General features: G+C 35.5%; 1 protein-coding gene across 4 annotated transcripts; it reads right to left on the reverse strand.

The window, feature by feature from the left end:
* Nucleotides 1–33,197: 33,197 nt before the first annotated feature.
* On the reverse strand, nt 33,198–44,464 carry LOC8289337 (ABSCISIC ACID-INSENSITIVE 5-like protein 2). Of its 4 annotated transcripts, XM_025160142.2 has the most exons (6): nt 44,225–44,452; nt 43,484–43,533; nt 43,310–43,379; nt 42,220–43,163; nt 42,031–42,102; nt 33,198–33,729 (listed from the first exon to the last, which is right to left on the reverse strand). In XM_025160142.2, exons 4-6 carry the CDS (start codon nt 43,030–43,032, stop codon nt 33,649–33,651), a joined length of 966 nt encoding a protein of 321 aa, XP_025015910.1. In that variant the 5' UTR covers nt 43,033–43,163; nt 43,310–43,379; nt 43,484–43,533; nt 44,225–44,452; the 3' UTR covers nt 33,198–33,648. The 4 variants fall into 4 exon arrangements, with proteins under 4 accessions (XP_025015910.1, XP_015584624.1, XP_015584621.1 ...); XM_015729138.3 differs by lacking the exon at nt 43,484–43,533 and having other exon boundaries at nt 42,224–43,163; nt 44,225–44,464; XM_015729135.3 differs by lacking the exon at nt 43,484–43,533.
* Nucleotides 44,465–72,089: the final 27,625 nt, after the last annotated feature.

Consider the following 72,089-nt stretch of genomic DNA (forward strand, 5'->3'; position numbering starts at 1 on the left):
ACATGGTAGAGTACAAAGTGTGTTTATATGGATTAGAAGTGCCATGGTGGCAATAGCAAAGCAGCTGATGGTCTATGGGGACTCTATGCTAGTGATTCAGCAAGCCATTAAAAAATGGAAAATGAAGAAAGAGAGATTGAAACCATATATCAACTACCTCAAGACCTTTGTTTCCAATTTCTCTAAATGTTCATTCATACACTTGCCCAAGGATGAGAATCAGATGACAGATGCGTTGGCCACTCTTTCATCAATGTACGACAATCCTGTGCAGCTCTTGATGAAGTCGTTAGTGATTCTAAAATTTAGAGTGCTTGTTACTATGAGGAGTGGATTATGGATATTCAAATGGGCCTAGAAGAGAAACCATGGTTGTACGATTTGTGTAGAAAGTAGAAGAAGCATTAATAAGGGACAGGTATTTGCTGCGAATTCAAGCCAAGAACTACATCATCCACGATGGGATACTATACAAAAGAATGTCTTTAGGTGTTCAGATTAGATGTTTGACTAAGGGAGAAGTGCAAGTGCTAATGGATGAAATACACAAAGGGGTCTATAGGCCTCACATGAATGACATATTATTGACTAGGAAAATCATATGTCAAGGCTTTTATAGGTCGACGATGGAGAAAGATTGCATCGCCTTAATGAGGAAGTGTCGTGAGTGCCAATTGTATAGTGACTTGAGTCATTTACCTCCGATTGAACTTCACAATCTAACGTCTCTATGGCCTTTCGCAGCCTAGGGAATTAATATCATCGGGGAGGTAAAGCCTCCTAAAAATGGACATAGGTTCATAGTCATGGTGATTAACTATTTCTTTAAATGGGTTGAGGGTTAATCATTCACTACTGTAGGGGCAAAGCAGATGGCCCAATTTATAAGAGGAACTTGATTTGTACGTATGGGGTCCTACATCATATTATGACAAATAATGGCGTGCAGTTCATAGGTGAGACTGCATATCTGCTAGAAGAGTAAAAGATCGAGCATCACAGATCTTCTCTCTATAGGCCTCAAGCAAATGGTGTGATTTAAGCGGCCAAAAAGAACTTAAAGATAATACTCTTAAAGATGGTGTGGAATCATAAGGATTGGTCGTTCTGGCTACCTTTCGCGCTTTGGGGATATTGAATGACTGAGCGGGCATCAACAGGGCAAACGCCATACTCCATAGTTTATAAGGATGAGGCGTTTTACCAGTTGAGTTAGAATTGAAGTCTCTCACGATTGGTGTTAGAAGCTAACATACTATAGTATCAATAGGCCGAGTAGAGGTATCAACAGTTGGCTTTGATCGATAAAAAGAGGATGAAGGCTTTGTATCATATGTAGTTGCACTAGAAGAGGGTAGCCTGGGCGTTGATATCCTTGATATTACACATATTTGCATGCTTTATTTTGAGTTATTTTTAGTGCAAATTATATGTTTTGTATTAGAATCACCTTGTTTTATTTTTCTTTGTGTCTCAGGTATTTTTTTAGGTACATCATCAAAGTTAGAGAGAAATCGGACCAAAATCGGAGAAAAACAGACGAATCAGACATGTTAGACTGTTCAACACGCCCGTGCTGAGGAGCACAGTTAGGGTCAGAGGGCATGCTGAAATTCCTTACCCATGGTGAGAAGAAATGATTTACAACACGATTTTCGAGAGTGACACAGCCTAGGAGTATGCCCGTGCTAGTCAGCACAGCCCAAATCCAAGTTGTGCTAAAGAAGTCAGATATACAATTTTAACTCAACAAGGCATGGATCCAGGTCGTGTTGGCACTACCCAAATCCAAACTGCGTTGGATCCTGAAACCTGATTTAAAAGAAAAGAAAAAGAAAGAGAAAGGAGGATTCTGGAGAGGGAGAATTTCGGGGTATTCAAGATAAACTATGAGAGCAACCTTCTAAACGATTAAGAAGAGAAAAACGGAGACAAATTCCACTTTAACATTATCCAGATAGCTGTTCTTGAGGACTGGATTGAAGGTTCAAAGGAAATAATGAGAAGATCTTGAGCTGCAGAGATTGGATTCAGAGTTATTCAAGAGGGGATCGCATTTCCACCATTTGAGAAAAGGGTGTTCATGTTCTTTTTCGGTTCTTGTTTACTTGGTATTTGATTCTTGTATTAGTTTAATCATGAACATGTGTAACTAATCTTATTAAACCCATTTGGGGGTGATCTTTAGCTATGCTAGGCTTGTTTTGTACTTAATTGATTGAATTGTTGATTTAAGATTATAGTTTTCATTCAAGTATAATAAAATATATTGTTTCTTCTTCATTGTTGAATCAATTTGATAACTCCTTTATAATTGAAAATTTCAATTTAGTCTGGACAACTGCTTGTGTGATTAAGTGATTTGCATCTTAGAGATAAGTGTAATAATTTACTAGAATAAGAACTAGACATTCTTATTAGTGGTAAGTTAGAAATTAATGCTATTCTAAAATCAATTGTTAGGAAGAGATTCCAACTTTAGATCTTTAGGATTAGGAATTGGTTTTTTAGGATCACAATTCTTATTCTTAATCAATCAATAAATTATTCATAATTTATTGTTTTTAAGCCGGCTAGCTAAAAGGATCCTAAATTGGGTTAACTCATCTCATTGTCTTTTTCAAACTTTCATTCTCTTTGTTAAAATTTAGTTTTCATTTGCATTCTCAATTGTTTTTAGTTAATGATCTTCACCACCTTTTGATCGGTTAGATAATAGAAATAGCGTAGTAGTAGTAGCTTCTCAGTTCCCGCAGGATATGACATTGATACTTGCCATAGCTAGATTACATTCAATAGGTGCACTTGTCTGTGGATTGCTAGTCATGTTTAGCCAGTATCAGCCGTTCAACAAGAAAGTGAAGCCAAGAAAGATCAGAGCTGGTGATTTGGTATTAAAGCGCATGAGGCCTATGTTGTTCGATCCTAAAGGGGAATTCAGGCCCAACTAAGAGGGGTCATATCTTATGAAGAAGATCCTGCCCAACCCAAGGGTGCTGCTAAGATCTTAGACTTAGAAGAGGATGAATTCGTTGAGCCTATCAACCTGGATCATCTCAAGAAATACTATGTATAGAAAAAGAGAAAAGAAAATAACAAAAAATAGCCTGCTGATCAGAAAATCTGAAAAGGCTGGTCAGGCAAAAATTAGGCAATAAAGAGAGAAAAATATTCAACTTGAAAATCTGAAGGACTAGCAGATGATAAGAGTTGTACAATGAAAAATAAGAATGTACATGTGGGCTGCGGTTTCAAACATGTACTCAAGTGTCCTTAGCGACTATGACACTGCATAGCTTTTCAACCCAATAGGAATACGCTAACTAATCATAGAGACTAGCGCGGAGATGGGAGTTGCCACACAGGTAATTCCTCGGGACACTTTTACTAATTGAGTGGCGTTTCTCAATTCCATAATAAAGCTTCACCATATCCATATATGGATCTAGAAGCCAACATCCTTATTTGTGTATCCTTATTTTTTATTTTATTATTTAACAAGCCATTCCCTATAAATACAACAGTTATATTTTTATAAGCAACCATTATAGCATGGGAGGTCCACCTAGGTCTAGCCCATTTTACTTAAGCCCAATCCCTATTTAAATTTTTAGCCTAATTTAATTATTTAATTATGACAGAAGCCCATCTAGTCTCGCCTAATTACAAAGTATGGTTTTTTATTATCAAACCTTTTAACCTAAATAGACTACCTTTTTTACGTGCCAAGGCCCAATTGGATGATCTTATTCTAAGTGAATCAATTAATTAATTCAATACATGGTAAAAGCCCACTAAATCTATATGGATTTTAATTTAAGCCTAATGTACCATCTTATTAACCTAATGGAGTACAATTTTCATGCCAAGATCCAATTTTAAAGCCTAATATCTATATGTCCGGTTTCATTAAGCAGCCAGATATCCAAGTATTTGGCATAGATTTAAAATGAAATAAAAAAAAGGTAGAAAATTAAGTCTAGCTATTATAATCCTCCTACAACTAATACATTCAAAGAAAAACTACATATTTTAGCTACAAAGAATAAAAATGGCAAAAGAAGAGGCACAAAATTCGAAATTAAGCCAAGGTTTGGAGAACATCCGATTGGTGAGGTCATTGAGCCAATCAGCTATGGGCTTTTGTCTTGGTCGACTATGCTTGGTTCATGATCCTCCCTCACGTAGAAGCCAAATAACATGCATAAGACACATAAAAAAAACAATTAATATATAATGAAACGAAATAAAGACAGAAAACTAAATTTAATAGATTCAAAGCAAATAAAATCAGAAAATGAACAACTGAAAAAAAGGACAAGAACTTCACGTCGCAGATCCTAAATTCAATCATGTAACCTTAAAAACATATTCAATCATGATATCACAAAAATAAATTAAATCTAACTTGGTATCCTAATTATTCAATCCATCATATTCAAAATCCAATTCAGTTCATGTTATCATATTCAAAATCCAACATGCATAAACATTATAGAAAAATATAAAACTATTAAAAATACTAGATACGATCACATAAATAATATAAAATATTTAAATTCAATCCTAACATGTTTCTAAAATTATAAAAATAAAGAAAAGGGAAGAAGATGTTGATGATGCAGGATTTTGGAACCCTCAAGTTGTCACCGTATTGTGCTAACTCTCGAGTCTCTAGAGATGATGATGAGTGTGGGCGGCGGTTTCTGGCGCCACCCAAGTTTCTTTAGCGACACCGGCAGTGGAAGGCTTTTCAACTTAATTAGGAACACACTAACTAGTCACAAAGACTAGCACGGAGATGGGAGCCACCACCTAGGTAACTGGGACACTTTTACTAACGAGTGACATTTCTCGATTTTATAAGGAAGCTTATGCCCAAAATCTAGAGATGGATCTAAAAGCCAACTTGTTTATTTGTGTATATATGTCTTTAATTTTAGTAGTAACGGGCTATTCCCTTTAAATGCAGCATAATATTTCTATACATCAATCACTACAACATGTGAGGTCCACCTAAGTCTAGCCCTTTTTTATTAAAGCCCAGCCCAATACTTAAAGTTATTAACATAATTTACTAGTCAATTATGTACAAGGCCCACCTAGTCTAGCCTAATTAGAAGTTATGCTTTAATAACCACACTTGTTAAGCCTAATTAACTACTTATTATGGAGAGGCCCAATTCAATGACCTTAAATCTAATGTAGTCCAATTTTAACCTAACTAAGCAGGGTAAAGCCCACTAAGTCTACATGGATTTTAAGGCTTATGAAAGGAGAGAAAATTCCCCCTTTTGGCAAAATTGAACACTCAACAGGCATTTCCGGCCGTCGAAGAGGTATTTTTCTAGCTTTAAACTTTGTTTTCTATTACTTATACACTATATATACATGTTATTTGTCCAAAATAGATATAATTTTGTGAAAAAGGTGCGAAAGAAGTTCTACCCTAAACTACAAAGCCGATTCAGCTATGTGCACAGCCGATCAGCTTTGTGTAATATCAATTCGACTCTATGATGAGCCGATAAGCTCTACACAGTCTGAATCGACCGTGAACGGGTTGAAAAGCAATTCTTAGGGCGTTTTAGCTTAGAATAATAATAAATTGATGTAACACTTACTTGTTTGTGGCCTTTACATAGTGTACAACATGTTTACATACTTGTGCCTATGCTTTTCAGAGTGACGTTATGTTGATCTGGTTCGTCAAAAACTTCTACGGCACTCATGAGTGGTTCAACAAGCTCCTGAGCCTTGTTCAAGCTAAGGCCGACGATATTGGCTTCTGCTGCTTTGTCACTACATTTCCATCAGTTATTGGAAGGATGGACCACACCTTTGTCTATGCTTTACTCAAGAGGTGGATGGACACCAACCACACCTTCCATACCTTAATTGGTGAGTTGACTCTCTCTCTCCTCTCTTATTTACTGCCAATCATGGGCATTGATTTTACTAGTATGCCTGTGCCATTTGATAACGTGATCCATGATCAGCGCTCCAATGTCCGGGAGCGCTTCATTACTGATTTACTCGAGTTCTTACCAACGTGCAAGAACACCCGATGCATCACTTACCAGACCATTCCTCTTTACTACCGGACTTTGTGCCTCAGAATGCTAGGAGGTGGATCAGATTGCCCGAGCCTTTCTAGTGTATCTCTTCGATACGACTTTGTTCAATGACTCGGGGAATTCATTGAACTCTCACTATTTAGCCCCGCAACAGGATTTAGACTAGGTCTCTTCTTACAACTAGGGGTATGTGGCTCTCGCATACTTGTATCATCAGATGGACATTATTGTCCGAGGCAGTAAGCAAATCTATGGCTTCTGGCATGCAATCCACATAAGTTATGCTTTGATTTCACTTTTTCGATTTCTTTTATTTGTATTGTGAATGTTGATTCTTGTTTTGCAGGTTTGGGCTTTGGAGATCAGTGTTCTGGTGGGCTCACAACCCATCTGAACCTTGCGGGCTTTCCTTCGCTTGTCTCGATAGGGCTCGACAAAGTGTCCTATTAAAGTGGGCCCAGATTCATGTGCACCGCATGTGAATCAACTCCTTGACTTGGGATAATGTAAATAAAATTTATTAGTCATACTTGTGATCTATATATATATATATATATCATACTTGTGATCTATATATATATATATATATATATATATAGATCACAAGTATGACTAATAAATTTTATTTACATTATATATATATGCTTACCTTTTCGGTTTACAAATTCAGAGTGATTGGCTGGGGGAGCGCCATCACTGGGACCCCTACATGCTTTCTACAACTGACCTTGAGCAGAGGAGGATTCTGTTGGCCAGACCTACCTGTTGGGCGTGGTACTTAGGTGAGAAGATCTACGGGTGGAAGCAAGGCCCTAGCAAACATCAAGTTCCCTTGCCTCCACCTCTCTCTATGTTCTGGATAGCAGATCTCGTCTAGTAGGAGCTAGCAATATGTTTGGCAGGGTATGACAAGCCTAAGGATCTCACTATCCAGTCTTAGAGGACGAATTACACTTCTTTTATTCCTCAATTGTTAGGGATTGTGTTTTTCGACAATGATATAATGGCTCAAGTAACTTTTCTGGTCTACTTTGAATTCTTCTTCTTTTATATTCTGCTTTCCTAACCATTTTGTTTGTAGCTCATCCATCGTGCCCCGCTGCTCCCGAGCCAATCGAGGGGCGATCTGCTCGACATTCCAGGCCCTCCCACATTTCGGGCTCCTCTATTGGTGTTGCCTCCAAAGCACCTCCTGCAGCCATGTCTGAAGTGATTCTAGGGAGCATCATATTCATCCTAGATCTGATGGTCTCATTATGGAGCTCCCACGGTATGATGGAGCACCGGCTCGCCATGGAGCATCCGAAGTTTACTCCGAGCACTTGCAATCACGTAAGTAATTTTCTCCTTTATTTTATCATCTCTCCTTCCCTAAAAGGTTAGTGAAATATAATACAAATAACCATACAGGTTCAGAGAGACCAGTTCGAGTACGTACATTGATTGGTTGGCGCTGCGAGGAGGCAGTTCTTCGTCCTTAGCTAGGACTGGCAGGTAAGAAAATGGTTTATACAATGCAAAATGTATGTATGTATGTATGTATAAAATGCACTACCTAATCTTCTTTTGGGTTTTCATCAGAAGGACCATCAACACTTACCCCTCAAGAGTGCCATTTTGGCATGGTGTCTGAGGCCACTGCGGCCTCCATCACGGACCTTGGTGGCTCAGCACCAGCGACGGCACTGCCAAGAAGAAAACCTAAGTTGTGGGATTCGGAGGTCCAGCACAGCCTGATACGAACTCGAACCGGATACGTTCAAATACCAAGATAAGTAATGGTGAGAAAATCAAACTGATAAACGCTCTCCCTATTTAAGAGGAAGCACCCTTACCAATAAGTTCGAATTTGTCGCCCCAAGATCTAACTTGAAAGTTTGCAATTGATTATGGAACTAACAAACTTAGCAATAGAACTACTAAGCCCTTTAGTTATAAATAGATGAAGAATGTTCAAACAACTCAAGAAACTAATAAAAAGTTAATTGATTGATCAAACATGTAGATGTGAAACTAAATCAAACAAGTTAATTTAATCTCAAGAAAATCAATAAGGAACACCTTAAGGAATAAGAGTTAACAACTCAAATTAAACTTCATTCGAAATGTATATTGATCTTATGTCCTTTAGCCCGAAATACATAGCTCTATTTATAGAGTTTTGAAATGATTCTAACCCTAAAAAGGACTAAGAGATAAGCAATAAAGAATCAAACCCTAAAAGACTTCTAATGTGCGGCCGCCTCCTTCTCTAAGCATAAGTGGTGGCCGCCCTAGGGTTAAAGTGAGACCTCCAATGCTTCTAGAAACCCTAATGTGCGGCCCAATGCTTGTGGTGCGGCCCAATGCTTCTAGAAACCCTAATGCGCGGCCCAATGCTTCTAGAAACCCTAGGAAAGCCTCGTTGACTTTGATCCACGATCTTTGACCTTGACCTTGTTCCATGACCGGAAGTTTAAGCTTCATTAATAGCAATTAATGTCACTATCTTCAAGGCGTTGTTATCTTCATTAAAAGCACCATCATTAGCCATCTTCAAAACATGCTCCAAGTAAGAATTTAAGGCTTGCTTGAACCTTTTACTCCTTGCTCGTGTCATCGGTCCTCCATAGGCTAGTGGATCCATGCTAGTTGACTTAGATGCATCTTTGGTTGCATCATTCCCCCCTCTTTGAAAGGATTCGACCTCGAATCAACGCCTTCATCAAAATCAAAAGGAGACAAATCAGCAACATTAAAAGTAGCACTAACATTATACTCACCGTAAGTCAACTTTATATGCATTATCGTTGATGCGCTCTATTACTTCAAATGGACCATCACCACGTGGCATCAACTTTGATTTTCTTTGATTGGGAAACCTTTCCTTCCTGAAGTGCACCCAAACCCAATCACCAACTTCAAATACCATCCTTTTCGCGGCCCTTATTGCGTTGTTTGGTGATTTGTTCATTGCGTCTTTCCAAATTTGCACGCACTTGCTCATGCAACTTCAATACAAATTCAGCCTTCTTTGCACCATCTAAATTCACTTGTTCACTCAAAGGTAAAGCAATCAAATCTAAAGGACTCAAAGGAATAAAGCCATAAACAATCTCAAATGGGCAAAATTGAGTAGAAGAATGCATACTACGATTATATGCAAATTCAACATGCGGCAAACAATCTTCCCATGTTCTCAAGTTTCCGTTTAACCATGGTCCTAAGTAATTGTGACAAAGTTCTATTTACTACCTCAGTTTGACCATCGGTTTGGGGATGACATGTAGTAGAAAAAAGTAATTTAGTTCCCAGTTTACCCCATAAGGTCTTCCAAAATAGCTCAAAACTTGGTGTCCCTATCACTGACAATAGTTCTAGGCATACCATGTAAACGTACAATTTCTCTAAAGAACAATTCAGCAACATGTTGTGCATCATCGGTTTTCCTACATGCAATAAAGTGTGACATCTTTGAAAACCTATCCACCACAACAAAAATACTATCATGCCCATGCTTAGACCTAGGTAATCCAAGCACAAAATCCATAGATATGTCAATCCAAGGAGAATTAGGTATGGGCAAAGGCATGTATAACCCATTAGGTTGTGATTTAGACTTAGCTTGCTTGCATACAATACAATTAGCACATAATCTATTCACATCAGATTTCATTTTAGGCCAATAGAAATGATCATGCAAAACATCTAAAGTCTTTTGAACATCAAAGTGTCCCATCAAACCACCTTCATGTGATTCTCTCACAAGCAATTCATGCATAGAACACATAGGAATGCATAGACGTTTTTCTTTGAACAAAAATCCATCATGTCTGTAAAATTTATCAATAGCACCATGTTCACAAGCATGAAAAATAGAACCAAAATCGTGGTCATCAACATACAAGTCTTTGATATACTCAAAACCAAGCAATTTTGTTTCTAGAGAAGCAAGTAAAGCATACCTTCTAGATAGTGCATCGGCTACTACATTTTCTTTACCTTGCTTGTACTTAATGACATAGGGAAATGCTTCAATGAATTCACTCCATTTAGCATGGCGCTTATTCAACTTGTTTTGTCCCTTCAAGTGCTTTAATGCTTCATGATCCGTGTGAATCACAAACTCCTTAGGTAGCAAATAATGCTGCCAAACATTGAGTGCACGCACAAGAGCATACAATTCCTTGTCATAAGTTGGATATTTCAAGCTAGCTCCATTCAACTTTTCACTAAAATATTGATATGGAATCAGTCCAACAAGAGGTCCATCACACAGCTCAAGTGCAAGATAATGATGCTACGGTCCATGCCTTGCTAGTGCATGAAAATGCTAAGCAAAGATCAGAACATTTCATGGGATTCTCATCAAAACAAACCTTTATCACTTGCCTTAATTGGATGGTTGAATAAAAGCTTGAAAAGGGGAATATTTGCTGCTCATTATGTTCAGTTTTTGTTGTTCATAAAGGTGGACGTTTTGGAGTTATTCCTTACTCTATTCACGCTCATTATATTCAGTTTTGCTGTTCATAAAGGTGGACGTTTTGGAGTTATTCTTTGTTTAATTTGCTGTTAGAATTTCAGTTTTAAATGTGTAATAAAACCTTTGTAATCAGCCTTTAATAGTCATACAAAGATTTTCTTTATTTAGCACTTTTATTTCATTTTAATTAGGGATGTTACAAGGGAATGTGAATCCTTGTAGCTGGTCGATTTTTAGGAGGAAGTTGAAGAGTTTATCTATGTCATGTAACTCTTCTAGTGGTTGAGTATAAATAGAACTCATGGCCAAGTGTTATAGGCATTGAGAGTTGAAAACAAATCTGATTTCTTTGTGAAATTATTCTAAGTGTTTTACTTTGTGTTTACACGCCCTTTTGCTCTTACTACTTAGTGTTTGAGAGTAGAAGTTTGAGAGTGCTTTACTTAGTGTCGTGTTCTTTTATTTGTTCCCTACCATTCAAAGTACTCAAACTCATTCCAAAAACGATCCTATTCCTTTTCCACATCAATTGGTATCGGAGCTTAGGCTTTGGAGAGTGTGAGTTTCGCATAAAAAAAAACAGATTACGTTCTTTGAAAACAGTCCGAAGGTTTTGATTCGTATCTCCCTTGTTCTGAAGATTTTTGAGTGTTTCTTGAGTTTAAATTGTTTTTCTCTTTGAGAGTTTTGTGATTGTAAAGTTACAAAATTTTTGAAGTCCGTTTGATATTTTTTTTGGTTGATTAAAATTGCACGCTATTGTAATGGAAACAAATCAGTCTAATTCGGAAATGTTGGTACGCTATCATGAAGCAACTTCGTGAGCTACAAGGAGACTTGAGGAAACATGAAGCTAGGATGGATGCCATTCGCGGAACTATCCTTAAAGATGGGAGAACGTGTTGGAGACTTGGAGAACACAAGAAGCTCCGGTGGGAATCCTACCTATCGAAATTTTCAAGAAGAAGATAGGAGTTTCAAATTGGAACTTCCTAAATTTGATGGCTCAAGTGATCCGGAAAACTTCTTAGATTGGGTTCGAAGAATGGAAAGTGTCTTTGATTATAAAGACTTTGATGATAGGAGGAGGTGGAAGATGGTACGTCCTTAGATTAACAAAGCTTCTTTGGGCTTTGGTATGACAATCTAAAAGCCAAGAGACGAAGAGAAGAGAAAGAAAAGATCGAGTCATGGGAGAAACTCAAGAAGAAAATGGAGAGGCGTTGGGTACCACGTGAGTATGAGCAAGATCAATATGTCAAGCTAACTCGACTAACTCAAGGCGATCTCGGTGTTGATGAGTATGTTCGTGAATTTGAGAGGCTAGGCTTGATGTGTGACTTGTAAGAGAAGGAGCCCTCAAGATTGCTCGTTTCACTAAAGGGCTGTCCAAACCCATCTCTCACAAGGTAGATCTTATGAGCTTTTCTACTTTTGATGAAGTTGTGATGTAGCTAGGAAGGTGGAAGCACAAGTGAAACAGGGAGAAGCCTAAGGCGAACACAAGTGGCGTCAAGACTCCATATAAACCATACATACCTTTTAGGAAGAGTGAGTCTTCTTCTAGCTCTTCTAAACAACTTTCTTCTACTAATCCTTCAAAGTTTCAAAGTGGAAAATCTAGTTTTAAGCAAGAAGGATTCAAAAGGACTTATTACAAGTGCCAAGAGCGTGGGCATATTGCTAGTGAATGCCCAAAAGGAATATTCTCACAATTCACCCGAGTGAGGAGGATTCTTACAGTATGAATCCGAAAGTAACAATGAAGATGTTGAGGAGTATGATGCGGAGGAGAATGACAACCCTCTTTGTGGAGTTGTTAGGAGAGTCTTACATTCCGAACCTCTCAAAGACATGCGGCAGAGAGAACCTTTTCCATACAAGGTGCAAGGTTCTTGATAAGACATGTGATGTGATTGTTGATGGAGGATCATGCACGGATGTGGCATCCACAGAACTTGTCGATGGCTTAAGCTTCCTCTTGAAATCATGCTAAGCCTTACAAATTGAATTGGTTGAATAATGAAACTGGTTTGAAGGTCAAGAAACAAGCTTTAGTTTCATTTACAATTGGCAATTATCATGATGAACGTTGGTGTGATGTATTGCCTATGAGTGCATGTCATATTTTGCTTGGTAGACCATGGCAATTTGATAGAAATGCTGTATATGATGGTGTTTCTAATATATATACCAGTTACTACCACGGGTGGAAAAAGATTAGATTGTTGCCTTTGCCTCCTAAGGTTGAACCTATGGTGGAAAGGAGACCTAATTTTCCCGATTTCGAGGAAAGAGTTCGAGAAAGAGTGTGCAATGGAGGGAGGAGGGTTTGTACTTCTTGTTAAACCCATTTCTAATGTTGTTTCCTATGCCACTAACTCTTTGTCTTTGAGTCATTTGCTTGAAGAATTTTCCGATGTATTTCCTAGTGATTTCACTGAAAGGATCGCCACCTTTTCGTGGGATTGAGCATGCAATTGACTTAATTCCGGGAGCCCCATTGCCTAACAAAGCAGCCCTATCGGTGCAATCCCGAGCAAGCTAAAGAGTTGCAAAGGCAAGTGGAAGAACTAATGGAGAAAGGTTATGTGCGTGAGAGCCTTAGTCCATGTCTTTAGGCTCTTTTAGTGCCTAAGAAAGAAGGAACATGGAGAATGTGTATTGATAGTCGTGCAATCAATAACATAACTATCAAATATAGATTTCCTATGCCTAGGCTCCAAGATATGTTTGATGAATTGAGTGGTGCCGAATTTTCAGTAAGATTGATTTGAGGAGTGGCTACCATCAAATGAGAATTCGAGAAGGTGATGAATGGAAGACAGCTTTCAAAATGAAACAAGGGTTGTATGAGTGGCTTGTCATGCCATTTGGACTTTGCAATGCCCCTAGTTCGTTCATGAGACTTATGAATGAGGTACTTGACCTTTTCTCAATAAGTTCATTGTTGTATACTTAGATGATATTTTAGTATATAGCAAATCCGAAAGTGAGCATATGTTGCATTTGAGAGATTTATTTGAAAAATTAAGAACTCACAAGTTGTATGGAAAAATGGAAAATGTACTTTCATGTGTAATAGTATTTCTTTCCTAGGATACATTGTTTCTAGTGAAGGGATACAGTTGATCCAGAGAAAGTGAAGGCCATTTCCACATGGTTAGTTCCAAGGGATGTTCATGAAGTTAGGAGCTTTCATGGCCTTGCTTCTTTCTATAGAATCTTCATCAAGAACTTCTCAACAACTACAGCCCGATGACGGAGTTAATGAAGAAAGGAGAATTCAAATGGAGTGAAGCGGCCCAAAAATCCTTCTGAAGAAGTCAAAACAAAATTATGCAATGCACCCATCCTTGCTCTTCCAGGATTTTGACAAGCTTTTGAAGTGGAATGTGATGCAAGCGGCGTGGGTATTGGAGCTGTCCTTATTCAAGAGAAGCGTCCAGTGTGCTACTTTAGTGAGAAACTAAGTGGAGCCAAGCTGAATTATTCCAACTATGATCGTGAGTTCTATGCGATTGTTAGAGCTTTAGAACATTGGTCTCACTATCTAAGGCCAAAACCTTTTGTTCTTCATTCGGATCATGAGGCCTTGAAGTACATACATGGCCAACAAAAGCCGAATCACCGACATGCCAAGTGGGTAGAGTTCCTGCAATCTTTCACTTTCCATTCAAGTATAAGGAGGGAAGGAACAATGTTGTTACGGATGCTCTCTCAAGGAGACGTTACCTACTTGCTACTCTGTCCATACTCAAGTTCTAGGCTTTGAACATTTAAAAGGTTTATATGAGAATGATGAACACTTTGCTACTATATTTCAAAAGCCTACTCAGGAGTTCATAGTTCAAGATGGTTTCTTATTTAAAGGGAACAAACTTTGTATCCCTAAGTGTGGTGTTCGTGAGCTTTTGATTAGGGAAGTCCATGGAGGTGGAATTGCTGGTCACTTTGGTGTTCACAAGACCATGGACATACTCAATGAACACTTTTATTGGCCACACATGATAAAAGACGTGACTCATGTGGTGGAGAGATGTTCTACTTGTCAAAAGTCCAAGAGTACCTTCCATAAAGGTCTCTACCATCCCTTACCCGTCCCCGATGCCCCCTTGGGAAAGTGTAAGTATGGACTTTATTGTGGGGCTTCCAAAGACTCAAAGGGAAAGGATAGCATCATGGTGGTGGTTGATCGATTTTCAAAGATGGCTCACTTTATTGCGTGCCATAAGACGGATGATGCATCCAAAATTGCTGACTTGTATTTTCGTGAGATCATTCGTTTGCATGGTGTTCCAAGATCAATTGTTTCAGATAGGGATTCTAAATTCCTAAGTCACTTTTGGAGAATTTTATGGAAGTTGGTAGGTACTAAGCTTCTTTTTAGTACTTCTCATCATCCCTCAAACTGATGGCCAAACGGAAGTGACTAATAGAACACTTGGATCTTTGTTGCGTGGACTTGTGAGTAAAACGCAGAAAGATTGGGATATCAAGTTGGCACATGCTGAATTTGCTTATAATAGATCACCTTCTTCAACTACAAGTCGTGCTCCTTTTGAGGTGGTCTATGGGGTTAATCCTCTTCTTCCTGTTGAACTTGTTCCATTGCCAAGAAAGGACTTAGTCCATGTTGATTCAAAGAAAAGATGGGAAGCATTTGGAAAACATGTACTCAAGTTAAGGAGAAAATTGAAGCAATGAATCGCAGTTTACAAGGCAAGAGCTAACAAGAGAAGAAACGACCTACCTTTGCTAAGGGTGATCTAGTGTGGTTACATTTGAGGAAGGAACGTTTTCCTAATCTTAGGAAAAACAAACTCATGCCTAGGTCGGATGGTCCATTTCGTGTGTTAGAAAAGATTGGAGAAAGTGCTTACAAACTTGAACTTCCAAGTGAGTATGGTGGTGTAAGTGCAACTTTCAATGTGGGGGATTTAACTCCATACCTTGATAATGAAAGTTTGAGGACAAACTTTTTCAAGAGGGGGAGAATGATATGGAATCAGTCCAACAAGAGGTCCATCACATGACTCAAGTGCAAGATAATGATGCTACGGTCCATGCCTTGCTAGTGCATGAAAATGCTAAGCAAAGATCGGAACATTTCATGGGATTCTCATCAAAACAAACCTTTATCACTTGCCTTAATTGGATGGTTGAATAAAAGCTTGAAAAGGGGAATATTTGCCGCTCATTATGTTCAGTTTTTGTTGTTCATAAAGGTGGACGTTTTGGAGTTATTCCTTACTCTATTCTTGCTCATTATATTCAGTTTTCTTTATTCATAAAGGTGGACGTTTTGGAGTTATTCTTTGTTTAATTTGCTGTTAGAATTTCAGTTTTAAATGTGTAATAAAACCTTTGTAATCAGCCTTTAATACCGTTACAAAGATTTTCTTTATTTAGCACTTTTATTTGCTTTGTTTAATTAGGGATGTTACAAGGGAATGTGAATCCTTGTAGGCTGGTCGATTTTTAGGAGGAAGTTGAAGAGTTTATCTATGTCATGTAACTCTTCTAGTGGTTGAGTATAAATAGAACTCATGGCCAAGTGTTATAGGCATTGAGAGTTGAAAACAAATCTGATTTCTTTGTGAAATTATTCTAAGTGTTTTACTTTGTGTTTACACGCCCTTTTGCTCTTACTACTTAGTGTTTGAGAGTAGAAGTTTGAGAGTGCTTTACTTAGTGTCGTGTTCTTTTATTTGTTCCCTACCATTCAAAGTACTCAAACTCATTCCAAAAACGATCCTATTCCTTTTCCACATCAAATAGGCTATTGGCTTCCCATCTTGCATTAAAACAGCTCCAATACCTACACCAGAAGCATCACAATCAATTTCAAAAGTTTTGGAAAAATCCGGAAGTGAAAGAATGGGAGATGAAGTAAGTTTGTCCTTTAGCATATTAAATGCGTTTTCTTGTTGTTCTCCCAATGAAACTTCACGTTCTTCTTTACAAGCTCGTTAAGTGGTGCGGTAAGTCAAGTCCTTGACAAACCTCCTATAGAAGCTTGCAAGCCCATGAAAGCTCCTCACATCACTAACATTCTTTGGTGTTGGCCACTCCTTAATTGCTTTTACCTTATCTTCATCGACCTGAATTCCATTTTTACTAACAACAAAACCAAGAAACACAAGTTTGTTTGTGCAAAAATCACACTTAGCAAGGTTAGCATATAAAGAATTCTCACGCAAAACCATCAACACCATCCGAACATGTTCAACATGCTCACTAAAGCTCTTACTATAAATCAAAATATCATCAAAGTATACTACCACAAATTTACCAATATCATACGCAAAACATGGTTCATTAGTCTCATAAAAGTACTTGGTGCGTTAGTTAAGCCAAAAGGCATGACCAACCACTCATACAAACCAAATTTAGTTTTGAATGTTGTTTTCCACTCATCACCTATATTCATTCTAATTTGGTGATAGCCACTTCTCAAATCAATTTTAGTAAAGATAACACTTCCATGCAATTCATCTAACATATCATCTAACCTAGGAATAGGATGACGATATTTAATGGTAATCTTGTTAATTGCACGACAATCAATACACATACGCCAAGACCCATCTTTCTTAGGGACTAACAAAACAGAACAGCACATGGGCTAAGACTTTCCCTAACATAACCTTTACTTAGTAGTTCCTCAACTTGGCGTTGTAGCTCTTTGGTCTCCTCCGGATTGACTCTATAGGCTGGTCTATTTGGAATGGATGACCCCGTACAAAGTCAATTTGGTGCTCTATCCCCCTTAGTGGTGGCAACCCACTAGGTAACTCCCTCGGAAACACATCGTCATATTCCCGCAAAACACTTACAAACACACTAGGAAGAGAAGAGTTAAGATTATTAGTGTTAAATAAAGTCTCCTTGTACATAAGTACAAGTACTTGCCTATTTTCACTCAAAGCCTTTCTCATGTCTCGCTCTCTAACTAAGAAACTCACTTTTTCTCGCTTGCCTCCCCTTTTTCTTGCGCCTTACTCGTTCTTTTGCTCACATTCTTGCGCAAACCCTCGCTAAACTCTCCTTTTACCACTCGTTGCTCTCCCCCTCATTATTTTCCACACAACTCCCCTTTTGCTTTTGCACCTTTTCTTTTCATATGCACTCTCACACTTTCTTTTTCTTTCTCATATGCTTCCATTCGGTCCTTTACAACTTTTTGTAATTCACAAACTTCTTTAGGACTTAATGGTGCCAAAACATACGGTTTTCCATCCATTACAAGAGAATATGCATTGGTTCGACCATTATGAATTACAGATCTATCATATAACCATGGTCTACCTAGCAACATATGACATGCTTGCATGGGAACAACATCACATAATACCTCATCATTATACTTCTTTACACTAAATGCAATCCGTACTTGCTTAGTAACTCTAATCCCACTTTGATCATTAAGCCATTGCAAGGTGTATGGCTTAGGATGCTTAATAGTTGGAAGTCTTAAGTTTATCAACCATCATAGCACTGGCTACATTAGTACAACTACCCCCATCAATGATTAAACTACAATTAGCATCATGGTTTTGTACTTTACATGTAGTATGGAATATGTTTTCCCTTTGAGCGTCATCATCAATAGGTTGTAAATTAAGAGCTCTAAAAGTTATAAGTACATTACTAACCTCACCCAATTGCACATCATCACATTCTTCCAACTCAGGCATGTATAGGTAATCCTCCTCACCTGGTTCGGATTCTTCATCACTCTCAAAGACCACTTCACCACCTCGAATTGCCATGGTTCGCTTGTTTGGACATTGGGAGGATATATGTCCATACCCCAAACACTTGAAGCATTGCACTTTCTTTGATTTGAGGTCACTTTGCGTCGTTGGTTTAGTGTTAACATCAAATTTAGGGGCTGGCTTGATGTCCTTTGATGCCTCACGACCCTTGTTAGGGGGCTGGTTGCTCCCTTTCCATGCATTACTCCATTTTGAGCTAGGGGCGTACTTCCGCTCTTGGTTTTTAATTGCTTTTCCACCTTTATGGCCATGTGCAACATATCCTCCATCTCTACATAATGCCGCAATTCAATTATGTTAGCAATATCACGATTCAAACCATGCAAAAATCTTGCCATTGTGGCTTCCCTATCCTCATCTATATTGGCTCTAATCATAGCTATCTCCATAGATTGCCAATACTCCTCAACACTCTTACTACCTTGTACTAGATTTTGTAACTTGTTGTACAAATCCCTTTGGTAGTGCGATGGCACAAACCTTTTACGCATAATGCGTTTAACCTCATCCCATGAACCAACTTCGTGTTCCCCATGGCGCTTCGACCACTCACCAATTGATCCCACCAAATGGCGGCATAATCACAAAATTCAACAACAGCAAGTTTAACCTTTTTAGACTCACTATAGTTATGACATTCAAAAACCCTTTCAACCTTCTTTTCCCACTCCAAATAAACTTCAGGGTCACTCTTACCATGAAAAGATGGTATTTTCATCTTAATGCTACCCAAATTAGTGTCAATTTTGGGTTGGAGATTATGTCTAGACCCTTTAGACTCACTTTCTTGGTCATTATCGGAACCATTCCCTTTAGACGTTTTAGGCATATCATTCAATAACCTAGTTAATTTGTCATCTTGTTTTTGAAATTGTTTTGTCATATGTTCTACTACATCTCTCAATGTATAAGCTAAATTTTCCAAAGTCAATGATGGTTCGGATGACATGGTTAAACCAAAAGACTAAGAAAAAGGACGTGATCAAGTGTTATACTCCTGGAGGCTTCTTATAGTTAAAGGCAAAAACAAGAAAAGATCACTCCCTCACGTGTTTCACTCACAAAGAATTGAATTCCTTATAGAAATTAAATCAAATTGTTCTAGTAATCACAAGAACAAGTTTTTCACAACCTCTTAACGTTTATTAATTCCGAAGTTCAATAGAACACTCGTGAATCAATAAAACGAATTATAAGCGTGTGAACAAAACAAGCTTACAACTAATCGAACAAGACTCAATTAACCCAAAAGAAAAGCTTTTTAAGAGAAAACAAACAAAATTATCCAAATCAGAATTATAAGAATGAAGAACGTACTCCAATTAATTAAAAGGAATTGCGAATGAATCAATCAAGAGTCAATTCTTCGAGAACTACCCAACACAAATGGTTAGGGTTAGTTTTCCGTTCCTTCCCTTTCTTTTTTTTTTTTTTTTTTTTGGAAATCTGCCTTGATATGCGAGCAATGAAAATAGTATACTTTTTTTTTTTTTTAATAATGATGCAATGTGAAATTGAGATGAAATAGAAGGACTCTTTAATTGAAAAAAATGAACCAACTAACAAGTTTGGCTCTGATACCAAATGATACGAACTCGAACCGGATACGTTCAAACACCAAGATAAGTAATGGTGAGAAAATCAAACTGATAAACGCTCTCCCTATTTAAGAGGAAGCACCCTTACCAATAAGTTCGAATTTGTCGCCCCAAGATCTAACTTGAAAGTTTGCAATTGATTATGGAACTAACAAACTTAGCAATAGAACTACTAAGCCCTTTAGTTATAAATAGATGAAGAATGTTCAAACAACTCAAGAAACTAATAAAAAGTTAATTGATTGATCAAACATGTAGATGTGAAACTAAATCAAACAAGTTAATTTAATCTCAAGAAATTCAATAAGGAACACCTTAAGGAATAAGAGTTAACAACTCAAATTAAACTTCATTCAGAAATGTATATTGATCTTATGTCCTTTAAACTGAAATACATAGCTCTATTTATAGAGTTTTGAAATGATTCTAACCCTAAAAAGGACTAAGAGATAAGCAATAAAGAATCAAACCCTAAAAGACTTCTAATGTCGCCTCCTTCTCTAAGCATAAGTGGTGGCCGCCCTAGGGTTAAAGTGAGACCTCCAATGCTTCTAGAAACCCTAATGTGCGGCCCAATGCTTAGGGTGCGGCCCAATGCTTCTAGAAACCCTAATGTGCGGCCCAATGCTTCTAGAAACCCTAGGAAAGCCTGTTGACTTTGATCCCTGATCTTTGACCTTGACCTTGTTCCATGACCAGAAGTTTAAGCTTCATTAATAGCAATTAATGTCACTATCTTCAAGGCGTTGTTATCTTCATTAAAAGCACCATCATTAGCCATCTTCAAAACATGCTCCAAGTAAGAATTTAAGGCTTGCTTGAACCTTTTACTCCTTGCTCGTGTCATCGGTCCTCCATAGGCTAGTGGATCCATGCTAGTTGACTTAGATGCATCTTTGGTTGCATCACAGCCTGGACTCCACCCGTGCTTATCAGCACGGGCTTGACCACTGTCGTGCTGAGACATTTATATAGGCAAATGCGATTTATTGATTTAGGGTTCGATTTTCTGACTTGATTTCACACATACATCCACGAGCCATCCTTTTCCAGACTTTAATATTCAACTTTAGGAGACTATTTCGCTTATTGAAGGAAGGATTACATTGGTTTAAACATCACATTGAAGATCAATAGTGGATTTGGAGGCATTCAAGAGGCAATTTAGGGTTCACCATTCAGATTTAGGGATTTTGAGCTCTTCTTGCTTTCAGTATTAATAAGATATCACATTATTCATGAGACGTTGTGAATTCTGTTCCTTAGATTGCTTTCTGTAATTGAGAAATTCATTAATTAATTAGAATTTTGAATAACAAGAACTGGTTAATAATCATTTAGAGATAAGGGTAATTAACTAGCCGGATTAAGAATTAACAAAGCTTAATAAAGGCGGATTAAAGCTTAAGGCTAACTTAATAATCAATTGTTAGGAAGAGATTCCAACTTTAGATTCTTAGGTTTAGGAATTCGGTTATCTCCAGAGGGAGACTGAATTCAGTTAAGAATTCATCCACGGGTAGCATAATTGGATTCATCAATTTGTTATTTTTTGTTTGATTGCCAACTAGTTTAGGTTCCCTTTGGGTTTGCATTTCTTGTCTTGATTATTTCATTCATTTAATCATTCTTGCATCTCATTTAGAACTCAGTTTACAGTTATTAGTAAATTTAGAATTCATCCATCATATATTTTAGGTTAGATAACAAAGAATGAAGTAGTAACTCTGGGTTTTCACTTTCCCGAGAATACGACCTTGATACTCGCCATTATTACTAGTCTGCATCGATAGGTTCACTGCCTTAGATTGTAGCTACATAAATAGCTATCAAGTTTTTGGCGCCGTTGCCGGGGATTGTTTGGAAACTATAGTGAAATTTGTTATTTGTTACTTTAGCTATATTTTTTTCTTTTCTGCTTTTGTAATTATTTTATTTATTTATTTATTTATTTATTTGTTTGTTTGGGTTGTTACTATCTTATTCATTACATGTAGTGTATAACCAGGAGGTCTAATTCTGATCAAGTAGACCTTTTAGAAGTTGCTTCGCCAATGGAAGATGGGCATGAGCTGTCAAATGAGGAGGTATTGGAGCAGCTTGAATTTTGGTTAACACACGAGCCAAGCGACAATACTGGGGAGTTTTGTGAGATTGACAGGGTAGGTGTGCATCAATTGAGACCATCACTTGAGGAATCACCAGTCCTCGAGTTGAAAGATCTTTCACAGCATCTCAACTATGCATATCTGGATGAGGATATCAGGTTGCCTGTCAGTCTAGCAGCGGACTTGACACCTAAGTAGAGAGAGATACCTTTACCTTTTCTAAGGGAGTACCTACAGGGGTTCGCTTGGAAAAATGCTAACAATCTAAGGATTAGCCTCACTTATTGCTCAACCCACATTCTTATAAACGACATCAATAACCTGGTGATTGGACCGCAGAGCAAGCTAAACCCGCACACGCAAGGAGGGGTTACCGAGTCCAGCTAAACGACTCGAGACAAAAAGAAGCACTTTTGGGAGGCACCCCAAATTTTATTTTATGTTTTCAACGTTATATTTTTTTAGTTTTGAAATATTTTATTAGTTTTAGTTTTCATATTTTATTTAATTTTTATTTTCAGTTTCTATTATGTCTTTATTTTTCATTTTCAGCTCCTACCAAGGACCCACAGAATTTCCACTCCACCAGCCTCGGTGGATAATCAGGGCAGTCCCTCTAGATCTTCTTTTTATTTTCTGCGTTGATTTACTTTATTTTTCATACATGTCATGTACCTAGATATTATTGATTTTGCTTTCTTTTTTTGTACATCCCATGCGGGGTACCCACTTTGTTTTACACTGAGGACAGTGTGTTCTTCAAGTGTGGGGTGGGTGTGGGTAAACCGTATGTTCTTTTCTCTTTCCCATGACTTTTGGAAGTTTCTGAAATTGTTCACTGGTGTTCTCTATTTTTAGGATGTTAGGACCTATGTTCTTCATGTCGTTTAAGCTTAGTTTGTTCTTTTGTAATTAATAATTTAATTTACATACTTGAAATTGATTATCCCTCTCGATTCTTATTCTTGGAAAGCAATTTCACTGTGTTCAATATGTCACTTTGGCTGGGTTAAATCGGTGTTGCTTGAGTTCTTTGCAAATTTTCAGCCTTTATCTTTGAACTTTGATTATGCCAATCTCTTATACCATTTATGTGATGATTCAATTGATAAGTCTAGGAACCAATTGCAAATTTTAGCCACTTCAAACGTGAGTTTTTGAACCAAAGTTTGAGCACCCTTTGCATATTATGTTCATGATTTTTCTTGTTTGAGTGTGCGCTGTACTTAATTTTGTTTCTAGAAGTTGCTCTGTAATGCTTGTTGAGGTTACATGAATTTTTTGAATACCATTAGATGATTTGAGCAACTTAGGATTCACCACATCTGGCCAAAAGCCTACCCCTTTGTTTCCATTAGTCAGCCAGTTTTAAGCCTTAACCTTTTCTTCGTGATTTACATCTATACCATTCTCTACATTTGTCTTTTCTTTCACCCTATATACTGAATAATTATATGTTATGCTTCTTCTTTTATGGAATCATAGTGCCTAATTTTGTTATAAATTCACTTAGTCCTTTTAATCATTCTTTGATGCTCTCTTCAATCCAAATTGTATAACTATTCTCGTTGTGTCATTAGGATTTAATTCTTATGAGCATCCTTTACTTCAAATAAGACTTAGTGAGTATTTTTGTTGATTTAGCATTCAGCTCCTGAAGCATTCATTCTAAATAATTACATGATTTTTCAGTATACTTTACACTTCTATCCAAATATTCTTACCTTTACCTTTGCCATATTTCAACCCTTGTAAAGACCTTTTGATATAGCGAAGATGAGATTTATGAGCTAGCTTATGGTAAATAGGTTTTGTGCAGCTGCATTGAGGGAATTTTCTTGTTTACCTGTAAACATTGTGAGCGAATTGAGAGATTCCTGTGAGGCAATGGTTCCTGATCTTTAATGCTGAGTTGTTATATAAGTTGTACTTTGAGATGGTATTATTATAATTCTTCTTTGAAGGTATATGATTTATTTAGGTACTTGAGTTTCATTCTTTATATGTTGAATAAGGTTAAGTTGTGAACTTTAGCATCGATTTTGAGGGGTGATTGTTGTTGTATATGTATTGAATTATTGATTGCATGAGGACAAGCAAAAGCTTAAGTGTGGGGTGATTTGATGTGCATCGTTTTATACATGTTTATATGCCCAATTACTTACATTTTTGTACATAGTTATCTTGTACATAGTTATCTTGTTTTATGCCAGAATCACTTGTGTTTTGGTTCCTTTCAGGTTTTAGGTGATTATCAATGGACATTATCAGTAGTCGAGGGAAATACGTGCAAATACGGACTAGAATCCATCAAAAATCAAGCAAGGGCTAGCATTCTGAGGTTGAGCACGGCCTGGACTCTGGTCGTGCTGAACCATCAATACTTAACCCTCAATAATGCCATTTTGGCACGGTTTCTGAGGCCACCGCGGCCTCCGTCACGGCCCGTGGTGGTTCAGCACCAGCGAGGGCACGACCAGGAAGAAACCCTAAGTTGCGGGACTCAGAGGTCCATCACGGCCTGGACTCTGCCCATGCTTATCAGCACGGGCTTGACCACAGCCGTGCTGAGATATTTATATAGGCAAATGCGATTTATTGATTTAGGGTTCAATTTTCTAACTTGATTTCACACATACATGCACTAGCCATCCTTTTCCAGACTTCAATATTCGACTTTATGAGACTATTTCGCCCATTGAAGGAAGGATTACATTGGTTTAAGCATCACATTGAAGATTAAGAGTGGATTTGGAGGCATTCAAGAGGCAATTTAGGGTTCATCATTCAGATTTATGGATTTTGAGCTGTTCATCCAATTCGAAGGAAAATGGTGTATCTGTTTCATTTTCTTTATTCTTTCACTGTTATTGAGCTCCTAGTTGTTTTATACATGAACATGTGTAGCTAGATTGATTAAACCTATTGGGATTTCCTTACTATGTTGGCTTAGTACTAAATTATTGGATTGTTTAAGTTCCTTTATCTAATCTTCTTGCTTTCAGTATTAATAAGATATTGCACTATTCATGAGACATGGTGAATTATGTTCCTTAGATTGCTTTCTGTAATTGAGAAATTCATTAAGTAATTGGAATTTTAAATAACAAGAACTAGTTAATAATCATTTAGAGATAAGGGTAATTAACTACACGGATTAAGAATTAATAAAGCTCAATAGAGGCGGATTAAAGCTTAAGGCTAACTTAATAATCGATCATTAGGAAGAGATTCCAACTTTAGGTTCTTAGGTTTAGGAATTTGGTTATCTCGAGAGGGAGACCGAATTCAGTTAAGATTTCATCCATGAGTAGCATAATTGGATTCATCAATCTGTTATCTTTTGTTTCATTGCCAACTAGTTAAGGTTCCCTTCGAGTTTGCATTTCTTGTCTTGATTGTTTCATTCATTTATTCATTCTTGCATCTCATTTAGAACTCAGTTTCCAGTAATTAGTAAATTTAGAATTCATCCATCATATATTTTAGGTTAGATAACAAAGAACGAAGTAGTAACTCTGGGTTTTCACTTTCCCGAGAATACGACCTTGATACTCGCCATTAGTACTAGTCTGCATCGACAGGTTCACTATCTTAGATTATACTACATAATTAGCTATCAGTTATCTAACCTTAAATAGTAATGACGAAGTTACTAATATATGACTAGATGCAAGCTAAATGATTAGCTAAATGTCAAGCAATCTGCAAAGGTTTAGTGAAACAAACAAGGAAAGAAAGCAAACCCAAGGGGACCTAAGCTAGTTGGATTTTAGTAAGGTAGAAATTAGATTGATTACCAATTGTGATTACTTGTGAGCGGATTCTAAATTGAATTCGAGTTCCCTCTCGAGAACACCGAATTCCTAAACCTAACAACCTAAATGATGGAATCTCTTCCTAACAGTCGATTTTAGGTTAGTCTTAAGATTAATCCACTACTATTAAGAGTTGTTAATTCTTAATCCGGCTAGTTAATTACCCTTATCTCTAAGTGATCATTAACCAGTTCTTGCTATTCAAATTTCCAACTACTAAATGAATTTCTCAATTACAAAAAGCAATCTGAACAACACAATTCACAACGTCTCATGTATAATGCGATATCTTATTAATATTGAAAGTAATAAGAATACAAGCATTGATAATCAAAATCTCATAAACATTAAGTGTAATCCAACAAACAAAGGAACCCCAATGGGTTCAACAGCTCTAGCTACTCATGCTAACGAATAACATAAAATAAAAAACAAATGCAGAAGAGAAAATTGGAAACATGTACACCCTTCTTCTTCAACTCAGATAAATAGTCCTAAATCCCCAAATCTTAATAATGAACCTCGAATTGCCTCTTGAATGTCTCAAAATCCACTCTTGATCTTTAATGTAATGCTTAAACCACTGAAATTCGTCCTTCAATATGTGAAATGGTCTCCCAAAGTCGAATGTCAAATTCTGGAAAGAGGTGGCTCACGCGCGTATATGAGATCTAAAGTCAGAAAACTGAACCCCTACAAAAGAAATCGATTTTGGCTGAATAAATGTCCCAGCACGGCCGTGGTCAAGCCCATGCTGGTCAGCACGGGCGGAGTCCAGGCCGTGCTGGACCTCCGAGTCCCAAAATTCATCCTCTTCTCCCTGATCGTGCCCTCACCGGTGCTGAGCCACCATGGGCCATGATGGAGACTGTGGTGGCCTCGGAAACCATGCCGAAAGGCCACATTTGAGGGCCAAAGGTCGATGGTTCAGCACAGCCAGAGTCCAGGCTGTGCTCAACCTTGAAATGCTAGCCTTTGTTCAATTTTGACAGATTCTGGTCCATATTCGCACGTATCACCCTAAATACTGATAATGTCAATCAATGATCATCTGAAACATGAAAGGAACCAAAACACAGGTGATTCTGGAATAAAGCAAGATAATTATGCATAAAAATGGAAGTAATTGGGCATATAAACATGTGTAACACAATGCATATCACAGAGTCTGAATAAAACACCGATTTTGAGGCTATAAATACATATGCACCCATCACACTTCCCCATATGCGATTCTTCTTCCAAAAGCCAAAAAATCATGTCCCAAAAAAGTGTCAACAGTCTACAAATCCTTCTCAAAACCCTAACTGGTGATGATTAGATCAAACTTGAGAAATTCCATCTTTCATCCTTCAAAGCCATGCAACACACCAAGCTTGATTATGGGTTTCTCTATTCTGCCGTCAACTTTTAGTGTCCAAGAGACCATGTCTTTAGGTTTAATGGGCAAGAGTTGTGCCCTATAATTAAAGAGGTTTCTGCCATTCTTGGAGGCCCTAAGGATACCTCTTATCTGATTACTTTTCCAAAGCTTGATAATCTCTTTCTTGGCAAATTGGTGGAGCTATTTGATATGCCCCCTGCTGAAGTACTTTCCCATTCTATTGGTGAGTACATTACCCTTATCTCACTAATTTCTTATTGTGAGAAGGAAGAAAGAGGAACACATTCTTGGATTTGGATGATGGGGCTTTTACCTTTATGCCTAATTTCTGCTGATTTCACCCTAGGGAGGGGGAGATGTTAGGATTGCTAGCATCATACATCAAGTGGAACATGGAGCAAATCTTATACTCGTCATTCTAGTTGAAATCACTATTGGTTTAGACATTTATAAAACCCATCAATGGTTTGACGGTAGCCTCATTCTCTTACAAGTATACAACCAAATCTCTTTCTTCTTTATTATTTTTGCCTTACTTTTGTCTAAGCGGCCCTTTCGGGTTTTCAACTTAGCAGGATTTTGTCTTAACGTTTGCCTAAGCCGCCCTTTCAGGTTTTGGACTTAGCAGACTCTGTTTTTGCCTAAGCCGGCCTTTTGGGTTTTTAACTTAGCTTTCCTTTTTTTTCTTTTTCCTTTTTTCTTTTTTCCTTTTTCTTTTGCAGATTTGGTTGCATGAAAAGCTCTAGATACTAACCATCCCGAGGAATGTTGATAAATACGAGCCGAAGCATGTGCAAGTTCAATCAGTAGTTACCCCGTGGGATCATGATGGTTGGATTTCTTGGATGAAGGGCATCCCAGATACACTTATTCGCCGGTCCTGTCCCTAGTGGAGAATCAAGCACGTCACACTTCAGGTATACAACAACTGTGTGCCTTTACCTGGATTACAGTCATCCACTTTCTACACACCCTCAAGGCTTTGCCGTCAGTACGGCCAGAAGCAATGGATCTTCGAATTCCCTCCTGAATTTGAAGGCTTCCCACTCATACAAGATTTACTAGACAAGATGGAGAAACTCTAGCCTCATCGAGACATAAAGCGCAATCTTGACTTTGAAGGGGATCTGACCATAGATGACAACTATAAGGCTTAAGTCGAGCTTCAGATCACCACTTTCCCTGGATTTGCAAGGTTCAAGAGGACTCGATAGCTAGCTGCTGATTCTAAAGATATGGATGCAAATGTAAATAGAAGAAAATGATAAATATGTTTCTTTTTAGATCTCATTCATTTTGCTTAGTACTTTAGCTTAGTTTTTCTTTCAATTAGTATGCAAGGTAATAAATAAACATATATATGCTTGAAAAAGAATCTCAAAAAATTATATTCATTTAAGGCCCAGATTGGTACATTTTGATTTCTCATGATACAATTCCTGTCATCAGTAAGTCTTTTTAGATTTTCTAACTGATTATTTTCTCTCATTCCCCTTATTTTTGAATGACCAGCCCTTTTTGGATTTTTCGATCAACGGGTTATCTTTTCTATTACATATTTTTTTTTATGCATAGTATTTCTTGAGACGATCCAGGTAGATTAGCTTAGAGAACTCGTTTCCCTCCATATTTGAGATCTTAGCGGCACCTTTAGGCCGAATTTTCTTTACTAAGTATGGGCTTTGCCAATTAGGCTTGAACTTCCCTCTAGGATCGAACACAATAGGTCTTGTGTGTTTCAATACAGAGTCTCTAACTCTGATCTTTCCTAGCTTCACTTTCTTATTGAACGCCCTGGCTATTCATTTTTTATACAACTGTATATGGTATAGGGCTTTTATCCTTCTTTCATCAACCAGAGCTAACTGTTGGTATCTCTACTCAGCCCATTGGTACTCAAGTATTTCTGCCTCCAACATCACTCTCAAAGACTTCAACTCCAACTCAACTGGCAATACCACTTTAGTCCCATAAACCAAAGAGTTTTATTTCCTCCAACCTAATAGTTCAACCTTCTGTCAGTTTGCACAGTCTTCCTTTTGTCATTTTTTATTTCCTCGACCTGAAGCCCATCATCATACAGGTCCATGAAAGTATTCGGGTTCATCATCTAAAGCCTTTCGACTCAACTAGGAAGAACATTTCAGACCATCATACAGACTTGGTCCTTTTTAGAAGACTTGTTCTTCATCAACCCAGCCTTGTTTCTCCCCCTAGTCAAGAAGTCAGAGAAGGACTCATTCGGCTTTTGCTTGGTAGACTCAAGGTCTCTAATCGAGACTTCCAACTGAGTATTATAGTCATACTATTTAACAAACGAATTATATAGATGGCGCCACTCAACTTTAGCAGATTTCTCTAGACCATGATACCAGTTCACAGTAGGTCCTTCTAGTGACAATATAAATAGCTTGACTATTTGGGTCCTCCTTAATTGTGTAGTCCCCATAATGGTTACATATTACTTTAGATGAACCTTCGGATCACCAGTCTTGTTGAAATTGTTCATCTGAGGCATCTAGAATTTTGCAAGCAACTTGTCTTCACCAGTCAATACTAACTCCTAGAAATCATAGGTTGGGTCCAAACCTTTGATTTCCAGCATGCCTTGCATCTTGTCAGGCCTAGGACTTAAGCCACTTACAGCTTCATTAGTGGTAAGGGTTATTTCCCTTTTGGCTTAGTCCAACACATTTTTGTTAAAATTCTAGAAATTTCGGGGCACTCCTCTTCTAGTAGGGTCTTCGACATTAGTATTGCTAGCATGAGCGATGGCGTGATTCGTGATCTCGATTACAAGCGCAACTAGGTCAATAGCAGCAGGGGGATTAATAGGAGCAGTAAGTGGGGCTGGATTTGCAGCCATCCAGGCCAAAAGCTATTGGAGTTCTTCTCAAATCACACCTCTCATATCGTCAATGACGGTAGTCTTGAGGATCTCTATGTCTTGCTTGTTAGCTCTTTCGTTGGCCATTTCAGATGTAGCTTAAGCAGTAGCTTGGCTCCTTGGTCTTTCAAGAAGCTCTAATATGGTTTGGATCCTTGGAGAAATGGGTACCCCTTTCTAGCATTTTACTATCTTGCCTCTTTCAACCCAAAGAAGAATCTATATGGCTAAAGAATAAAGTGTCAATATGATGTATTTGATGCATAAGATGTATGATGCACGATGCACGTGATATGCACAGAGACAAAAGAAAAAGAGGTTAGCACACACATTAATATACAGATCATCCTTCCAACCTTATTTCTCCCACACACGGTCCATGGTAGGTCTTCTCTTCCCTAGGATTTTGGTTCTAGGCTTTCTATTAATAGGGGATAGTAGGCCGACGCGCATGCCATAAACTCTCAAAGCTGCTAAGCCTAATTAACTAGTTATTATGGAGAGGCCCAATTCAATGATCCTAAATCTAATATTGCCCAATTTTAACCTAACTAAGCATGGCAAAGCCCACATAGTCTACATGGATTTTAGATTAAAGTCCAATTACCATCTTTGTTAAGCTAAGAGGCTACAATTTTCGTGCCAGGTCCAGTTTTAAGGCCTAAGTATATATGGCTCATTTTAATTAATCAATCACACAATACTTATTTAATCATAAGTAAACAAAAAACAAGCAAAAAATAAAGTATAGAAAGTAAATCTAGCTATTACAATCCGTCAACGACTAAAAATGGAAAGAAGAACGCCTAAAACTAAGTACAGAATGTAAATAATTTAACAAATGTATAAAAAATCCATACATGGCCAAAATCTAGGGTTTTGGGGTGTTGAGCCGATCGGTTCTAGGGCTTTAGCAGGAGATTTTTTATAGCTTCTCCCTTAATTCAATGCCCCGGAACCAATCACACATGCACAGGAGACAAAAGATCAATTAAAACGTAAACTAAATAAAAACATAAAAAGGACATAAATTGAATAAAAACCCTAGAACATAAACTCTAGAATAGTTTAACTAAGAGTAAACAAAAAAGGGCAAAATATCATATTTTGATCATGGAATCCTAAAACATTTAACTATAAAAAATATGAAAGAATGATGAATCTAATCTAAAATCCTAATCATGTTACTAATCATTAAATACAATCAATGTTCTTATTATCATATTCAATTCTCAGCAATGTTCTTATTATCATATTTAATTTCTAGCAATGTAATCACAAAGAAATCTATTCTAATCCCATAAAACATATAAATCAATAAAAATAAAACCTAATCATATTTCTAAGAAAGCATAAAAAAAAAGACCATTTTTGAAAGATGATATGGATGATGGTGGATGTGGGGGAACCCTCGGGTCATCATCGTAGTTGGTTGTTCTGCAAGTCTCAAGAGACGATGCAATTGAATCGAAGACTGGTTGAGGATCTAGTGCTACTTAGGGTATAAAAAAAAAAGCTTTTGTCGTTCTCTTCAAAAACTTCTAATTCTTTGGTTCTTTCTTAGTGTCTCAACTCTCTGTATCTTTTTTAAAAAAAATGTATCGACTGCTAATTAGTATCTCCTCCTCCTCCCCTATACCTAAGAGTTAAGCATGTATTTATAAGGCTAGGGTTTGGGAAATCCTAGGAATAGATCGAAATATTTTAAGGTTTTTTAGAGATTATCTTTGATAAAATCAAATAAATCTCGTATTTATCAACAAAATCTTTCTAGAAAATCATTTTGGACGTTAAAATGCTAGAAAGATAATGTTGGCTCAAGAAAACCACGAATCGGCACTGTATAGAGCCGGTCGACTCTGCATAGAGCCGATTGGCTTTAAAGAGTAAAAATTCAAAACATATTTATAATTTAATCCCGAACTTGCAAAAATTATTGTTTTGACCCTCAAACTTTATTTTTCTTGACAATTAAATCCAAATTGATTTTAGAAAAAATAATTTAGATTAGATTAAACTCAACCCTAACTTCGAATTCGCCCATCCTCTGTCTCCCGAGATCTGAGAAATGCAGTAACTTTCATCATAGGAATTTTCGCAATTCCCTTAGATCCGGAAAATAGGTGCTGATAATTGGCTCTTTGGCAAAACTTGAATTCGTTGAAGAAAACGAAGAACACTTCTTCTTATTCTCTGCACAATCTTTTGTTTTTCAAACTTAGGTTAAGTTACATGTACAAAACCATTTTTGTATATTATATGAATACATTGATAATGTATAATTACATTTTGGTCCCTAATGTTAAAATATCATTAACACATTTATCCATTTCCTTATGTCATTACAAACTCTTTTGTGATGATGTATGTAAAAAGACCTGCTATACATTTAATATTTTCAATACAAACTTTAACTTCAAAACATACTAGTATTCCTATTCAAAATATAAGTCAAATCCTTCGCTTTGCCTGAGTCAATTTTAACATATGTGATTTTTTAAATTCATAATTAATTAGTAATAAAAATTTAATATTAAACTCTTTTATATTACTTAAACCCAGTAATCAATTACATTACTATATAAAAAGAATAAAAGATAATTATCATTAATTAAAAAATTATTTATTACATATAATAGTATCATAATATATTAGTTAAAAAGTAAAAATCTAATTGACTTTAGAACATTTATTTAACACAATTTATTAATTGAAGAACAAAAGTCCAATTGACTTTAAAACATACATCTAACATTTATGGTTGTAAACTTATACTAATTAGTCAATTTAATATTCTAACTTTTTATTCAAAACTGACACTTACATTTTATTTTTTCTAATATCTACAGATCTTTAATTTTTAATTTAATTTAATATATAACTGAATTTTATTTTTTAATTATATTTCTAAATATTTTATTAAAATATTAAGAAAAACACATTAAAAAATATTAAAATATTATCAAAAAATATTAAAATATCACCGAAAAAAAATTCAAATATCTATTAAACTACAATAAAAATTAAAATATTAAACTACCTAAATTGAATTTCGCATAAAAGTGGCACAGAGAGTTAATTGCAGAAAATCCACATAATTATAGATTAAAAAAGCCGTCAAACCTCGGATAACGAGCATAAAAATTAGTTCTTGGACAGTATAATCTAAGCTATTAATAACAATAATGGCATGGCTGCTAAAAAGCTAACATATACAGACCATCGGCAAGGGGCAAAAGAAAAAAGAAAAGAAAACTAAGAAAATACACATTTTGGACAAATCTTAGCAGCATCCAACAGCAAAAATTACAAATGCACCGTAAAATCTTCGCTAAACTTTTCAGAGTAGATACAAAAAAACTGATAGAGAAGCCAACTGCTAGATGAACAAGCAATAATCAGCTGCCTTGAAAGAAGAGCCCAATAAAGTACTTGCTTTTCTTTTTTCCTCTTTAACGTAAATTTAAAGCACAAGCTAGAAATACGTTACATCTACAAAACTTCCACAAGCTTCCGCGCAGATATATATGTTAGAATGGGGCTGATGTTGTTCTGCGAAGTTGATATTTCGGTTCAGGAAGGGGGGCACATGGCAACATCTTTTCCAGCTCCTACAAAGTCAAGGTCAACAAACTGAAATAAGGTATATATGTTCCATTAAAAGCTAATGATATTCAAGGAAGAAGGGAACTACAGGAATTCAACAAGAAGCTCAGATTATTTTATTTATATTTAAACAATAAAGAGATATTATGATCATTGAAACAGATAAATATGACCAGAAAGCATTAATCCCACAAACAACATCATAATAATCATTAACATTGAAAGACTTGTACACCAATACATGGTTCAAGTCGCAAAACAGTCAGGTCTGGTTGGGAATAGGTCTTAGGTTTCGTTCATCATTGTGCAACCATAAAGATTTAAAAAAATAATAAGGCAAAGACGGATTAGCATAGGTCCCAAATGGTTTTTACGCCACGATCGTGAGATGAAAGTTCTAGAGCGCAATATGAACTTCTGCCGACGACAAAAAACTTCAACAAAAACAAGTTATGGTAGAAAGATTGCATGAAGCCAAAATACAAGGAAAGTCGAGAATAAAACCTGCTTGGACTGAAGGCATCAAAAAGAAAAATCAAGTAACTTTTTTTTTTCTTGAGAGGGTTGTCAGATAAGATGATTAATCTCAAAAGAAAAAATAACCAAGATCTGCAACGCAAAACCATATATTACATAGGCCAAATTGCATAATGCAGGTTGATATTGACAAAATTCTAGTGGATGAAAGGAGTCCTATCATTGGAATAAACTTTGACAGATGAGTAAATAAGATCCACTGACAAAGTAACACTCAAATCAAGAGAGCACTCAAATTTCCAAGTGAAGAGCGCCAAGAAAAGAACAGATAAACACTCCACTATTCATGTCCAAAGAAATACTAGTTGTCAAATAAAACATGTAATCCAAATGCAACTTGGGTAAGTGAAAGGCTATTCCTAAGGAGACATCTCTTCGCTCCTAGTACTACAAGTTAGAATCAGATTAACCAGCAAGTCTTTCAACATTTGACCTTCCATGTTCACACATGTGGATGTTACAACAAGAGCCTTGGGAGAATGAGTCGAAACATAATGAAATAATTGCACTTGCCTTTTCTTCACGCTTACTCTTGTTCTCTCCATCTCATGTGCGTGGAGCTATCTCAAGTTGCATAAATCTTATTAAGAGTAGTGCATTAGATATTTTCTGCTAATAGAGTTGATAGTGAACTCTTGAGAGAATTTAAAGGACCCCCATATGGTATTTGTTGATCTACACAACTATTGTAATGGATTATTGCTGGTGGGTTTTGGAATGAAAAGTATTACATAGATAAAGGTGCTAAAGGATGTTCATGAAAAGGAAGTCACCAGTGTTCAGAAATTTAAAAGCGCTAAGAAATTCTTTTTATTACCACTGGATTACAGCAAGGATTGACCTTGAGCTCTTATCTTGTCACTCTGCTCTAGATGAATTGAGAAAGTGCCTCCAAGAAGATATATTTTGGCATATGAAATTGTACTAATTAATGGAACCCAACTTAGGGTTAATAAACAATTCTATAGTGTGAGCATTTTAAGCTGAGAGTAAAAAGGACGTCAATCATAAAAATTAAAAGCAATATGGTTATAAAAGAGAAGAACGAGGAGGATCTGACTTAACCATAAAATCCTATCAAGTTTACAAAGGAAATTTTACAAGACATCTTTAATGATAGTTACCAATGAGCTTTGGCTTAGTGGTAGTAAAGCTGTCTCCAGATCTATGAAGTTATGAGATCAAACCTTAATAGCAAACAATTAACCAAAATAAAAAATCGACAATACATGAAGATGCAAAAATGGATATGTGGAAGTACAAGAAAAAATGGATGTGGAATGGTCATTCATATGAAGAAATAACTAGGGCTAGAAAAAAATAAGTTAGTAAAGTAACTGAGATTGCCTTAAGTCTACTGAGGACCAACTGGTTAATAAGAAAAGAAAGTTGACCACGTCGGAATTATAGATGTAAAGGGGATGAGAGGATAAACTAAGGTGATCTAGGTAAAAGAAGTGAAAAAAGGATCGTGGAACGTTAGATCCTACTTATAATGGAGATCCAGATCAAGAATAACAAGAAAAGAGATCCAAATTGTGGACCCCAATCAGATCAGGTTTAGAGAATATATTCGAGTTCAAATGAGTTAATTAAAAGGTGATAGACCTGCATCTCTGTTATGCATACACAGTTTGGGTCCTTTTCAATTTGTTACTAAACTAGTTTTAGTTAAAAACCCACTTCTTTCTCTCCTTCAGACATCATGTTTCTGCCAGACATGAAACTTTTCCTAGCTACAAGGAAATTGAGGAACATCAGAAGGCAAAACTTTTCTAAAACATTGGCCAAACTTTTTGCTGCAATAGAGAGATAAAAAGGAAGAAGCTCAGGTCTGCTCAAATTTAGTGTAAATTAAGCTGGCATTTATAATAAAGGCATGGTTCAACATATAATAAAAAAGGGAGATATTTAGTATATTTGTTAGGCCTATCGACTTCAAAAGCAACTCTTAACAAAACTTTCAGAGAATGGGCTTGTGGTATCACAAATAGTATCAGAGCTAATGAAGGTCTAATACATTTTTGCTGGTATGTTGTTCAAATATAATTCTGGACTTGCAGCAAGAGAAACATATTGCATTCTATCACACCGTTCGCCAAGAAAAGATTAAAGAACCTAAACGAAGGGTTTTCATGGCCCATTTCTAACATGAGTAGCATACTAGGGAGATCTTTGGCATATCTGTTAGACATAATGATCCCAAAACAACTAGTGAGCAGTGATGGGCCATGGGTACATCAAGGTTCTCCAATCCAACATGCACACAGGTTCTCAGTCAAAACCATAGAACATTACGCTATGAAGCATGCACAGCCACAGATACGGACATGGACAGGGACATGAGATTTTCTAAACGGGTGAGACATGGATACAGCAGTGACACGGAAATTTAATATATATACACACCCACACACACACACACATACTACTTACCCCTCAACATTTAGAATCTATATTATTTCATTCTTCTATTTGTAATTTTATACTAAAGCGTTCTTTTTTTAGAGTTTTTGTTGAACAATTGTTAACTAGGTTTGGTTAAATACTGTTTACCCCTTGATTTTTGGTCTAATATATAACTTGACCCCCACATTTTGTTGCACTAAGATTCCCTTGCATTTCGAGATTCAATATAATTAGAGGACTAAATTGATTGAAAAAATGTAATTTGATCCTCAAAATTCTTATCAAAATTACAATTTCAGTCTCTAATAGAATTAATAATAAAAATAATACTTATTTTATTTTGATAATGTAAAGTTAAATTATATAATTTTTCAATATGTGGCTAAATATAAATGGTTTTATAATGTTTAAATTTTACTAGGACTAATTTATGCTAAAAATTAGAGCAAGTAAAAGAACTATTAGTTAATTATTTTCGTTAGACACTAAAATTGATTTTTGCTAAAAATGAAATTTTACCTTAATTTAATAAAAGAAAACTTTAAAAGAGTATGATATTCAATAATAAATTAATGATTAAGTTCAAATTTTTTTTAATCTTTTAATTGTCTTGATTTTGGATAAAAAAGGTAATAGTTAGTTTTATTAAATGACAAGGGGATTCTAGTGTAATTAACAAAATATAAGGGGCAGTTTGTGTATTAGACAAAACATTAGGGTTGTAAATAGTATTTAACCCAACCTATTTAATAAATTTTTATCGATAATTCTAACGGAAGCACTTTAGGATAAATTTACAAAATAAAAGGATTAAATAAAATATAATTTTTAATTGTTAAGGGGTAACCAGTATAATATAGAAAATACAATACAGAGGGCAAATAGCAAATACCCCTATAAGTAATTATATACATAGATAGAAAATGATAATTATTGTAATGCAAATTTATATAAATAACATTCATAGAAACAACAATGATTCGAGTTCTGGTTCATCTAGTGATAGATGAGCAATCTCAAGAATCTTTGCACCATTCAATGACTCAATCTCAACAACTTGTAGAAAAGATTTTGAGGTGGAGAGGAAGTGAGGAACAAATCGAAGAGATAGAGAGGTAGAAAGAGAGATTTCTTTTTGTTGAAATAAGCGTGAGAGATATAGAGATTAAGTGTCGCTAGAATTTTCTTAAAAGACTTCTTATTGTTTTATGTTGTTGCAATTTGATACAACAATTTTAAGTTATTTAAAAAGTACCCTATGTTTTCTGAAAATTGTCCCAAAGTTTTATAAAGTTTGTTACTACTTGTGTCACCGACGTATCCCCACCTGAAAAAAGAAAAAAAAGAAAGAAATTGACATGTTTTCTGCCATGTTCCATACGTGTCCTCTGCATGTTCGAGTGTCCAAAGTGTCCAACATGCATATGGCAACCCCCTAGGAGAGTCGGTGCTTCATAAATGTTGCCCCTTATTTTATCATCTACTGGAAATATATTTTGAAACTATAAAATAATCCTTTACTAACCAATAATAATGAAACAAGCCAAGAGTAGTTCAATTTGTTTAACTAGCTTAGTAGCAACACTAACAAGGTTGCAGTGTAAGATTAGGACCCTAAGTACTTATCAAGGTAAGAAATATACATTCATTAAAGGTGCAAGGCACACAAAGGCGCAAAGGCCCTGGAGCCTAGGCATAGGCGTCCGCCACATAAACACAAGGTGCAAATATTAAAAAAAAATTAAAATAATAGAAAAAGCAAGTAATAATGAAAGCACATAGTCATGACAAATAACATGGGGATAGGTTTGGAATAAACTGCACTTACATCCCTTATTTCTCAATAATATGCACTTTCATCCCTCGTGTTAACTACCGTCCATTTAGGTATTAGTATTATGTGAAATTACTGAAAAAGGCAATAAAGTGTGCCTAATTCTACATTTTATTACTTTTTTTTAAATATGAAATTTTATATTTTTAGATGAAAGAAAATAAAGAGTTGCATCTTTTGCTCTTATTTAAGTGAAAAATATCTTTATTTCATTCTAAAATGAATTTAAGTTTATTATAGACTCACATAAAAGTAAAAATGTCTTTGATAAAATATGACATCTCAGTACTCTGACCAACTCAAAATTCATTAAACTAACAGACTACTAACGAAAGGAGTATTACGATGAACAACACAAAAAGGAGAGATGAAAGTGCATAATTCTAAAAACCGGAGGACGTAAGTACAGATTATGCCAAAACTCAAGGGGGCATTTGTAATTACCCCCCTTAACAAAGGTTTATAAATCCAAAACACATAAGGCTCGCAATCCTAGTAAACTAAACTAGAGCAACAATTCTTAGAACACTTATCAATTATAAAAGCACAACTAATCATCATCAAGCTCAACATTGTCTTCACTAACAACATCATCATCATCAAACTCCAGTTGATCACTTGCAATTTCCTCTTCTCCTTCATATTCTCCATCATCTTCTTCAAAATCAATATTTTTCTCATCTCTAAGTACTAAAGGAGGTTAGCTCTCATATGAGAAGATACCTTAGTCTTTTCCATTTGTTTAGGCCCGACACTTAAAGAAGAGGATATGACATTTTTGCCTTCAGTATGAGACGCCTCCTCAACTTCACTAGCTCTAGCACCCTGGCTAGATCTGCAACTTCTTTGTGACCATCTTCTATGGAATAGATCGGCAAATTCTATGAGCACAACTTATGTTCTTTCTTTCGGTCGTAAACTTGTCTTCTTTGCCATAAGTCTCTTTTTCTTTTTAATCTTCTTTTCTTTTTTCTATTTCTTTTAATCTTTCTTTTTAATTGAAAGAATTTAGTGTGTTAGGGCCTATAATAAGCTATTTTTAAACTTAAAATGAAAGGTCGAATTTCTCCATCATTTTATTTGAAAGAACAAATATATATCATATAATAATTTTAGGGTAAAATATTATTTACCCCCTATGGTTCGGTCTAATATATGAGTCGGTCCCTGCAGTTTTTTATTATATTAAAACCCCCTTGAATTTTAATAAAACTAACTAGTATTTCATTCCTTGTTAGTCGGATGACTAAACTGGTAATTTAAAACTACAATTTGATCATTGAACTTATTATCAAGTATCAAATTCATCCAAATTAATTTTATTAATAATAAATTTAATATTCTTTTTCTTGCTATAATTTTTTATTTTTAATACAATTTACTTCAAGAAAATTTAAACATTTTAGAACTACTTAGATTTATAATAATATTATTAAATTACTATATAATTTAATTTTAATTATTAATATAAGATAAATATTTCTACTTAAAATACATCATTCTATTGTTATTTTTATAATATATTATAGATAAACTATGTGAAAAGTAAAAATTAAAATAAATAATCATTTCTTAATCTCATGAAATAATTTAGACACCAAGTTGATAAGTTCAATGTCAATGAAAAAGATCATGATAATCTTGTATGTTAAAAATGGAACTTTTATCAGCCATTCAAATAAGATTAACACGAGTAAAATTTTCATTTTTAATATAGTTTAATTTTAGTTTCTAATAAAAATAACAACTTTTAACTATTTATTTTAATTTAAAATTAAACTACATAGTAATTTGATAATATTAAACAAAAAAATAAGTATTTTTAATACGTTTAAATTTTTTTAAAATTAGATTATGCAAAAATAATTAAAGATATAAACAAGTAAAAGAATATTAAATTTACTATTTTAATTGGACATTAAAATTAACTCTAATTTGATAATAAAATTAATTTTGAACAAGCTTGATACTTGATAATAAGTTTAAGGAGCAAATTGTAATTTTAAATTACTAATTTTAGTCCTTCGCCTAAGACGAAAGGAGATAGTAATTAGTTTTATTAAAACTCAAAGGGGTTTTAATTATCAAGACTCTAAGGGCTTTTAATGTAATAAAAGAAATACAGGAACTGAGTCATATATTAGATCAAACCTCAAAGAGTAAACAGTATTTAATCCATCAATTTATTACAAAGGCACGTCTTAAGAGCGCATCACTGCAAGTCAAGGCACACCAACGCGTGCACCTTTGTGACATTGCCCGTCTTTAGCTGGCTAAGGCGCAACACTTGGTCCACCTTGTGCCTCAAACACACCTTAGCAACTCTATGTTGGGTAGGAACTGGCCACTTCTCTTTTCACATACGCTTTAATCCGCCAGCTCATACATTTCCCAATACCCAAATTATATGTCCAATGTCAACTGGACAATAGGACTACAAGGTATATAATATTAGGAACTTATCAAGAGAGAAGCTATTAGGATCTTTTCTATTAGTCATCAAATTTTGACTCTTGAAAAAAGGATTTTCCTAGGCCTATTGGCCTGACAACACCATCAAGAAGAGAATTCAGGTTCCACAATTACCAAAGCGCAATGTATGCATTATCTTAGGAGGGTTTTTGGTAACCATCCCTTTGGATAAATAAAATAAAAAAACAAGAACTTGATCTCATGAAACAAAAATAGCACGTTTATTTAGTAGAATATTTTTCCTAAAGACTTTAAATTCTGCCTCTGTGGTAGAAGGAGTCAAACCTTAATGGGATACTTTTGTTAGTGTATTTTCATCATTAGGATTTATCCTATCTAGTATAATTAGGGGTATTAGTAGACATTATATTGCATTTTCTTGATTTCAATTTAAACAATAATTCATCTTATAACTCTATATATACCTAGGCTTATATTGTTTTATTTTTCAGTTGAAAGTTAAGTTTAATAAAAATAATGGCAGGTTTTTATTTTCTTGAGTCGTGTGATGCAATTCTCTCCTTAGATGTGTTTGATGTCCAAGAACTTCTAGGTGTCATTGTTAGAAGATTTATCTTTTCTTGCTTTTTTTTTCATTTATACTCAAATCTGAAACCCTTAACAGCTTCAGATTTTAGCCTATCAGAAAATTTAGCATCCGCAAATTTAACCATAGAACAGTTTACCCTATATCTCTCCTACATCACCACCCTATGCTATGAAGGAGCTCAGAAAAATTATGCAGAAATTAGCATTCCCTTCTTTAATTCTCCTCCCAAGATGACCTAGGAAAAGAAAACTTTAAAAATATACCTCCTCTTCATAGGACACCACAATCATATACAGTTCTGATCAATGAATAAGACCCCACAGAAGCAATAATAAAACTATATTTAACTTATCTAACAAATTTTATTGCTCAGTGAAAACTATGTCTTGTTTGCATGTACCATTTATCAGAAAGAAAAAGAAAACATAGTTCAGTAAATTTGTCCAGAAAATTCGACCAAAAGAAAGATGGAAAAAAATTTAATATTCAAAAGAAAATCCTAACCTTCCGTTTCCTCAGCCTTTCATTTTCCGCTTCCAGGCGAGACACTTTGTGCTCAAGCTCATTTGTGTAAGCCTGTTTAAAATGACCCTTCAGATCATGCAGACTTGAAGTAACCAGAAAAGATGAAAAACAGAATCTATTTAAGAAAAAATAAAGGTAGCATCAGGATGTTTTAAGGACAAGAAGTACTTGCTTCCGCGCCCGTGAACGGGCAGCAGATTCCCGGTTCTTTATCATCCTCTTCTGTCTTCTCTCAACAGTCTTCTCCATCATATCCTCTGGTGTGCCTCTTTTCCTTGCAGGTGTCTGTACATCAGATAATGTCCCCATCAAAGATGTAGGTAAAGACAACTGGTTCTCAGGGTAGGAAACATCCAATACAGCACCAGCCCCCATGTGAAGTGGCTGCGGCATGGATTGGGCTGGCAAATAGACACCCATCATACTTTGTTGTGGATGCTGATATTGTGGATGTGGATATTGAATCCATTGACTTTGTTGTGGGAACTGGGATCCTACATTTGTTTCAACCCTAACAACAGGACTGTCATCCTTTTTCTCAGACGACGCTTCAGCAACAACTCCTGCTTTAACCAAGAAATCCTCCAAAGTCATCTCTCCCAAAGTAGGCTGTCGATCCCTGGACTTCTTTCCCTCATTATTTTTGCCTTCCTGAATATCTCTCCAAACCTCATCAACTGTCTTCTTGCTCAGAGCACTAGTTAATGACAGGCTAGCCTGACGCTGCAAAGCAGTTTGATTGGCCAACTGTGTGCCCTCAACTTCCATACCTATAGTGTGATTAGCCTCAGCTGTCCATACATTTTTGAGAAGTTCGTCAAGGTTCATGCTGCTCAAAGGTTTCCCAAGGTCGCCCAATTGATGTTGAACCTCATCCAGAGTTAGACTATACATAGAGTTCTGTCGTGCCAATGGCTGGAACTGGGACTGCTTGCCATTACTACTACCATCAGCTTGAGATCCCATAGTCTGTATCCCCATTCAACAAGCTTCACATGAAATAATCATTCCCAAATCTCAGTCTGAAAACCAAAGAAACAACAGCTCTACTGGCCTCAAGTAAGCCTTAAAACTGCATGAATTCAATCTTCAAACACCCCATAAATAAGAACCTGTAAAGCCCATTAAGATGTACAGAAACAAATAAGACAACTTTTTCCAGTTAAAACAATTAATGTAAGTAGAAAGGACACCATCATGCCACCTCAAATAATCATTCCAAAATCTAAAACCGAAAGAACCAAAGAAACAATAATACCTCTACTGGCCTCAAGTTAGCCTTAAAACTGCAAGAATTCAATCTTCAAACTCAGCCCATAAAAAAAAACCTGAAAACCCAATTAAAATTTATAGAAATAAATAAGAAACGTGACTATTTCCAATTAAAATAATTAATGTAAGTAGAAAAGATATTATGCCACCTCAACCCTACCCAAAAGAAAACATGTATCTTCCAATTTAGAAACATGACGAAGAGCAGAACTGCATGCAGAATTAACATATGAATTCAAGATACAAAACCAAAAGAATTGAAATATTTCACCGCTTAAAATTGCAGAAAGAAAGCAGTAAAATAGCTAAAGTAATTGAGAAAACAATGATAAACCCTAAATAATAGAATAAGATTCTCCTTCTCAATACATTAAGCATTAAACATAAATAAGAAGAGAAAATCAAATGAAAATAAAAAAATAAAAAAAAATAAAAAAACAAACAAACCCAGCAGTAAAAAATAGATCAAGCCACTCAACCCATTTGAATCGAAATGCACTCCGAAAACCCAAAAGAGGGGAAAATTATTTGGATCATTCACCTATGCTCCAACAACCCTGAAGATTGTCATCCGTTACATGCAAATGCAAAAGACAAAAGCTTATAACCTCCACTCACAAAAATTTTACAACCCAAATCCCAAATAAGCACATCAACTTTAGCAGCCTACGATTAAACAAAAGAATTGCAACTTTGCATGAAATTAAAATTAATGCTCTTCAATGGCAAACAAAGAGACATTTGCCTAAATGATAATCCCAACTTTAAAGAGAATAAACAGGAAAATCAAAGCCTAAAGAAGAAGAATGAAGAGTGGACAAGTAAATTCTTATAGCATTAAAGAATGAAAAGAGAAGAAGTGAATAGTGAAAGAAAGGGGATAAAATGAATAAATGCTTACTTTTGATCTGAGAGACTGAAATGATATTTGGGTTTCGGGATTTTCAGAGATGCTGATGCTGATGATTCAGGTGTAAATCAGCTGCTTTTGCTCATGAATTTCAAGTGAGGGAGAGACAGAGACAGAGACAGAGACAGAGAGGAAGTAAAATTACTCGAATGATATATATAAACTAAGAAAAAATTGGTTCAGTTTTTATTTTATTTTGATTTTTGAAACTCGGTACCATAAGGGCGACCTCATGCGTAATCATGGGAAATCCCACTTATTTGGTCCACCATGCCACACGGCACTTTTAAGTTTTCCTTTTCTTGGTTTAAGGGCTCATTTGCTATTCGCTTTAACCAATGATATTAATTTCTTCTGCATTATCTGATTTTTTTATAAATTTACCAAATATAGCCATTAATTTTTCAATAACGAATAATATAATTGAATAACGCTCAGCATGAAATGTAGAGATCCTAAATATTTTAAAAATATTGAATAAAAATATCTAGGATGATAATCTTCATTTACCATTTAGATTACTAGTACTATTTAACTAGTTTAATATCGTATTTTATAAGAAATTGATAAAAAATTATTTTTTATTTATTTATAAATTTATATTACATTTATAATTTATAGCTAAATTTATTATATTTGATATAATAATTATATTACTCAATTTGCACCTAAATTATTATAATTTCTAACATAAACTAAATAATTAATATAGTATATATATGTTATATTTTTTTATGATATTAATTTATATATCAAATATAAATATAATAACTATCATAATATATGTGAAAATAGCCATCGTGACAATAAAGCCGGTCGATTCCAATTTCAGCTTGATCCAATCAATAAAGTTAATTAAAATAAATTCTTTTACGAATTGAAATTAGAATTAATAGTTTCGATTCTAGCTGAAAAGAAACCGATTTTAACCTGTTTCTTATTTTGAGCTTATTCTAGTCTGTTTTGACTATTCTGGTTCTATTTATCCAACTTATAAATTATTAATTTGAATATTAAAAACTAATATAGATAATATGAGAATTTAAAAATATAAAAGAAATAAAAAGATTCATACTTAAACTCTAATTTTATGACAATATAAAATATGTATGAACAAATACAATTGATTATTTATTATTAATTAAATTTCAGTAATATAAAATAAAAATAAAAAATAAAAAATAAAATTTAAGTATTGATTTAGAGAGAAAAATAAAGAATTAATACGATTTAAATTAAAAAAAAAACTTAAATGCCTTCAATACCTTTTTATTTAAAATAAATTTTTTTATTTTCTTCTTTAAAGGTGTTTCTAGATAGAAATTATAGAATATTATAAAGTATATTATTTAGACTTTTTACCATGATTAATAAATAAAAAGAAAAAAATAACTCGCTAAAAAAATAAAAATTATTAATAATGTAAATCTTGTATTAAAATGATAAAATTCATTAATGAACTTAAATAATAAAATAAATAAATCAAGTAGATAATCGAGTTTAATCAAAATTTATAATAAAACAAAAAAATACCATATGAAAATAAGATAAAATAATTTATTTAATTAAAATAATAACAAAAGAGGTACATTTAAAAAATTAAAATTTAGAATATTATTACTATTATAATCATAAATTAAAGAAAAAAATTATTTTTTATTAATTAATATATATCAGAAAGTGACAAATGTCATTTTTTAATAGTTTTATGTGACAATTTGTTATTAAATCATTCTCTTTATTTCATCTATATATATATATATATCTAATGACAATGATATAAATAAACTTTAACTTTTATTATTTATAGAATTTTATTTTTTAATTAATTATTAGATTATGAACTAGAAATAGATAAGCAATTAATGGTTTATATTATGTTAATAGGAATAATATGTCATAGTTAAGATTTTAAAAAACTATTTAACTATTTTATTTTATTAATTAAATAAAAATTATTAAAAGGAAAAATTCTATTAAAAGAAATATTTTAAAGTTAACTAATTTTTTAAAATTAATGAATAAAATAATTATTAAATCTAGAATATAAATACTTTTCGTGTTACATAATGATATAATTTTTAATTTTTTTAAATAATAATTAAATAAAAAATTAAAGAGGTTGAATTGTTATTAATTTTTAATTTTTTCCAATTTTATCCTAATTTGGTTATTTTGTATTTATTTTTATTTTATTTTTTATTAAATATTTAAAAATATCTTGATTTTCATAGAAGATATTGACATGCAAAAATAATATATTTTAGATTACTTGTATTAGTTAGAAACATATATACAATTATCATTTAATCATAAGAAAATCATTCTATATTTATGAAAATATAGGGACAAATTTATACATTCGATATTTTAATTTTTCTATTATTTTTTATTATATAATTATTTTTAATTCTAATTATTATTAATTAATACTTTAGAGATATTTCTATAAAATATTATTATAAAATTAATTATTTTTTTTATAAATTTATGTAAACTCATTGCTATTTGCTTTTGAAGGATATGGTTAAGGGCACACTAATTTTATTAGATAAATATATTTTATATAAAAAATGGATAACTTCAACCTTTATTCTAAAATTACCTAGCTATTTTTTTAAACTCTGATCAATTATATATATTGAATTTAACCAATTAGCTATAGAGATTTTCTTTTTAAATTTTAGATTCCTTTACCAAAGCGTTTGCAATAGGTTTTTCACGATTGTTATTCCATTTTATCTCCATAAATTATAATTTTTATACATTCAATGGATGCTAAGAAGCCTTAAACCAAACATAATTAAGGAGCAGCGGCACTAAAAGAGTCCTACCACATAAGATCTCGAATGAAGATAGGCACGTCTTACACCACAACGCATAATTCCTTAATGAACTCAAAATTGAATAATTTTGCATCAAGTGTAGAAATTAGAGCATACCTTCTAGATAGAGCATCGGCAACAACATTCTTTTTACCTTGTTTGTACTTGATGATGTATGGAAAGGATTCAATAAACTCCACCCATTTAGCATGCCTACGGCTTAGCTTCCCTTGTCCTTTGAGATATTTTAAAGACTCGTGGTTGGTGTGTATAATGAATTCCTCATACCAAAGATAGTGCTGCCATGTCTCTAAAACTCTTACTAAAGCATAAAACTCTTTGTCATAGGTTGGGTAGTTTAGACTTGCTCCACTTAGCTTCTCACTAAAGAACGCAATTGGTCTTCCTTCTTACATCAAGATTCCACCAATACCTATTTCACTTGCATCACACTCAACCTCAAAGGTTTTAGCAAAGTCATGCAAAGCAAGTAAAGGTGCTGAACTAAGTTTGTCTTTTAGCAAGTTAAAAGCATCATCTTGTTCTTTTCCCCACTTAAAACCCACATTCTTTTTAATGCATTCAGTTAAAGGTGCAGTAATTGTAGAGAAATCCTTAATGAATCTCCTATAAAAGCTAGCAAGACCATGAAAACTCCTAACATCATGCACACTAGTAGGTTTTGTCCACTCTCTAATTACTTTTACTTTTTCTTGATCAACATGAATTCCCTTGTCATTAACAATATATCCAAGAAAAGTAATTTCATTAGTGCAAAAAGTGCATTTCTTAAGATTAGCATATAATGTCTCTTGCCTTAACACATCAAAAACCAGCTTTAAATGAATTACATGCTCATCTAAAGATTTGCTATACACAAGATCCAATGAAAGCGTGCAAAACATGATTCATCAATCGCATAAAAGTACTTAGAGCATTAGTTAATCCAAACGACATGACTAACCACTCATATAATCCATGTTTTATTTTCAAAGCGGTTTTTCATTCATCATCCTCACGCATTCTTATTTGATGATATCCAGATTTTAAATCCACTTTAGAGAACACACAAGCACCGTGCAATTCATCCAACACGTCATCTAGCCTAGGTATAGTATGGTGATACTTTACCGTTATTTTGTTGACGTCACGACAATCAACACACATCCTCCATGAACCATCTTTCTTAGGCACTAAAATTACAGGAACCATACAAGGACTCATGCTTTCTCTTACGTACCCCTTATCCATAAGCTCACTCACTTGCCTTTGGATTTCTTTTGTCTCCTCGGGGTTGCATCTATATGCTGGCCTATTTGGTATGCTTGCACCCGGAATGAAATCAATTTGATATTCAATTCCTCGAATTGGTGGTAATCCTTTAGGCACATCTTCGGGAAAGAGGTCTTCATATTCACGCAAAAGCTCAAGAACAACACTAGGCAAATCCTTGTTAAGATTATTAGAAATCATCAAAACTTCCTTGTACATGAGTACAAGTAAGGGCTGCCTCAAGGTTAGTGTTTTCCTTACATCACTTGGCTTTGCATACACATCCATTTTTCTTTTACTCTCATCTCCCTTGTTTTCTCTCACCTTATGTTTTCCATTACACTCACTTTTACCACTTACCTCACCTTTTTCTTTTTTCACTATTTCTTGCTCCCTCCCCAGATATTCCCCATATGAAGATTCAAGCTCTTCATATTGTTGTTTAATTTTCACTTGATCATAAAAAATGTCCTTGGGAGATAATGGTCCAAGATTAAACTTTTGTCCATCAATAGTCAAGGAATATCGATTCTTGAACCCATCATAAATCACACGCCTATTGTATTGCCAAGGTTGTCCCAACAAAACATGTCCAGCATACATGGGAACCACAGCACAAAGCACCTCATCCTTATATCTCCCAATAGAAAAAGAAATTAGCACTTGCTTATTTACCTTCACAACACCACAATCATTCAACCATTGCAACTTGTAAGGCCTTGGATGTTTGGCAGTTGGTAATTTCAATTTCTCCACAAGCAAAGTACTAGCAACATTAGTACAACTTCCGCTATCAACAATTATGTCACACAACTTATTAGCAATTAAACAATGAGTATGAAATAAATTTTCACGCTGCTCTCTATGTTCATCGTGTTTATATTGCAAATTAAGTGTGCGTTGTACTACTAACACATCCCCTTTAGCATACTCAACATCACTAACATCCTCTAAAGTTGGAATGTTATCATTCTCATCATCATTTTCATTGTCACTTTCAGATTCAACAATTCCATCTCTAATAATCATGATCCTCTTATTAGGGCAATCACATGCATAATGACCATGTCCAAGACACTTAAAACACTTCAAGCTTCTAGATTGATTAGCTTGATTCTCAACTTTGTTTTTGCTGCCTATTTCATTTTTATTCTTATTCTCATCCACTTTAGGCTTAGCAAATTTATCATCATTTTTACTCCAATTCGATTTCCAATTAGAAGAACTAGAACTCGAAATAGAATCAAACTTACTTGCACCTTTTCTGATAGGAAATCATCATCTTAGCAACCATACACCCCAATAACTAATGAGTTACGATACATATGGAATGCAAGAAAACACCCTCCAATCAAGATGATTCCAAAACCCAAGGATCTCCTCAAGTGAAGTTAGGAAAAAACTAGTTCCAACAATGAAACTAGCACTTGAATTCAACTCCAAACGCCACAAACCAAGTATGATTTGATAAGTTATGAATCAAACACAAGATTTTGGTTAGAGAACGCCACAAACTAAAAATAGTTTGATAAGTTCAAAGTTCATGCAAGAACTTAAGCAAAAACACTCACAAAGAGCAAACAAAGATTATCATTCAAAATTCTATATTTACAAATGGATTTGGCTTTGATATTTATAGCCAAAACAAGACAAAGAAACCTAAATGGATGTCTTTTGAGCTTCCCCACGTTTTTCCCTTTAATTCCCCTTAAAACTTATTAAAAGTGTCTATTTTTACATTGATGTCACTCATTTTTGTAACTCCCAAATGACAACTAATTATGTGCATCCATTTTGTAACTCCAAATTATGACTAATTATGTGCATCTATTTTGTAACTCTAAAAGACAACTAATCACACCATAACTTAAGAAAAACCTAATAAAATGAAAATAAAAAAAGGCTTCAAATGAATCTTATTGGACCTATGAGTTCAGCCCAAACTTATTGCACTAAATTGATGATTTTGGATCCTTTTTGCAATCCTAAATCTTGGATTGAGCCTTATTATTGTGTTTGAACACTCCAAATGTCTTTAATTAAGCCCAACAAAGCTTCGTGCATACTTTTGGACTTGGATCTTGTCATTGGACCTCCTTGAAAGCTTAAAGGATCATTTGTAATTCTTGTCTTTATTGCATCATTCCCTCTCTCCTCGTAAGGGTTCGTCCTCGAATCAGCCTCATTGTCAACTTCATCACCTACATCAAATAAAGAAAGATCAGCAACATTAAAAGAAGCACTCACATTGCCATACTCACTTGGCAAATCTATCTTATAGGCATTGTCATTAATTCTTTCAAGAACTTGGAATGGCCCATTCCCTCTTGGCATTAATTTAGACTTCCTTTGGCTTGGAAATCTTTCCTTTCTCAAATGTACCCAAACCCAGTCACCCGGTTCAAATACAACTTTCTTTCTCCCCTTGTTGTGTTGCTTTTGATATTGTTGATTTCTTTTCTCTATTTGAGTACGCACATTCTCATGTAAGCTTTTAACAAATTCAGCTTTTTGCTTGCCTTCAAAATTAGCCTTATCAATGGGTAATGTCAATAAATCCATTGGAGTTAATGGATTGAACCCATATACAATCTCAAAAGGTGAACAATTTGTTGTACCATGAATACTCCTATTGTATGCAAACTCAACATGTGGCAAACATTCTTCCCAATTCTTCAAATTTCTTTGAATTATTGCCCTCAATAGTTGTGAGAGAGTCCTATTAACCACCTCCGTTTGTCCATCCGTTTGTGGATGACAAGTTGTTGAGAATAGAAGCTTTATTCCCATCTTGCTCCAAAGTGTCTTCCAAAAGTGGCTAAGGAACTTGACATCTCTATCACTGACAATTGTCCTTGGAACCCCATGCAATCTTACAATTTCTTTAAAGAACAACCCCGCAATATGAGTTGCATCATCTGTCTTGTGGCATGGAATGAAATGTGCCATTTTGCTAAACCCACATCAACAACAAAATAGAATCTTTCCCTCCCCTTGACCTAGGTAATCCAAGAACAAAGTCCATAGAAATGTCTACCCAAGGTTCATTAGGTATGGGAAGTGGAGTATACAACCCATGAGGCATCACTTTAGATTTAGCTTGTTTACAAGTGATGCATCTCTCACATATTTTTTGAACATCTCTTTTCATTTGTGGCCAAAAGAAATGATTTTCTAAAACATCTAAAGTTTTTCTCACACCAAAGTGCCCCATCAAACCCCCACCATGTGCCTCCCTCACAAGCAACTCTCTTAAAGAAGATTGAGGCACACATAACTTATTTTCTTTAAAAAGAAAACCATCATGTCTATAGAACTTGTCAAACCCGCCTCTCTCACATGCCCCATATACATTAGCAAAATCATGGTCTGAATTATATAATTCCTTAATGAACTCAAAACCCAATAATTTTGCATCAAGTGTAGAAATTAGAGCATACCTTCTAGATAGAGCATCGGCAACAACATTCTCTTTACCTTGTCTGTACTTGATGATGTATGGAAAGGATTCAATAAATTCCACCCATTTAGCATGCCTACGGCTTAGCTTCCCTTGTCCTTTGAGATATTTTAAAGACTCATGGTCGGTGTGTATTATGAATTCCTTATACCAAAGATAGTGCTGCCATGTCTCTAAAACTCTTACCAAAGCATAAAACTCTTTGTCATAAGTTGGGTAGTTTAGACTTGCTCCACTTAGCTTCTCACTAAAGAATGCAATTGGTCTTCCTTCTTGCATCAAGACTCCACCAATACCTATTCCACTTGCATCACACTCAACCTCAAAGGTTTTAGCAAAGTCAGGCAAAGCAAGTAAAGGTGCTGAACTAAGTTTTTCTTTTAGCAAGTTAAAAGCATCATCTTGTTCTTTTCCCCACTTAAAACCCACATTCTTTTTAATGCATTCAGTTAAAGGTGCAGTAATTGTAGAGAAATCCTTAATGAATCTCCTATAAAAGCTAGCAAGACCATGAAAACTCCTAACATCATGCACACTAGTAGGTTTTGTCCACTCTCTAATTACTTTTACTTTTTCTTGATCAACATGAATTCCCTTGTCATTAACAATATATCTAAGAAAAGTAATTTCATTAGTGCAAAAAGTGCATTTCTTAAGATTAGCATATAATGTCTCTTGCCTTAACAAATCAAAAACCAGTTTTAAGTGTATTACATGCTCATCTAAAGATTTGCTATACACAAGAATATCATCAAAATAAACCACTACAAACTTTCCAATGAAAGCGCGCAAAACATGATTCATCAATCGCATAAATGTACTTGGAGCATTAGTTAAACCAAACGGCATGACTAACCACTCATATAATCCATGTTTTGTTTTGAAAGCGGTTTTCCATTCATCACCCTCACGCATTCTTATTTGATGATATCCAGATTTTAAATCCACTTTAGAAAACACACAAGCACCGTGCAATTTATCCAACACGTCATCTAGCCTAGGTATAGGATGGTGATACTTTACCGTTATTTTGTTGACGTCACGACAATCAACACACATCCTCCATGAACCATCTTTCTTAGGCACTAAAATTACAGGAACCATACAAGGATTCATGCTTTCTCTTACGTACCCCTTATCCATAAGCTCACTCACTTGCCTTTGGATTTCTTTGTCTCCTCGGGGTTGCATCTATATGCTGGCCTATTAGGTATGCTTGCACCCGGAATGAAATCAATTTGATGTTCAATTCCTCGAATTGGTGGTAATCCTTTAGGCACATCTTCGGGAAATAGCTCTTCATATTCCTGCAAAAGCTCAAGAACAACACAAGGCAAATCCTTATTAAGATCATTAGAAATCATCAAAACTTCCTTGTACATGAGTACAAGTAAGGGCTGCCTCAAGGTTAGTGTTCTCCTTACATCACTTGGCTTTGCATACACATTCATCTTTCTTTCACTCTCATCTCCCTTGTTTTCTCTCACCTTGTGTTTCCCATTACACTCACTTTTACCACTTACCTCACCTTTTTCTTTTTTCACTATTTCTTGCTCCCTCCCCAGATATTCCCCATATGAAGATTCAAGCTCTTCATATTGTTGTTTAATTCTCACTTGATCATCAAAAATGGCCTTGGGAGTTAATGGTCAAGATTGAACTTTTGTCCATCAATAGTCAGGGAATATCGATTCTTGAACCCATCATAAATCACACGCCTATCATATTGCCAAGGTCTTCCCAATAAAACATGTCCGGTATACATGGGAACCACATCACAAAGCACCTCATCCTTATATCTCCCAATGGAAAAAGAAATTAGCACTTGCTTATTTACTTTCACAACACCACTATCATTCAACCATTGCAACTTGTAAGGCCTTGGGTGTTTGGTAGTTGGTAATTTCAATTTCTCCACCAGCAAAGTACTAGCAACATTAGTACAACTTCCACTATCAACAATCAGGTTACACAACTTATTAGCAATTAAACAATGAGTATGAAACAAATTCTCACGCTGCTCTCCATGTTCATCGTGTTTACATTGCAAACTAAGTGTGCGTTGTACTACTAACACATCCCCTTTAGCATACTCAACATCACTAACATCCTCTAAAGTTGGCATGTCATCATTCTCATCATCATTTTCATTTTCACTTTCAGATTCAACAATTCCATCTCTAACAATCATGGTCCTCTTATTAGGGCAATCACGTGCATAATGACCATGTCCAAGACACTTAAAACACTTCAAGCTTCTAGATTGATTAGCTTGATTCTCAACTTTGTTTTTGCTGCCTATTTCATTTTTATTCTTATTCTCATCCACTTTAGGCTTAGCAAATTTATCATCCTTTTTACTCCAGTTCGATTTCCAATTAGAAGAACTAGAACTCGAATTAAGTTTAGAATTAAACTTACTTGCACCTTTACGCTTGAGTTGCCTTTCAATTTTCATGGCCACATTCACCATGTCCTATCAGCAATATTCTTGTTTAGACCATTCAAGAATCTTGCCATGGTGGCCTCTCTATCCTCCTCCATATTTGCTTTAATCATAGCCATTTCCATTTCTTTGTGGTACTCCTCCATACTCATGGTTCCTTGCCTTAGAGTTTGCAATCGTTGATGCAAATCTCTATAGTAATAGTTAGGAATGAACCTCTTCCTCATGATGCGTTTCATCTCCATCCATGACCCTACGGGTCTTTCTCCATTTCGTCTCTTTTCCCTACACAATTGATGCCACCAAACACTAGCGTAATCACAAAACTCAACGGTAGCAAGTTTTACCTTTTTCTCCTCCGAATAGTTATGGCATTCGAAGATCATCTCCACCTTTTGCTCCCATTCCAAGTAGACATCAGGATCATTCTTTCCTTGAAAGGAAGGAATTTTTATTTTGATGCTGCCTAGGTTGCGATCTACACCATCTTGCCTTGATCTCCTATTGTGTCTCCTAGGATGGTCATCTCCACCAAAAGTGGTTGCTTGGTCATCCTCCAAATCATATTCGGCATCATAATCGTCTTGTTCAAAGGCTAGTTGCCTTTCTCTTCTAGGCTCGTTTTGAATTCTTGTAATAGTTTCACCTTGCCTTCTCACACTTTCAACAACATCATCCATTCTCCTATACATTCTTTCAAACTCTTTTTGCATTGCTTGCAAAGTTTGCTCAATGGATGCTCCAACACTACTTGAAACTTGTTCTTTTGACATTGCGCGAAAAACCTGAAAAACAAGTTAGTATAGCCTCACAAAAACACTCGCTCGCGTGTGTCTCTCAATTAAAATGTCACACCGCTCGTGTTTCACTCAAAGTTTTGGCTTTTCTCGATGCTAGTCTCACCACTATTGCCTTTTACCTCTCTTGCTTTTGCTTTAGGTTCTTAGATGAACTAATCACCTAAACAAACCAAATCAGATTATGGCAATTCAATGGAGTGAAAAGAAAAAAAAAAAAAGGTTGGTCTAGATTAAGTTGTTAGGTCAGGCCAAATTTAAAGTAGCTAGACACAAGAAAGTAATAAAATAAAATAATAGAATAGGATTTCTATGCCGCCCAAACTTTCTTTTTTTTTTTTTGATCTTCTGATTCTTTTTTTTAATGATAATAACACAAGTGAAAAGAAATTATGAACAACACAATTTTTTTTTAGCAAGGGACAACGAAGTTTTACTTTATGCGCACAAAGGTGTAAACTTTGAAAAGAAAGAGTACTTAGAAGGAAAATATTAAAACAAGAAGAATTTAGCACAAAAAAATAAAGAAGATGAGAAACTTTAATAACACACAAAACACAAAGATAAGCAAACCTCAACTTGAAGCAAGCTCTGATACCAAATGATAGGAAATCATCATCTTAGCAACCATACACCCCAATAACTAATGAGTTACGATACATATGGAATGCAAGAAAACACCCTCCAATCAAGATGATTCCAAAACCCAAGGATCTCCTCAAGTGAAGTTAGGAAAAAACTAGTTCCAACAATGAAACTAGCACTTGAATTCAACTCCAAACGCCACAAACCAAGTATGATTTGATAAGTTATGAATCAAACACAAGATTTTGGTTAGAGAACGCCACAAACTAAAAATAGTTTGATAAGTTCAAAGTTCATGCAAGAACTTAAGCAAAAACACTCACAAAGAGCAAACAAAGATTATCATTCAAAATTCTATATTTACAAATGGATTTGGCTTTGATATTTATAGCCAAAACAAGACAAAGAAACCTAAATGTGATGCAACCAAAGATGCATCTAAGTCAACTAGTATGGATCCACTAGCCTATGGAGGACCGATGACACGAGCAAGGAGTAAAAGGTTCAAGCAAGCCTTAAATTCTTACTTGGAGCATGTTTTGAAGATGGCTAATGATGGTGCTTTTAATGAAGATAACAACGCCTTGAAGATAGTGACATTAATTGCTATTAATGAAGCTTAAACTTCTGGTCATGGAACAAGGTCAAGGTCAAAGATCAGGGATCAAAGTCAACAGGCTTTCCTAGGGTTTCTAGAAGCATTGGGCCGCACCTTAAGCATTGGGCCGCACATTAGGGTTTCTAGAAGCATTGGAGGTCTCACCTAACCCTAGGGCAGCCACCACTTATGCTTAGAGAAGGAGGCAGCCGCACATTAGAAGTCTTTTAGGGTTTGATTCTCTATTGCTTATCTCTTAGTCCTTTTTAGGGTTAGAATCATTTCAAAACTCTATAAATAGAGCTATGTATTTCTAAAGGACATAAGATCAATATACATTTCTGAATGAAGTTTAATTTGAGTTGTTAACTCTTATTCCTTAAGGTGTTCCTTATTGAATTTCTTGAGATTAAATTAACTTGTTTGATTTAGTTTCACATCTACATGTTTGATCAATCAATTAACTTTTATTAGTTTCTTGAGTTGTTTGAACATTCTTCATCTATTTATAACTAAAGGGCTTAGTAGTTCTATTGCTAAGTTTGTTAGTTCCATAATCAATTGCAAACTTTCAAGTTAGATCTTGGGGCGACAAATTCGAACTTATTGGTAAGGGTGCTTCCCTCTTAAATAGGGAGAGCGTTTATCAGTTTGATTTTCTCACCATTACTTATCTTGGTGTTTGAGCGTATCCGGTTCGAGTTCGTATCATTTGGTATCGGAGCCAAACTTGTTAGTTGGTTCATTTTTTTCAATTAAAGAGTCTGTCTTCTATTTCATCTCAATTTCACATTGCATCATTATTAAAAAAAAAAAGTATACTATTTTCATTCTTTGCCCGCATACCAAGGCAGATTTCCAAAAAAAAAAAAAAAAAAGAAAGGGAAGGAACGGAAAACTAACCCTAACCATTTGTGTTGGGTAGTTCTCGAAGAATTGACTCTTGATTGATTCATTCGCAATTCCTTTTAATTAATTGGGTATTCTTCATTCTTATAATTCTGATTTGGGTAATTTTGTTTGTTTTCTCTTAAAAAGCTTTTCTTTTGGGTTAATTGAGTCTTGTTCGATTAGTTGTAAGCTTGTTTTGTTCACACGCTTATAATTCGTTTTATTGATTCACGAGTGTTCTATTGAACTTCAGGAATTAATAAACGTTAAGAGGTTAATGAAAAACTTGTTCTTGTGATTACTAGAACAATTTGATTTAATTTCTATAAGGAATTCAATTCTTTGTGAGTGAAACACGTGAGGGAGTGATCTTTTCTTGTTTTGCCTTTAACTATAAGAAGCCTCCAGGAGTATAACACTTGATCACGTCCTTTTTCTTAGTCTTTTGGTTTAACCATGTCATCCGAACCATCATTGACTTTGGAAAATTTAGCTTATACATTGAGAGATGTAGTAGAACATATGACAAAACAATTTCAAAAACAAGATGACAAATTAACTAGGTTATTGAATGATATGCCTAAAACGTCTAAAGGGGATGGTTCCGATAATGACCAAGAAAGTGAGTCTAAAGAGTCTAGACATAATCTCCAACCCAAAATTGACACTAATTTGGGTAGCATTAAGATGAAAATACCATCTTTTCATGGTAAGAGTGACCACGAAGTTTATTTGGAGTGGGAAAAGAAGGTTGAAAGGGTTTTGAATGTCATAACTATAGTGAGTCTAAAAAGGTTAAACTTACTTTGTTGTTGAATTTTGTGATTATACTTTGCCATTTGGTGGGATCAATTGGTGAGTGGTCGTAGGCGTCATGGGGAACACGAAGTTGGTTCATGGGATGAGGTTAAACGCATTATGCGTAAAAGGTTTGTGCCATCGCCTTACCAAAGGGATTTGTACAACAAGTTACAAAATCTAGTACAAGGTAGTAAGAGTGTTGAGGAGTATTGGCAATCTATGGAGATAGCTATGATTAGAGCCAATATAGATGAGGATAGGGAAGCCATGATGGCAAGATTTTTGCATGGTTTGAATCGTGATATTGCTAACATAATTGAATTGCAGCATTATGTAGAGATGGAGGATATGTTGCACATGGCCATAAAGGTGGAAAAGCAATTAAAAACCAAGAGCGGAAGTGCTGCCCCTAGCTCAAAATGGAGTAATGCATGGAAAGGGAGCAACTAGCCCCCTAACAAGGGTCGTGAGGCATCAAAGGACATCAAGCCAGCCCCTAAATTTGATGTTAACACTAAACCAACGGCCTTAAAGTGACCTCGAATCAAAGAAAGTGCAATGCTTCAAGTGTTTGGGGTATGGACATATATCCTCCCAATGTCCAAACAAGCGAACCATGGCACTTGAGGTGGTGAAGTGGTCTTTGAGAGTGATGAAGAATCCGAACCAGGTGAGGAGGATTACCTATACATGCACGAGTTGGAAGAATGTGATGATGTGCAATTGGGTGAGGTTAGTAATGTACTTATAACTTTTAGAGCTCTTAATTTACAACCTATTGATGATGACGCTCAAAGGGAAAACATATTCCATACTACATGTAAAGTACAAAACCATGAAGCTAATTGTAGTTTAATCATTGATGGGGGTAGTTGTACTAATGTAGCCGGTGCTATGATGGTTGATAAACTTAGACTTCCAACTATTAAGCATCCTAAGCCATACACCTTGCAATGGCTTAATGATCAAAGTGGGATTAGAGTTACTAAGCAAGTCACGGATTGCATTTAGTGTAAAGAAGTATAATGATGAGGTATTATGTGATGTTGTTCCCATGCAAGCATGTCATATGTTGCTAGGTAGACCATGGTTATATGATAGATCTGTAATTCATAATGGTCGAACCAATGCATATTCTCTTGTAATGGATGGAAAACCGTATGTTTTGGCACCATTAAGTCCTAAAGAAGTTTGTGAATTACAAAAAGTTGTAAAGGACCGAATGGAAGCATATGAGAAAGAAAAAAGAAAGTGTGAGAGTGCATATGAAAAAGAAAAGGTGCAAAAGCAAAAGGGGAGTTGTGTGGAAAATAATGAGGGGGGAGAGCAGCGAGTGGTAAAAGGAGAGTTTAGCGAGGGTTTGCGTAAGAATGTGAGCAAAAGAACGAGTAAGGCGCAAGAAAAAGGGGAGGCAAGCGAGAAAAAAGTGAGTTTCTTAGTTAGAGAGCGAGACATGAGAAAGGCTTTGAGTGAAAATAGGCAAGTACTTGTACTTATGTACAAGGAGACTTTATTTAACACTAATAATCTTAACTCTTCTCTTCCTAGTGTGTTTGTAAGTGTTTTGCGGGAATATGACGATGTGTTTCCCGAGGAGTTACCTAGTGGGTTGCCACCACTAAGGGGGATAGAGCACCAAATTGACTTTGTACGGGGTCATCCATTCCAAATAGACCAGCCTATAGAGTCAATCCGGAGGAGACGAAGAGCTGCAATGCCAAGTTGAGGAACTACTAAGTAAAGGTTATGTTAGGGAAAGTCTTAGCCCATGTCTTTGTTCTGTTTTGTTAGTCCCTAAGAAAGATGGGTCTTGGCGTATGTGTATTGATTGTCGTGCAATTAACAAGATTACCATTAAATATCGTCATCCTATTCCTAGGTTAGATGATATGTTAGATGAATTGCATGGAAGTGTTATCTTTACTAAAATTGATTTGAGAAGTGGCTATCACCAAATTAGAATGAATATAGGTGATGAGTGGAAAACAGCATTCAAAACTAAATTTGGTTTGTATGAGTGGTTGGTCATGCCTTTTGGCTTAACTAACGCACCAAGTACTTTTATGAGACTAATGAACCATGTTTTGCGTGCGTATATTGGTAAATTTGTGGTAGTATACTTTGATGATATTTTGATTTATAGTAAGAGCTTTAGTGAGCATGTTGAACATGTTCGGATCGTGTTGATGGTTTTGCGTGAGAATTCTTTATATGCTAACCTTGCTAAGTGTGATTTTTGCACAAACAAACTTGTGTTTCTTGGTTTTGTTGTTAGTAAAAATGGAATTCAGGTCGATGAAGATAAGGTAAAAGCAATTAAGGAGTGGCCAACACCAAAGAATGTTAGTGATGTGAGGAGCTTTCATGGGCTTGCAAGCTTCTATGGGAGGTTTGTCAAGGACTTGGTACCCTTGCCGCACCACTTAGCGAGCTTGTAAAGAAGAACGTGAAGTTTCATTGGGGAGAACAACAAGAAAGCGCATTTAATATGCTAAAGGACAAACTTCATCTCCCATTCTTTCACTTAGGATTTTTCCAAAACTTTTGAAATTGATTGTGATGCTTCCGGTGTAGGTATTGGAGCTGTTTTAATGCAAGATGGGAAGCCAATAGCCTATTTTAGTGAAAAGTTGAATGGAGCTAGCTTGAAATATCCAACTTATGACAAGGAATTGTATGCTCTTGTGCGTGCACTCAATGTTTGGCGGCATTATTTGCTACCTAAGGAGTTTGTGATTCACACGGATCATGAAGCATTAAAGCACTTGAAGGGACAGAACAAGTTGAATAAGCGCCATGCTAAATGGAGTGAATTCATTGAAGCATTTCCTATGTCATTAAGTACAAGCAAGGTAAAGAAAATGTAGTAGCCGATGCACTATCTAGAAGGTATGCTTTACTTGCTTCTCTAGAAACAAAATTGCTTGGTTTTGAGTATATCAAAGACTTGTATGTTGATGACCACGATTTTGGTTCTATTTTTCATGCTTGTGAACATGGTGCTATTGATAAATTTTACAGACATGATGGATTTTTGTTCAAAGAAAAGCGTCTATGCATTCCTATGTGTTCTATGCGTGAATTGCTTGTGAGAGAATCACATGAAGGTGATTTGATGGGACACTTTGGTGTTCAAAAGACTTTAGATGTTTTGCATGATCATTTCTATTGGCCTAAAATGAAATCTGATGTGAATAGATTATGTGCTAACCGTATTGTATGCAAGCAAGCTAAGTCTAAATCACAACCTAATGGGTTATACATGCCTTTGCCCATACCTAATTCTCCTTGGATTGACATATCTATGGATTTTGTGCTTGGATTACCTAGGTCTAAACATGGGCATGATAGTATTTTTGTTGTGGTGGATAGGTTTTCAAAGATGTCACACTTTATTGCATGTAGGAAAACCGAGTGATGCACAACATGTTCTTGAATTGTTCTTTAGAGAAATTATACGTTTACATGGTATGCCTAGAACTATTGTCGTTGATAGGGACACCAAGTTTTGAGCTATTTTGGAAGACCTTATGGGGTAAACCGGGAACTAAATTACTTTTTCTACTACATGTCATCCCCAAACCGATGGTCAAGGCGGGGTAGTAAATAGAACTTTGTCCTGATTACTTAGGACCATGGTTAAGCGAAACTTGAGAACATGGGAAAATTGTTTGCCGCATGTTGAATTTGCATATAATCGTAGTATGCATTCTTCTACTCAATTTTGCCCATTTGAGATTGTTTATGGCTTTATTCCTTTGAGTCCTTTAGATTTGATTGCTTTACCTTTGAGTGAACAAGTGAATTTAGATGGTGCAAAGAAGGCTGAATTTGTGTTGAAGTTGCATGAGCAAGTGCGTGCAAATTTGGAAAGACGCAATGAACAAATCACCAAACAAGCATGATAAGGGCCGGCAAAAGGATGGTATTTGAAGTTGGTGATTGGGTTTGGGTGCACTTCGGGAAGGAAAGGTTTCCCAATCAAAGAAAATCAAAGTTGATGCCACGTGGTGATGGTCCATTTGAAGTAATAGAGCGCATCAACGATAATGCATATAAAGTTGACTTACCCGGTGAGTATAATGTTAGTGCTACTTTTAATGTTGCTGATTTGTCTCCTTTTGATTTTGATGAAGGCGTTGATTCGAGGTCGAATCCTTTCAAAGAGGGGGGAATGATGCAACCAAAGATGCATCTAAGTCAACTAGCATGGATCCACTAGCCTATGGAGGACCGATGACACGAGCAAGGAGTAAAAGGTTCAAGCAAGCCTTAAATTCTTACTTGGAGCATGTTTTGAAGATGGCTAATGATGGTGCTTTTAATGAAGATAACAACGCCTTGAAGATAGTGACATTAATTGCTATTAATGAAGCTTAAACTTCCGGTCATGGAACAAGGTCAAGGTCAAAGATCGGGGATCAAAGTCAACAGGCTTTCCTAGGGTTTCTAGAAGCATTGGGCCGCGCATTAGGGTTTCTAGAAGCATTGGGCCGCACCCTAAGCATTGGGCCGCGCATTAGGGTTTCTAGAAGCATTGGAGGTCTCACTTTAACCCTAGGGCAGCCACCACTTATGCTTAGAAGGAGGCGTACGCACATTAGAAGTCTTTTAGGGTTTGATTCTTTATTGCTTATCTCTTAGTCCTTTTTAGGGTTAGAATCATTTCAAAACTCTATAAATAGAGCTATGTATTTCGGCTAAAGGACATAAGATCAATGTACATTTCTGAATGAAGTTTAATTTGAGTTGTTAACTCTTATTCCTTAAGGTGTTCCTTATTGAATTTCTTGAGATTAAATTAACTTGTTTGATTTAGTTTCACATCTACATGTTTGATCAATCAATTAACTTTTTATTAGTTTCTTGAGTTGTTTGAACATTCTTCATCTATTTATAACTAAAGGGCTTAGTAGTTCTATTGCTAAGTTTGTTAGTTCCATAATCAATTGCAAACTTTCAAGTTAGATCTTGGGGCGACAAATTCGAACTTATTGGTAAGGGTGCTTCCTCTTAAATAGGGAGAGCGTTTATCAGTTTGATTTTCTCACCATTACTTATCTTGGTGTTTGAACGTATCCGGTTCGAGTTCGTATCAAGAACATGCTTTTAATATGCTTAAAGATAAGTTGTGTGCTGCTCCTTTGTTGGTTTTACCTAGGGAGAGCGTTTATCAGTTTGATTTTCTCACCATTACTTATCTTGGTGTTTGAACGTATCCGGTTCGAGTTCGTATCAAGAACATGCTTTTAATATGCTTAAAGATAAGTTGTGTGCTGCTCCTTTGTTGGTTTTACCTAACTTTGACAAAACCTTTGAGATTGAGTGTGATGCTAGTGGCATTGGGATTGGGGCTGTTTTGATGCAAGAAGGCAGACCTATATGCTATTTTAGTGAAAAACTAAATGGAGCAGCCCTTCGGTACCCAACCTATGACAAAGAACTCTATGCTTTGGTTCGGGCCTTGCAAACATGGCAACACTATTTATGGCCCAAAGAATTTGTCATCCACACGGATCATGAGAGTTTGAAGCATCTCAAGGGGCAAGACAAACCGGGCAGAAGACATGCTAAGTGGATGGAGTTCATTGAGACACTCCCATATGTGATCAAATACAAGAAAGGTAAGGAGAATGTGGTTGCTTTGATGCACTATCTCGAAGGTATGCTTTACTTACTACTCTTGATTCTAAATTCTTTGGGCTTCGAGTTCATAAAAGAGTTGTATGTGAGTGATAATGATTTCAGCTGGCATGTTTACAACTTGTGCTAATGGGGCTGTTTCTGCTGATTTTTATGCGTTTGAGGGATTTCTTTTCAAGAAAAATCGCCTTTGTATTCCTAATTGTTCTTTCGCGAACTGTATTGGTTAGGGAAGCACATGGGGGCGGTTTAATGGGTCATTTTGGGGTGCAAAAGACTTATGATATTCTGATTGAGCATTTTTATTGGCCATGCATGAAACGTGATGTGCATAAAATTTGTGGTCAATGCATTGTGTGTTTGAAAGCTAAGTCCAAAGCTATGAAGCCCATGGGTTATATACACCTTTACCTATTCCTAATGTTCCTTGGACAGAATTGTCTATGGACTTTGTGCTTGGTTTAAGGGATCTAGGAAAGGTAGAGATAGTATATTTGTTGTTGTGGATAGGTTTAGTAAAATGGCTCACTTTATCCCTTGCCATAAAAGTGATGATCTTTGTCCATATTGCTGATTTGTTTCTAAGAGAAGTTGTGCGTTTGCATGGAGTACCTAAGACCATTGTTAGTGATAGAGATGTTAAATTTCTAAGTCACTTTTGGGCGTGTGTTATGGGGTAAGTTAGGAACTAAATTGCTTTATTCTACTACTTGCCATCCACAGACAGATGGACAAACTGAAGTTGTGAATAGGACTTTGATTCAATTGCTTCGTGCTTTGATTTCTAGGAATTTAAAATCTTGGGAGGATTTGTTGCCATATGTTGAATTTGCATATAATAGAGCTGTTCATAGCACTACACACACTTCACCATTTGAAATTGTATATGGTTTTAATCCTTTAACTCCTATTGATTTGATTCCTTTGCCTCTTAACAAGCTTGTTAGTGTTGAAGGTTCTTCTAAGGCAGATTTGGTTAAAAAGCTACACAAACAAGTTAAAGAGAGAATTGAGAAGCAAAATGCAAAAGTGGTCAGAGAGGGTTAATAAAGGACGAATTCCAATGGTATTCCAACCTGGAGATTGGGTTTGGGTGCATTTCGCAAAGAAAGGTTCCCAAATCAAAGAAAGTCTAAACTAAGTCCGAGGGGTGATGGTCCATTTCAAGTCCTTGAGAGGATCAATGACAATGCCTACAAGATTGATTTGAAAGGTGAGTATAATGTGAGTGGTACATTTAATGTAGCTGATTTGAGTCCTTTTGATGTAGGTGATGAACTTGATTCGAGGGACGAATCATCCTAAAGAAGGAGGGAATGATATGGACATGGCCAAGCTTAAAGATGGACTTGATGGAGAGGACAACAAGAAAACCAAAGATAAAGCTAAGGATCCATTGAGCATGCTACAAGGCCCAATTACAAGGTCAAGGTCCAAGAAGCTACAAGAAGCCTTAATTGGCTATATGCAAGATCGGGCTAGTCAAGGAAGCCCAATTGGTCATGCTAGGATAGGCCCAAGTAAAGACACAGATGGGCTTTATTTAATGTTTGCAAGTCCAAATACATGAAGACTAATGTGGGCTAATATTTGGGCTGAAATCTCTTCTTTAAGTTCGAACAATATTATTGCCTATTTTTCTTATGTGGCGGTAGGGTTAATAGTTTTACTAGGGTTTATTATGTTAGGTGGCTATAAAAACGCCCCTTAAGTTGTGTTTTGGAAGATTCGAATTTTGATAAAAATTATAGTAGTTGTTTCCTTTGCATATTTGCTTGAATTCTTGAATTCTTGTTGAATGCATAAACCACTTATCAAGGAATTGATCTATCCTTGTGGCGTGTTAAGGGTTAGGGTTTAAAGAACTTAGTTTTCTTTAGGTTCTGATCTTGATCAACCATACCTTGCAATCTGATTTAAGCGGTTCTTTGGTTTTGAAACTCAATTTGTTCTTGGGTTTCTAAGATAGTAATTCACGGGTTCATAATCATTAGGGTTCGTGGTTCTAATCCTTGGAGGTTCTTAATAAGGTTGGTCTAGATCAAGTTGTTAGTTAAGGCCAAATTTAAAGTAGCTAGACACAAGAAAGCAATGAAATAAAGCAATAGAATAGGATTTCTATTTGTTTGATCTTTTGATTCTTTTTTTTATTTTTAATGATAATAATAAAAGTGAAATGAAATTAAGAACAACACGAAATTTTTAATAAGGGACAATAAAATTTTACTTTATGAACACAAATGTGTAAACTTTGAAACAAAGAGTACTTAGAAGGACAAAATTGAAACAAGAAGAATTCGGCACAAAAAAAGAAGTAAAGAAGATGAGAAACTTTAATAACACACAAAACACAAAGATAAGCAAACCTTAACTTGAAGCAAGCTCTGATACCAAATGATAGGAAATCATCATCTTAGCAACCATACACCACAATAACTAATGAGTTATGATACATATGGAATGCAAGAAAACACCTTCAATCAAAGATGATTCAGAAAACCGAGGATCTCCGCCAGTGAAGTTAGGGAAAACTAGTTCCAACAATGAAACTAGCACTTGGATTCAACTCCAAACGCCACAAACCAAGTATGATTTGATAAATTAAGAATCAAACACAAGATTTTGGTTAGAGAACGCCACAAACTAAAAATAGTTTGATAAGTTCAAAGTTCATGCAAGAACTTAAGCAAAAACACTCACAAAGAGCAAACAAAGATTATCATTCATCAATTCTATATTTATAAATAGATTTGGCTTTGATATTTATAGCCAAAACAAGACAAAGAAACCTAAATGGATGTCTTTTGAGCTTCCCCACGTTTTTCCCTTTAATTTCCCTTAAAACTTATTAAAAGTTGTTGTTTTTACATTGATGTCACTCATTTTGTAACGCCCAAATGACAACTAATTATGTACATCCATTTTGTAACTCCAAATTATGAATTATGTGCATCCATTTTGTAACTCTAAATGGCAACTAATCACACCATAACTTAAGAAAAACCTAATAAAAATAAAAATAGAAAAGCTTCAAATGAATTTTATTGGACCTGTGAGTTCAGCCCAAACTTATTGCACTAAATTGATGATTTTGGATCCTTTTTGCAATCCTAAATCTTGGGCCGAGCCTTGTTGTGTTTGAACACTCTAGATGTCTTTAATTAGCCCAACAAAGCTTCTTGCATCCTTTTGGACTTGGATCTTGTCATTGGACCTCCTTGAAAGCTTAAAGGATCATTTGAAATTCTTGTCTTTATTGCATCATGGGGTCATAGTAGAATTCTTGACTCAAAATGCAATCAAGGGCAATGGTCTTTAGGATCTTGATATGCATAGTTTTACACATGTTTGCTTGCATATTATTATGCATTTTCTTAGCATCTATTGTGTTTTTATTCCAAGATCACTCATTTTTTGTGTCTTTTCGTATTCCAAGAGATTTTATAGGTCCATCATTAGTGCTTGAGCAATTTTAGATCAATTTTGGGCGAAAACAGAGGAAATCATAAGCGTTTGACCTTAGGTTGACTTTTGGGAAGTCAACACGACCCGTGTTAGAGCCCGTGCAGAAATTCCAGGCTGTGTAGCTTAAGCACTTGAAGTAGCACATTTTTCAAGGGTACCACGCCCTAGAGCACGGCGCGTGTTGGCTAACACGGGCAGGAACACGCCCTTGTTACAGGTCTAGAACACGGCCCGTGTTGGTAACATAGGCCAGAACACAGCCTTACTCGACTTAGTTCATTCTATCATTTGGAGAGAACACGGGCTAAGAACACGCCCGTATTTGTGCAATGTATAAAAGGAACTAGCCAAAAAGAGAAAAGGGAGTTCCGGAGCGGCGACTTTGACTCTTCTCTTCCTTTATAATTTTGCTAGATGTGTTTTAGGCATTTCAGGGCGGCTTCCAAGAGAATGATTCCACCTTGGAACATCAGATTCATGATTTTGGGGATTGGATTGAAGATTGAAGAGGAGTTTTGGAGCAAATCAATAGGCAATTCTGGAGATCAATTGCAGTGTAGATCAAGACTTTGAGCTGTTCATCCAATTCTAGAAAAAGGGTGTATATGTTTCAATTTCTTTATTCTTTCATTGTAATTGAATTCCTAATTGTTTTATACATAAACATGTGTAGCTAGATTGGTTGAACCCATTGGGGTTCTTTGCTATGTTGGCTTTGTATTGAATTGTTAAGATTGTTTGAGTTTCCTTTCTTGTATTCTTTTTGCAATTAATAAAATATATCTAGTTTACATTACATTAATTGTATTGATTACAATTCATAGAATTCTTTTAGTAATTAAGAAATTCTAATTGAGTTTGGAAGCAAGAACAGGTTAATTTTCACTTAGAGGAAAGGTTAATTAAATTGTCGGATTAAGAATTAACAAAGCTTAATAGAGTTGGATTAAAGCTTAAGGCTAACTTAATAATCAATCGTTAGGAAGAGATTCCAACTTTAGGTTCTTAGGTTTAGGAATTCAATTGTCTCGAGAGGGAAACCGAATTCAGTTTAGAATCCATCCACGAGTAGCATAATCAGACTCAACAATCTGTTATCCTTTGTTTGATTACCAACTAGTCTAGGTCCTCTTTGGGTTTGCTTTCTTGTCTTGATTTTTCTCTTTGCTCATTCATTCTCACATTACACTTACAATTTAGTTTTTAGTCATTAGTAAATTTAGAAACCTCTGTTATTAATTTTAGGCTCGATAATAAGGAACGAAGTAGTAACTCTAGGATCTCACTTTCACAAGGGATACAATATTTTTAATACTTGCCGTTGTGCTAGGCTGCATCGATAGGGTTCATTGCTTAGTTGTAGTTGGATAAGCATCGCATTAGGTCTAAAGTTCTCTTATGAAAATCTAAGGGCAGTCAAGATTCAATAGTGGAAGATGTACTTCGATGGAGAAATAAATGCAAGAGGTACAGGGTTAGGAGTGGTTCTAATAACGTCGGAAGGGCAGATGCTACCAATGGCTAAAAGATTAGACTTTAAAGTGATAAATAACATGGTTGAGTATGAAGCGTGTTTTTTTGAATTAGAAGCGGCCGTAGTAGCAGGAGCAAAGTAGTTGATGGTATATGGGGACAACATGCTGGTAATTCAACGGGCCATTAAAGAGTGGGAAGTGAAAGAAGAGAGGTTAAAACCATATGTCAAATATGTCAAGGCTTTGGTTTGTAACTTCTCGAGATGTTTAATCTGCCATTAGCTACCCTTTCATCTATGTGGGACAACTCCTTGCAACTTCCAATGAAGCCGCTAGTAATTGTAAAATCAGGTGCACCTTGTTTCTAGGGAATCAGATAATGCAAGTCCATATGGAACTAGAAGAGAAGGCTTGGTTTTACGATCTGAAGAGGTTTGTAGAAGACAAGGAATATCTAGAGGAAGCAACTATGAATGAAGGTATGCATTACGAATCTAAGCTAGAAACTACATCATCCATGAGGAACTACTTACAGGAGGATGGCTTATAGTATCCAACTTCGATGTACTACTAAAGCATAAGCGCAAGTGGTAATAGAAGAGATGCACAAAGAGGTGTGCGGGCCTCACATGAATGGAATAGTGTTAACCAAAAGGCTCATGTGTCAACATCATTACTGGTTAACAATCCAAGAGCATTTATGGCTTTGGTAAGGAAATGACGTGAGTATCAGCTTTACAATGATTTGAATCACATTCCCCCAACTGAACTTTATAATTTGACATCTCTGTGGCCATTTGTAGCTTGGGAAATTGACATCATTGGAGAGATAAAGCCTCCTCCGAATGGTCATAGGTTCATAATTGTGGCAATCGACTACTTTTCTAAATGGGTTAAGGCCAAGTCTTCACTACTGTGCGGGGCATGGCAAATGGCTAGATTTATAGATAGGAACCTGATTTGCAGGTATAGAGTCCTGCATCACATTGTGACAGATAATGGCATGCAGTTCATGGGTGAAATAGCAGACCTGTTAGTAGAATACAAGATCGAACATCACAGATCTTCTGCATATAGATCTCAAGCAAATGGAGCAATGGAAGCAGCCAACAAGAACTTAAAGAAGATACTCAAAGATGATATGGAATTATAAGGATTGGTTATTTCATTTATCTTTTGCACTTTGAGGATATCGAATGACTGAGCAAACATTGACAGGGCAGACTCCATACTCTATGGTTTATGGGACTGAAGTAATCTTATGAGTTGAGTTGGAGCTGAAATCCTTGAGAGTTGTCTATGATCGATGAAGAAAGGATCAAAGCCCTTTAACACATCCTTTGTACCAGAAGTGGATAGCTAGGGCATTTAATAAGAAAGTAAAGCTAAATAAAATCAAAGCTGGTGATTTGGTGTTGAAACACACAATACCTACTGCATTTGACCCAAGAGGGAAGTTCATGCCTAATTGAGAAGGCATATACTTTGTGAAGAAGATCATGCCTAAAGTTGCCGCTAAGATTTCAAACCTGGAAGGGAATGACTTCTTTGAGCCTAATAGCCTAGATTGTCTCAAGAAATACTATGTATAAGAAAAAGTAAATAAAGTAAAAAAAATAGCTTGCTGACCAGAAAACTTGAAAAGGCTAGTCAGACAAAAATACTAAATGAATAAATTGTTTAGAATTTTTATCAAACATAATATGTTTATTTATTACTCTGCGCATTAATTAAAAGAAAATTAAACTAAGCTAAAGTCCTAAGTAAAATAAATGAGATCTAAAAGGAAGCATATTTCCTCTTCTTCACCTTTTTGCATCTGCATTCCTAGATTCAGCACCTAGCTCTCGAGTCCTCTGGAACCTTGCAAATCTAGAATAAGTGGTAATTTGAAGCTGGACCCAAGCATCTGGGGTCAAATTGCCATCAGAATCAAGGTTGTGCTCTATATCTCAGCGGGGACCAAAGTCTCTTAATCTTGTCCAAGAAGTCTTGTCTCACTTGGAAGCCTTTGAATTCAGGAGGGAATTCTAGAATCTATTGCTTTTGCCCGTACTGACAGCAAAGCCTCGTAGGTGTGTAATAAGTGGATGCTCGTAATCTAGGTAAAGGTACGCAGTCGTCATACACCATGAGCGAGACATGTTTGATTCTCCACCAAGGGCAAGTCGAATGGATAAGTGAATTCGAAATGCCCTTCATCTAAGAAATCCAGCCCTCATGGTGTCACGGAGTGGCAACGATTGGACTTACACATGCTTTGGCTCATACTTATCGATGTCCCTTAGGATGGTCAATATTTGAAGCTTCTCGCGTAACTAGATCTGCAAAAAGAAAGGAAATAAAAAGAAAAATAAATAATAAAAAGCTAAGTTGAAAACCCGCAAAGGGTGGCTTAGGCAAGAAATAAAGTCTACTAGGTTAAAAACCTAAAAGGGCGGCTTATGCAAGAAATAAAGTCTGCTAGGTTAAAAACCTGAAAGGGAGGCTTAGGCAAGAACTAAGGCAAATAGAAGAAAAGAAAAAAGACATTTGGCTGCATACCTACAAGAGGATAAGGTTGCCACCAAACCATTAATGGGTTTTATATATGTCCAACCCAATAATGATTTCAACCAAGATTAGTGGAACTAGGTCTGCTTCACGCTCCACCTAATCAATGATGCCAATAATTATGATATCTCCCCCTCCTTGAGGAAAAATCAACAAGAATTGGACATAGAGGCAAAAACTCAACATCCTAGCCTGAGCAGGTGTTCCTATTTTCTTCTTCTTATATCAAGAGATCAACGATATAAGAGTAATACACTCAACAACAGAATGGAAAAGTACCTCAACAGGGGGGCCCATTGAATAACTCCACTAGTTTACCAAGAATAGGATCATTAAGCCTTGGCAAAACAATTGGATGAGTAGAATCTATGGGACCCTCAAGAATGATAAAGAACTCTTCAACCATAGGACATAACTATTGCCCATTGAATTGAAAAACATGGTCTCTTAGATAACAAAATTGATGGCAGAGTGAAGAAACACATAATCAAACTTGGTATATTGTATGCCTTTGAAGGAGGAAAGATGGGATTTCCTAAGTGTTAACAACCATTTTCTAGATCTAGATATCGAGGAAATTATGGAAAACTTTATGATGAAAGTTACTACCTTTTCTAAGTCTCAAGAGATTGAGGACGGGTGAATCCAAATTAGGCATGAGAATATTTGAATCAAAATTATTTTTCTAGAATCAATTTGGACCCAATTGTCAGAAAAAATTAAGTTTGAGAGGTAAAACGATAATTTCTGCAAGTTCAGGGAGTAAATTGCTAAATGTTTTTGAACTTTTTGCCCTTAAAGCCAACGGCTTAGCATAGAGCTGAATCGATTCTGTACAGAGTGGTCGACTTTACACAATGTCGATTGGCTATTTTTCAAAATTCGATGTCATTTATGCATATTTTTTACTTAAATGCCGAAATTGATAAAAATGAGTTTCTGGAAGTGATTTGATAAAGGGAAAGATAATTGATGGTTATTTTATTTTAATTAATTAATACTTATTTATTTCATTAGGGTTTCCTAACCCTGCTGCTATAAATAG

This window comes from Ricinus communis, chromosome 6 (genome assembly GCF_019578655.1).
Source record: "Ricinus communis isolate WT05 ecotype wild-type chromosome 6, ASM1957865v1, whole genome shotgun sequence".
Classification (NCBI taxonomy): Eukaryota; Viridiplantae; Streptophyta; class Magnoliopsida; order Malpighiales; family Euphorbiaceae; genus Ricinus; species Ricinus communis.

Coding starts and splice junctions, on each gene's coding strand:
- LOC8289337 (XM_015729137.3), bottom strand. CDS start 43,032: ATGGGGATACAGACTATGGGATCTCAAGCTGATGGTAGTAGTAATGGC. Junction 42,103..42,219: donor GTTCACGGGCGCGGAAGCAA/GTACTTCTTGTC, acceptor CATTTTAAACAG/GCTTACACAAATGAGCTTGA. Junction 33,730..42,030: donor AAAGGCTGAGGAAACGGAAG/GTTAGGATTTTC, acceptor TTGACTTTGTAG/GAGCTGGAAAAGATGTTGCC.